At 48.5% G+C, this 71,335-nt stretch overlaps 2 long non-coding RNA genes across 3 annotated transcripts; one reads left to right on the forward strand and one right to left on the reverse strand.

Annotated features, from left to right (window-relative positions):
• Window positions 1–4,585: 4,585 nt before the first annotated feature.
• LOC125182623 (uncharacterized) lies at window positions 4,586–14,176 on the reverse strand. Of its 2 annotated transcripts, none has more exons than XR_007162741.2 (3): window positions 9,658–14,176; window positions 7,294–7,758; window positions 4,586–7,150 (listed from the first exon to the last, which is right to left on the reverse strand). It is a non-coding gene; the product is annotated as an uncharacterized lncRNA (long non-coding RNA). The 2 variants fall into 2 exon arrangements; XR_010829037.1 differs by having other exon boundaries at window positions 4,587–7,150; window positions 7,294–7,548; window positions 7,636–14,172.
• A 7,285-nt stretch (window positions 14,177–21,461) lies between these two features.
• Window positions 21,462–30,564, forward strand: LOC136789997 (uncharacterized). The gene is made up of 3 exons (XR_010829038.1): window positions 21,462–23,803; window positions 25,392–25,469; window positions 26,619–30,564. It is a non-coding gene; the product is annotated as an uncharacterized lncRNA (long non-coding RNA).
• The last annotated feature ends 40,771 nt before the right edge of the window (window positions 30,565–71,335 follow it).

The raw sequence follows: 71,335 nt of genomic DNA on the forward strand, positions 1-71,335 counted from the left end.
CACCCCCAAAATGGGGTTCTTGCACCCCCAGCGCCGCAGCAGCACGGGGCAGCCCCTGGCCGGAGCGCTGTGGGCCGCCCTGGGGGGGGCTGTGTTGGTTTTCCAGCCTGCTGCGGTGTTTTTGCTGTGAAAGCTTTGTAGGTTTTGGACCAGGCCGCGGTTTGCTTTTCCCTGATCCCCGGCCGCCCCTGAACCGTGCAGGGCCCCGGGGCTGGCGGCTCTGCCCCAATGAGAGCAAAAATTAAAAACTAAAAATTAAAATAATAATAATAAAACAACGATCGACCAGGTGCCCCAGCCCCGTGCTCGTCCCAGCAGTGATTTTGGGGTGATAAGGGGGGTTCTGGCTGCTCCTCGCCCCCGTTTGCAGCCCCGACCTCCTACCGAACGTGCCCGGGTATTTATTTATCTGCCGGTGCTGCGTGACGCGTTCCTGTTGCCGGCGTTAATTGGTATTTTTGCCTGGCTGCAAATTGCTGTTTTCGTCTCGCTGCCGCACCTCCTCGGAAGCGGCTCTGGCGCGGGGCTGCCGGCTTGGCGTGGGGCTACGGGGAGAGCACCCCGAGGGAACCGGGCGGCGTTTTGTGGGGAAACCGGGCTGCAGATGTATGGGGCTGCAGATGTATGGGGCTGCAGACGTATGGGGCTGCAAACGTATGGGGCTGCAGACATATGGGGCTGCAAAAATATGGGGCTGCAAACATATGGGGCTGCAAATGTATGGGGCTAAAAACATGGGGTGCAGACACATGGGGTGCAAGGGCACAGGGCTGCGAATGCATTGGGGTTGCAAACATATGGGGCTGCAAAATCGTGGGGCAGCGCACGAAGCTCCTCAGCGTGCTGCCACGCAGAGCTGCACACAGCACCCCTGGGGCAGGGGGCGCAGAGAGCAGCCGAGCCCCCCCAGCCCCTGGTTTTGGGGTGCCCTTCCTGGGGGTCCCCATCCCTGGGGGCTGCAGAGGGACCGCGACTCCCCGGGAAGCCCTGGAAGCACCGGGTCGGGGAGGTGGAGGGGGCGGGGGTTCCTTTTGGGGCGAAAAACGGGGGAAAAAAATAATAAATAACGCCCCAGAGGCAGCGCCGGGCGGGTGCCGCTAGATGGCAGCGGCCCCTCGCGGCCTCCCCGCCGCCACCCCCGGCTCCGCCAAGGGGCCCCCGAGCCCCCAAATCCGCCCCCACCCGGCTCCTCGGGGACTTTTCCTCTCTTTCTTTTTCTTTTTTTCTTTTTTTTTCTTTTTCTTTTTCTTTTTCTTTTTCTTTTTCTTTTTCTTTTTCTTTTTCTTTTTCTTTTTCTTTTTCTTTTTCTTTTTCTTTTTCTTTTTCTTTTTCTTTTTCTTTTTCTTTTTCTTTTTCTTTTTCTTTTTCTTTTTCTTTTTCTTTTTCTTTCTCTTTTTCTTTTTCTTTTTCTTTCTCTTTTCTCTTTCTCTTTTTCTTTCTCTTTTTCTTTTTCTTTTCCTTTTCCTTTTCTTTTTCTTTTCTTTTTCCTTTTCCTTTTCCTTTTCCTTTTCCTTTTCCTTTTCCTTTTCCTTTTCCTTTTCCTTTTCCTTTTCCTTTTCCTTTTCCTTTTCCTTTTCCTTTTCCTTTTCCTTTTCCTTTTCCTTTTCCTTTTCCTTTTCCTTTTCCTTTTCCTTTTCCTTTTCCTTTTCCTTTTCCCTTTTCCTTTTCCTTTTCCTTTTTCTTTTCCTTTTTCCTTTTTTTTCTTTTCCTTTTTCCTTTTCCTTTTCCTTTTCCTTTTCCTTTTCCTTTTCCTTTTCCTTTTCCTTTTCCTTTTCCTTTTCCTTTTCCTTTTCCTTTTCCTTTTCCTTTTCCTTTTCCTTTTCCTTTTCCTTTTCCTTTTCCTTTTCCTTTTCCTTTCTATCTCTTTTTCTTTTTCATTTTTCATCCTTTACTCTTTTTTCTTTTTTCCATTTTTTTCCTTTCTTGTTTCCTTTTCCATTTTTCCTTTTCTATTTTTCCTTTTTTTTCCTTTTTTTTCTTTTTCCCTTTTTTCCTTTTTTTCCATTTTTCCTTTTTTTCCTTTTTTCATTTTTTTTTCCTTTCTTTTTCTCCTCACTCGGGAAGTCCTGTTGCTGCCTGCCTTCCCCTAGCTCGTTTCACGGACCCCGGTGGCACAATCAGCCAGATGCATCCCTCCAAACACAAGCCAAGCTGCAGCAACATACACATGAGGTTCGAGATCATTTCCCGGCACCGGGGAATTTTTAGGCTGGCAGCAAACTGTGCAGGGCCTGAGGCATGCATGTCCATGGCTTCAACTCCACAGAGCTGTATTTTTTCCCCTCCAAAACAGGGTGCCTGCATCCAGCCTCCTTCTGGGCAGGCACACCGGGTATTACTGAAATTCGCCCCCCTCCTGGGACAGGGCTTTTTTTAGACCGAAATAGGAAGCGCAAACCTCACCCTGAGCTTCCTCTAGGGTTTGGTTCTTCCTAGAAGTTTCTCCTTGCCGGAAATTTCTTCTCTGCACCCCTGGCCCTGACCCAACCGAGTGCTCAAGCACACGCTTAGCTTCAAGCCCCTGCACTCCCATCAGGGCTTGCTTGCACGGGGATGAGCTCCTGCCTCTCCGTGCTCCTGCTGCGGGTCTCCTCTTGCTGCTGGAAGGCAGGAAAATCAGCGTGCCTTGCTGTGCCACAAAACCGGCCCTATACACGTGGGGAGAGAGTTACCAAACCCTGAATGCTGAGAGCAAATCCTGTGCTGAGAGCCAGCGCCTGCAGCTCAGCCCATCCTCATCCTCTCTGCCCGAGGATGCTCACCTCGTGTTTAAATCGCCGGTTGCACCCGTGAAGATTTGATGCTGGCCGAGATGCCCAGGCAAAAGGCCGGTTGCCGTCACCAGCCCAAAGGCTCAGAGGCTTGCCCCCGTGTCCCAGATGTGCTCATTCTCCAGGGAATGAGGCCGGCTGTCCGTGTTGGCACAATCCCTTTGGTCACACCTGCCTGGTAGCTTGGCCCCAGGTCTGGCTGTGCCAGAGCTCAGGTAGCTCTGCCACCCTAGCACAGGAAACTCAAGTGCCTGTCGATTAAGGGCCTTTTTAGCTTTTTATTAAAAAATAAATAAATAAATAAATCCGAACTTGCATTCCAGTATTAATGACTCGCGTCTCCAGCACTTTGCAGTGATTCAGCCTTGACTTTTAATTGAAACGCGTTGGTTAAAGCCTCTTCTGCCTCAGTGCCTGATCTCACATAGCCTTGAAGTTTGGGTCCAAAAGTGTGCCTTGGCTTGAAAACCTCCTCCAGCGAGGACAAGGCGTTTGGGAGAAGGAGCAGCAGGAGGTGGCACCTCAGGGCTGGCCCCCATGGGAGCCAGGCGTCTGCCTTGAGGTTTGGTGTACAAACACGGGATCTTGTGCGTTATGGGGATTTAATTCAGTGTTATCCTCCTGGTGCCTGAATGGAGCCTTCAAGATGGCATGTGAGGGGTTTTTGTCCTTGTAATCCCTTTGTCCCCAAGGAAAGACAAGCCCACCACAAGCAGAGGGCCCCAGCCGGGTGCTGCAACGTCAGATTTGGTGCTCAGCCCGTGGGGGTCAGTGTATACGAGGCAAACTCGAGCCCTGGCAGTCCTCACTCTCACTGCTTGTGAGCAAAGAGACGACTGCATCTGAGAGTCCGTCCCTCCCCTGAGCACTTAAAGGAAATCCATATTTTCCATCCAGCCTCTGGCGGGACAGGCCATCGATCACATCAGGGCCTTCACCCCGTGGCTGGAGGGCGCTCGGAGCCCACCGGGATTTCCAGGTGCCCCCAGGGGCTGCGGTGCCTCTGCTGGGCTGGGGCGCTCTCCTCCCCGAGCGGCTTCCCTCTGGGTTTCAGCAATGCCACCAGCATCACCCGACGCTGGGTCCCTGGGGACCGAGGTGTCCACCCTGAGGTGTGCAAGCACTGGGAGCAGTCGTGGCCACCAGTGCAATAACCACTGCCCTATAGAAGGACTTAAATAGAAAATATTTTCCCAGGTCCTGCATTTTTTTCCCCCCGGAGGCATAAATATTCATTTTATTCGTTATCTGTTTTCAGCGTCTCGGTGACTTCCTCGTTCCACCCACCACCACGAAAGCCCCTCACCTTGCCAACCCCAAAATTGTCACACCCAAAGAGGGACCGTGTCCTCTTTCCTCCCGGTGGGAAAAGTCCTGCCCCATACCTGCTTGTGCCACAGCAACGTTTTACAGGGCAGGTGAGCCAGGCTGTGCTCCCAAGACTTTTGGTGGTGGTGATTTTACCTTGTGAGTCACACAGGAATGGGCTTCACTCTGCAGGTCAAAGGCTTGGCTGGAAACTGTGGCCTTCATCTAACAGCAGAGCGTTTGTCTAAGTGATGTCCAGGAGTTGCAAACCACAAGCTAAAGCCCCGAAACTTTGTTTTTGCATGGAGGAAGTTTTGTTGTTCAATGAGAAAACAAGATTCTGGCCTTTTTATCTTTAATTTTATTTTATTTTATTTTATTTTATTTTATTTTATTTTATTTCATTTCATTTCATTTCATTTATTTTATTTTATTTATTTATTTATTTTATTTTATTTTATTTTATTTTATTTTATTTTATTTTATTTTATTTTATTTTATTTTATTTATTTTTATTTTATCGTATCCTATCCTATCCTATCCTATCCTATCCTATCCTATCCTATCCTATCCTATCCTATCCTATCCTATCCTATCCTCCTCTACTCTACTCTACTCTACTCTACTCTACTCTGCTCTGCTCTGCTCTGCTCTGCTCTATTTATTTGTAGGTGACATTTGGAGTTACTTTCTGTGCAGGAACCAAGGATGCTGGTGGTAGCCTTTGCAGAAATGGTGCCTGAACGTCGGTGCCCAGGTGCATCTCCCATCTCAGACACAGACACCAGGGTGCTGCTTTCCCTCTCCCTCGGGTGCTGTAGGTGGGATGGAAAAGTGCTGCAGGTTGGAGGACGCCATGCCTGAAGCAGCCGTGCAGCCACAAATGATGTTTTCATCCCAGTGATTCTGAGATTTATTTTGATTTTGATTTTAAATCTGGTAAAAGTGTCCTGAGTGGAAATGCAGCTGCCTTGCTCTAACGCTAGGTTTCTTCAAAACTCAGAGCTACCTGCAGGTCCGGGTTCTGCTGAAGGATCTCACCGTCCTAAGGACACACGTGAAATAATCGGTCCAGCCTCCTCCCCGCTTAGGGCGACTCAGAAGCCAGAAGTGAGTGTTGTAGCTTGAGCTCATCTTTAATTACCCAGAGTTTGTTCACACTAAAATCAAACAATCAGAGTGAAATGTCCTACCAGCACAGGCCATAATTCATTCCTGTGTTGATTTCTCTCCTAGGCTACAATGACATCAGTAAATAATAAAAGACTGGATCCTGACAAAGAAATGAAGGAGGAGATATCAGATGGAGTGGGCAAATGCTCTCCAAGGGACATGATAACTATAGCAGCCTGCCATCGCCCTGCAAGAAAAATAGAGTGAAAGCACATGAGGTTTAATTCCTCAGAAATGTGACTTTAGTGCAGATTTGTGTTTATATATTTTTGCATCTGGAGTTTCCAATGCGTGTGACCACATCCTCCTTAAATTCAGCAAGCCTTTAAAAGTGAACCACAAAGGAAACACAGCACTGATTTATTTAGGGAGAAAGAAAAGCTTTTGTTTTCTGTTTTTTTACGGAATGCCATTCTGACACAACCCTGCTTCTTCTGGGCCCCGTGCTACGTGAGCAGATCCTTTCTGTCCCAGAGGACGTATCGCAGCCTCCTGTCTTTAAGACATATCCCAGTCTCCCGTCTTTAAGCTGCAGCAATAATATTTTCCTGACCCACAAGAATAGAGGGGAAAAAAATAATAAATGTTTGTGTTGTTGTACTGCATCTGAACAGCCTGGTAGAAGCAGGGAGCCCTTTCTCATCTGCTCCTTTCTCTTCAAGCTGGTGACAGAGCCCATCAGGGCATCTCCTGTGATCTTCCTCCTCTCAGCCTCCAACAGCACCTGTGAGCAGCCCATCTGTCAGAGAGAGAAACCATTTGGCTCCACTCAGTGGTTATTAAGGAAAGGGACCACACATGCTCGCATCGTTTAGGTCCAGGTCCCGCAGGAAACCATCAGGTTTTGATTCTTAACTCACGCTATAGACGGGTACGTCACCGGGACCAAACGTGAGCGCTACCCGGTGGTGCAGAGCTGGTGGGATACCAAGTGTTTCCATCAGCCCATCGCCATGCTTTTTTATTATTTTCTTTCCAAATTTGGAGTATATGCTGCAGTGTCCATGAGTAGATCTTACAGGCCACGGCAGCACAGCAGGACATGTGGGTGCTCTTGCATGGTGGAGAAATTTGTGGAGGTCATTGGTCTGAGCACAGCCTGATGTTTCTGAGCTACTGCCTTAGCAAAAGCCTCAGAAAATGCAAAGAAACGGGCAGCTCCACTTCCCAAAGCCACCTTCAGCAGTGCCAGACAGGAGCAGTGACCCCAGAAGTGGCCATTCGCCGGGAGAAGGGGTGATGGAGATAAACCCGCCTGCCTTGATGGCCGTGCCGAACAGCAGATGGTGCAAGAGGAAGCAGAGCCGCCAGCATAGGCTAGCATTTTTCCTAGATGATGACGAAGTAAAGCCAACGAGCTGCTGGCTCCTGCCTTGCGTGGTGTCCAGTCCAGGCGAACGGAGAGGCCCGGTGGCAGAGGGCTGGGCCGTGGATGTGGGAAGATCTCTGGAGGAGGGAGAGCCTGGAAGGCAGGAAGGCGATGCTCGGGGAGACGTGCTGAACTCACTGCAGGCTGGGTGGGGCAGAAGACCAAAGCATGAATCAGCTGCCGAGGACTGAAATGAGGCTAGTCTTGGTCACTGGAAGTTGGCTGCCACTGACTCGCCTCGCTGGCAGCCAGTTCAATGCAAGCCGGACAGGATATGCCTGGGAAAAAGCCGGCAGAAGTCGATTAAATCACCGAGCTGCTGCTGCCCGAAAGCCTCCCTACGCCCCTTTTCTGCAGTGGCTTTCTCAGGAGCTAACTAAGTGCCCTTGGGCATCCTGAAGGTGTCCTCTGATTCCTTGTGGCCAGCTGTGAGGCAGCAATGGCCACACACTCAGCTAGCATAAGGAATTATGCATTATGTCCATCGCTGGGGATGTTCTGGGACCGCTTCTGTTTTGCCGTGCAGGACCTAAGAGCAAGGAGGAGTAGAGGGGTGAATCTCAGTGGGGGAGAGCCAAAACCACCAGGGGATCCTGGGGCTCCCTCACTGCTCCACGGGAACCAGAGGAATTACGAGGTGTGGAGATCTATGTGCTCGTGGGACCGGGTTACCTGGTGCTCCTGGATGCAGCGATGGTGTAGAAGAGCCCTGGCCGTACTCCGGAGTGATGCATGTCCCAGCCCAGGGCCCTCATATCCTCCAGCGTCCTCAGCCTTCGGATAGATCATCCATGACCAGATGCTCCTCCAAGGTGTAGCCTCAAGTTCCTCACCAACAAGGGGACCAGTGACCTCAGAGGCGGCCAGGAGGGACAGCCAGCTGAACCCAAGCGAGCCAGGTAGCTCTGCCTGGCTCCCCACGGGAACCTGGCAAACACCAAGGGACGAGAGCTCCCTGCAAGCCCTGTCCTATTGCTCCACAGGGGCTGGCCTGGGCCTCACAGTCAGGCTTACCTGCTCTACCTCGTTGTTCCTCTGTGTAAAGGAGTCGAGTTGCTCAACCATCCCAGCGTGTGGGATGCTCATCCAGTGAGTTTCATAGGGCAGAGCACGGGCAAGCGCAGTCCCATCGTGAATCTGAGCAGAGAGCAAAATGGTTACAAAAAGTAGGGAAAAAATAGGTTGGGAAAGGTTGGGTGGTCATCCAGCAGAACAGGACAAACCCAAGTGAGCTGTCAGGGGGTGGCAGAGCTGTGTAGGTATTTGGTATAGAGAGCGGAATGATAGCTGGGAGCCTGGGGAAATGAGCCTGGGCTGGCTGCGGGGAAGCCCAGCAGGAAGATAACTGAACAACACGGAGAGCTTGTGGCAGAAAATCCTTCCAACAACAGTGATCCAACCGAGCCACTTCACATCAGGTTAAAGAGCTGGTTCTTGTGCCCCTCGTTGTCAGATCTGACCCTAAAACTGAAATTACTGCACTGCCCGATGCTGATGGACTTCGGTGCTTTGAAAATCCCGTTTATATTCTACAGAGTAGTTGCTCTAAATTAAGTTTTCCTCATTCTTTCGGTGCTCGAGTTCCAGCACCTGAGTCAGATCTCGTAGTCTTTATAACCTGCCTGTCTACACTGCTCCAAGCAAGGCCGGAGCCAGGCCCCTGGCTGTGGTGGTGCCTTTCACCGCATTCTTCTTTCGGTCGCTTTTCTGCCTTTTCCTCCCTATCCCCGACAGGGGAAGCACTGTTCTTTCCGTGTTCCTCGTATCTCTTTGAAGCAGTCATCGAAAAAGCGACAATTAGGAAATAAAGAACCCACGGTATCTGCTCTGGCAGGGGCAGCACATCTCGCTGCCGAGCCTCTCGCACCAGCAGCCGCCTGCCCGGCTCAGCCAGGGAGGGAGGTTGCTGCCCTGGATCCTCGGGTCTGCCCAAGACATGGATAAAAATCCGGCCGTGAAGTCAAGCAGTACGCATTTCAGGATATTCATTTGCAATTGGGAAAATAGCGCTGATTAGATAAGCAAATGGCAAGGCCAGATAACTTCTTGTTTGGGAGATGGAGTCCCCGTCTGGGGCAGGGGAACTGATACAGGCTCCGGCTTCCCAGGGGTGCTGCTCGCTGCCAAGTGACGCGAGGCTGCTGAGCGGTGTCCGTCTGTTTCCCCCAAGCTGAAGGAGAGTGATGAAAGTAAATGAGTTCTCTGCAGCTGAAGTGAACCAGTATAAATATATATTATCATTGCTAATGGTGATTTCTGCTCCTCAAAGCATGCCGGGCACCTGAAGATGCGATGACAGCCAAGCTTCTTTCTTCGTGGCATTTATAGTGCAGGAGTTTTCTGGATCCGATGGTTGCAGATGGACCTGCAATCCCTTCTCCAGCCCTTGCATGGCGGTCGTAAGGTGCTGGCTCAGTGTGTAGGGCTGTTGCTAAAAGCTGCCTCAAGCCTCCCTTTTCTCCCCATACAAACCCCTCCAAAAATTAAACCCAGTCTCAGACCATCCCGTGACTTCTGCTTCCTCCGCCCCAGGTGATAAAACAGGAAATCTTACCAAAGCCCAACTTTATGAAAGGGAAGGCAGACAAGGAGAGAGGGAAGAAAGAAAAGATCACGTCCCGAACCGCTACACAAGCCTCATTTCCCCAAGGACCCCACAGACCGATAGCCTCCCTCTCCTCACTTCTGTGAGCCAGCACCCAGCCCCTCGCTCTCAGCTCATCACCTTCAGCTTTGGTGGGATCTCCACCCCCTTGCCCAGCAAGTCCGAGGGTCTCTCTGCTGGTTCCTCCTGTCCCTGCTGGTCACCTCGCTCATTCCCTCGGGACACCCTCCAGTGCCTTCCGCTTCTCCATAGGACCACAAGCACGGAGAGGACCCAAAGACCAGGATTTGCCACAAAAGGAGGAACCTCCCAACGAGATTCTTGGGACTCTGAAGGAGTTTGGGAAGGCACATGGAGGTGACATGGCAAACGGGGGCAGCAGACGACAGAGGGTCCAGGATAAGAGATGAGGAACAGAATTTGTCCCCTACCATCACTCGCAGGGGCTCGGAAAGGAGCCCGAGGGGCTCAGCAGAAAGCCACTGGCAGCAGAGGGACCGTCGGGGCTGGCTGGAGGCTCAGCTGCCCCCCGGGGGGACCAGCCAGAAGCGGGGGTGCTGAGCAGGATGGGGCTGGTCCACACTCCTCTGCTGCGGCCAGCTCCTCGCAGTTCATCTCTCCAGATTTCCTAGTATTTGTTCTCTTGTTCTGGGAAGAGGAGAGAGCTGCAAGAGGCCCATCTCACAGGGACGATCAGAGAAAGGAAAGTCCATTGTGCGAAAGAATTTGGTATTTCAGGGTTTGTTTTCCTTCTGACAAAGAACAAAACACCACCATGTCAAAACCCTCCGTAAGGCAAAACAGAACAACAACACAGAAGAAAAACAAAGCTAGCAGCGGTGTTCGCTTTGGACGTGATCGGTGGAAGTGTTTCTCCTCGCTTTTTGGCTTTCCCATCTCAGAATACCTACCGCCGCAACTATGTCAGGAAAAGGGGGAGAAAAAAAGGGAAACGAAATCCAGGTCGGAGCCGAGAAGGGAGCCTTTCCCTGCACCAAGGCCCGGGGGGGCTCTGGGCACCGTCACAGCCCTGCTGCCCACCCCGGTGGGTTCCCAGACCCAACCCACCCCTCTTTCTGCCCTAGCTGGGGAGCGGGGTGTGCGCCCTAAGTGGCAGCAGCCCACCAGGACAGCGGCAGTGCTGCTTGCACCCGCTCCCCTGGAGCAGAAGGACTTGTGCGGGGCAGAGGCAAGACGTTTTAGAAAGGTGGGGTGCAAGGCTTGGCTCCCAGCGATGCAACGGGGAGAAGGCACAGATGCGTGTGGTGCTTTGGGTCAGACCCTTCACGGAAGGAGCTCCCAGCCCAGCTTCCCAGCCTCCCCGCCAGCCCGGGTGGCTTCGTGCCTCCCCCGGTGCTTTCAGCCCCTGGGACGATGCCGTTCTGGGGGCACCGGGGCTCGGACGTTGTCCCCCCGGGGGGTGACCCGCTTGCAGCTCGCCGCCGCCTCTCTCCGCCAGCGTTTTCGGAGAGCTTGGCGCGGCGCCCGGCAGCCTTTCACTGCTGCCTTTTCATCCGCCTCAATTCCCTGCCTTCCCTCTCTTGCTCCTCGCGAGGAACAGAGGCAGAGCTTGTTCCAGCAGCCGGGCCCCATCCGCTCCTCCCGAGGAGCGAGGGCCGGGAAGGAGGGACGGAGGCGAGGGGGTCTCTCCCACCCCTCCGGGGCCCCCGCGGGCGCACTGCTTCCCAGCAAATACGGTAAAAAAAAAAAAAAAAAAAAAAAAAAAGCCTTCAGCCTAAAATTGTAAGTCTGATCTCATGACACAGGGTGGCCCTGCATTCCTCACCTCTGACATAACCCGCTGGGAGTGTGCTCGTGGAAAAACACAAACAAGATGTACTGGGCGGCTGGCGGCGGGGCCAGGCGGCTGGCAGATGTGCTGGGTGGGAGAGGAGCCCCCGCAGCCCCACAAACCGCCAGCACGGAGTGTTCCCTGGCGATGCACGGGGGCACGACCCGGCATCCCCCCCAGCCCGGACCCCAAGCTTTGGGGCCGCGAAGGGCTGGGGGCGGTGGGACGGTGCCTGGGCTGGGAACCATCCCGGAGGGTTGGCTGGTGAACGGCTGAGAGGCGTTTTTAGGGACCTGCGGTGCTTTTGCAGTGGGGTGGCGGTTGTTATTTTTTTTGGCTTGGGTTTGGGTCTTTTTGCGTCTTAATCTCTGGGGGACCGTGGCGGGGAAGGGACAGAGGGGAGGCTGGAGGTGGCCTGGATGGGACCCCCGGCAGGTTCCTGAGGGGAACGGGCAGGGATGGCAACAGCACATCCCACCCCACACAGGTGGGTCTATCCCACACCTATGGTGGGTCCATCCCACACCCACGGTGGGTCCATCCCACCCATGGACCCACAGGATCTGGCCTTCCAGCCTCCTGCCCACCCCAGCAAACAGCCCCAGCGCCATCCTCCTGTCCCTGTTACCCTCCTGCTCCCACCAGCAGCGATGTCAGCTCCTGCTCCGGCTGCCCGGCTGCAAGCCCTGCCCCCAGACAACACCCTTGGGTGTCACGGGGTGGCGATTCCTCCCTCTGTCTGGATGGGGCACTGGGATCGACTGGTTTGCCAGGGATCACAGAGGGAATCAGGGCAGAGTCGCACCGCCCCAGGCATGAGGCTGACTTCCCTCCCAGGAAACCCTCCGGCACGCATGGCCTTGCACCAAGCCCAGGGCCAGATCCTGCCCAGCACCGCGCCGAGCCGACCTCCCATCTCACCCGCTTGTTTACTTTCTTTTGCGAATGCCCTAAACCTTGACAACGACCTATTTTGCCTTCTGTTGCGTAAAGCTCCTTTCCTAGAAAGAGGCTTTGTAACGCTCGCTCCAACCAGCCCAGCTCTCCTCGGTGTGAGCACGTAAAAGCTAACTTTAAATGACTGGCAGCCTCAGCCCGGCCCCGAAACAACCCAAAGCCACAGGCAGATGAGCCGGGAGACTCGCTCAAACGTTACCTGGAGCTGCCAGCCCCGTGTGCCGAGGGAGCAGAGAAGCAGTAACCAGCCCCCAAGCCCCCTCCTCAAACTCCCCTTTTCTTATTTCTTCTTCGTCTGTCTGCTCCGGTGCCAACGTTCAACAAAGCTAGGGGAAAGCTTTTCTTCCCTCCAGGCGTTTCTCCCCTGTTTCTGCCCTCACATTTCCTGAGCAGTGAAAACATCTGATTATGGTTTTAATTTCACATTTTTTAAAGAAAGGGGGTTGGTTTTTAAATAATTCTCCCCCTTCCTCCGCAATGCTTCCAAGCTTTCAGGACGGCTGCTCCTCCGGCAGAGGATGGCTCTCCAGAAAAAAGAGACGAGAAGCAATGGTGACAAGAAACAATGGCAACAAGAGCAGTAGTGGTTCGGATTTGCTCCTTCCATGATTTCTTTCCTTTTCCATCTCTAACCTACCACCCTGTTTTTTAAGTCAACTCGAACTCAGCGCTGGTTTATTTTAAGGTGCCAGGCTGCAACCTGAAGCCAGAGACACAAAATGAGCTTAACAAGCCCCTGTTGGCCGGCCGGGAGCACAGGGCAGGGATTAATCCACCAGCAGCAGTGATCGGGGCCGAGGATCGCTGCTTGCTCCTTCCTGCAGCCTGCTGTTTTGCGCAGCCCCGCTGATGGCTGAGCTGCTCCGCGTGGAGGCAAAACCCCCAGCCTGATGTGCCGGGGACGGGGTCTGGTAGTGAAGCAGCCCATTTGTCCTCCAAAACCTACACGTGTGCCCTCGTGCCTGGTCCTACAGCTGATCGCTGCACTTTAGATCACCGCCAGGGCTCACAGCATCATGGTTTTATGTCCACGCGGGAGCATGGCTGCTGTTTGCATCCAGGCTGAAGGGATGCTGGTGTGGACCCAGGTGGAGCCAAATGCCACAGAACGGCCCATCCGTGGTGCATCAGCACCTAGAAACCCACTTAGGTCAGAAAATACCTTCCTGGAGTGGAGGCAGCACAGAGCAGGTCCCTGCTGTGAAGTGGGGAGAGACGGAAATTGATATGGACACCTACTGGGGCCCGAAGAAAACCTGAGGAGATACAGAGAACAAGACACTGGGGTCAGTAACAGGTCCCCTTGCTCCTTGGGAAACCACAGGACTGGTGTTTGGAGGGACAAGTGCTTCTCCTAGTGACCGGACCTTCCCTAGATATATGGCTTCAGGTTGAGCCCCTGGATGGGTTCCCATGTGCCAATAAATAATAAATCCCCCTTTCTTTCCCTTCCCTCTCTACCCTCACGCCTCTTTCTACAAGCCTTGTAGGCTGCAGGTCTCCAGCCCTGCAGAAGGCGAGGTGGGGAGGCAGGCAGAACCCGATCACATCTGCCCGGCACCCCGACCAAAATGGCAGGGATTTCTGGGCTGGATGACAAAAAGCCAGCACCCTCCTGCAGTGGTGATGAAGATGTTGGGTATGTTAGCTGTGATAATCGATGGCAAACCCCAATTATCACTAAGAAATTTCACTAGTTCTGACAAACATCGCATGGGGCTTTTTTTTTTTTTCGCTACTTAGAAAGGGAAACGGGCAAATATGGCATTAGTGGGGGACCGAACCCTGTCCATGCCCGTACCGCAGACCCTGTCCTCCCCACTATCAAATAAGTCCCCTGTTTAGAAAATGCAATAGTTCCTGATATTTTTGCATACGGACCCAGGGGAAAATGCAGCCATCGTGCCTGGGTCCTAGTACCCACTGCTTTTCCTCCCAGGAACTCTCTCCTCAAAAATAACCAGATCCCTATATTAACCGTGTAAGCCCTGCCTGAAAAACCCAATAAGCCCTCAGCTGGAGCTATTCTTTGAGCTTCAGTAGCCCTGCAAACGATTTTCCCAGGTTTGCAGCCAAGTTTTGAATGTGGCATTAGGCCGAGGTGATATGAAATGCGTGCGGTCTGCAGGAGAGTGTTATCCAGCCACGGTATTTTTATTAAGCCTGCTTCTAAATGCGCACTGAATGCAAACGGGGATGGAGCAGGCTGATGGGCAGACGCCTGTGCTTGCTTATGCAGGGATTATTGGGCACCTGGGATTTCCAGTGGCACTGCGCTGCTGGGGACAGCAGGCACCGAGCACCTCTGGGGAGCTCGCCTGGGAGCAGGATCAGGCCCCTGAGCCCAGATAATTGAGTGTTTCTGTGTCCACAGCAGGAGCTAAATTAAAGCGTCCCTACAGCCAGTGGGCTGGGCAGGAGCAGTGTCTATTTTTCATAGGCAGTGTGCTACATGTGATACCTTTGCCCCAGATGGTGAACAGGCAGTCCAAGCAGTCCTCCTGGAGCTAAAATTGGGGTGAACAGACTGGGACTGTGATGTTGGCGAGTACCTTTCCCACTGAAACAGCACTAACGAATTTCCAGTTTTGACTTTTGTCCATTTTAAAGCTGAAACTGTTGTAGCAAGTAGAGGAACACTGATGTTAGAAAGAAAATTTAAAAATGCCTTAATTTGAGCATCCAAAAGGCACAGACAGAAGCCAGAGGGAAATACGCCATGTCCCAGAGTTATTTTCTTGCTGCAGCTTCATGCACAGCTGGATCATGGTGCTGCAGCCTCACGGCGACCAGGGTCACAGCACAGCCAGCTCGTCAGGATCAGGGACAGACCACAGCCAGCTGGCCAGCCCCTGGAGGAGCAAGGAAAGAGACCTCCGAGCCCCCAGCCCCAGCGCTGCCCCTTCCTGCCCCAGCTGCAATGCTGGGTGTTGTTGCTCTGCTCACGCTGCGGTCATGCAGGACTCGTGCCATGTCTTCTTGCCGTCTGCCTCAACATCCAAAATCATCTCCCTTAAAGCAGTCATTCTCCAACCCCAATGCCTGGGCTGTGACCCAGTGATATCTGGGATGGTCTAAAAGAGCCCCCAGCTGAAAATCCACCCAGACTAACATAGGCTCTCTCCTAGAAAGACTCAGGGGCTTTTCCAGGCTGCAAATGGCTGTGCCAGGGGCTAGGAGGTGTTCCACCAACTCCTCTATTTCTGATGGCCATCACTGCACATAAACCTGCAATATTCAGGCATAAACCGAAAACCTGTGCTTGGTCTCCATGCTGAGCTTGATATTTCCTTTCACATTCACTTCCAACTAGAGGATGCAAGAGAAAACGTAGCCCTGGCTATGGCTGCTGGATAGAAAAGTGCCATCACCACATCCCCCACCAGGCAGGCAGGACCTTCAGCTTCACGATGGAAGGTCATGCATTTCCCTGCTATCTTGTTTTGCACCACACTGCAGCCCGTTGCTTCCCAAGGCTGAGGACCCAGCCCCTCCAGGCTCACTTAGGAGATGTCACGAACTTGCTGCCATTGGCAGATCTCTCTGACGAGCAGAAGTCAGCCGGCAAACTGCTGATCCTTGTACAGCGTACGCGTTTGGAAATCTCTTCATCTTTACTAGAGAGCAGGAAACCGGCACAGCACAGCCCAGGACGAAAGTAGTGGCACTGAAAAGGTCTGTCTTTTTTTATTTTTCATACTGATTTCCTCTTGCTAAAACCAGAAGTGCCGACAGTTGTTTTTTTTCCTCCCTGGTTTTTTTTCAGAGCAGTAGGCATGCGGCAGTGCGTGCAGCAGTCAATGAGGCTTGTGCTGTTAATTGATCCAGGAGAGGACCGATGTGGGTAGCAAGGCAATTTGCAAAATCCGTTAAGGAGAGTTGCATGGCCGGTGTCACGGTATTCAAATAGTAATTTGGTTTCTGGCCTCCTTCACAGTGCTACAGTACCCTGGGGTTTATGGCACGGAGGGGGAGACCTGGAGCCAGCAGTCCTGACACCCTCAGCTTGGTTGTGCGGATGTGTCGCTGGAGGTTGGATGGGTCATCGCTTGGACCACGTTCAAGCTACTCCCTGTGGAGTCTGAAAAATAAAACTTTACATATCTGCAGGGCTCGAGGGGACAGATGCAAGCGGCATCATCCAGAACAGCACCGACCCCATGAGCCCTGCAGCCTGTGCAGAGCTTCAGGGCCACGTTCAAACCCGCCTCAAATGGAGCCTTTGCATCTCCCCACCGGTGGCGTACAGAGCCCGGGGCCTGGAAACGCAAAGCGTGAACTAAAGGTGCCTTTTGTGGTAACAATAGGCACCCACATCCAGAATGAGCTCCACAGGTGGTGGTTTGAGGAGATCCCCTGGTTTCGTGGCCTTGTATCTTCTGGGCCTTGTGTCGTCCTGTCCCTCCCTGGTCACAGACCCAGCAGCTGGAAAAGCCCCCCCAGTGCAAAATCCCAAGCCATTTGCTACAAAATAAGTTAATTAAGGGCCGGAAACGCTTCCAAACAAAGTGCTACAAAGACAGGACGATGTTTGTTTTGCCCGGCTCAAGCCCAGGGCCTGTGACCAGCCCTGTCGTGTACCCACACCTGCCAGCGCCCGGCCTGTGCCCGAGTTTTCCTCCCACAGGCCGAGCGCTCTCCTGGACCTGCCGAGCACTTTCTTCTCCTGTAATCTGTCGTGGCTGTCAGGATGCCAAGAGACATGCCAGACCCCGGGCCAAAATAGCGACGTAGACATGCCCAGAAAGGAGAGCTGGCACGAGGTGATATATAAAGTGAGATACGTGAAGCCGCAGGCGAATAGTTTGGTGAGCACGTGGGTAGGTTAGGCTTGGCAGGGGGCAGAGCCTGTCCGCTCATCAAGAAAGGCCGAGGCAAAACTTTATCGGCCTTGAGAAGTGTTGGAGGCCTTCCTGGTGAGAGCTTCAAGGGATTAAACAAAAATAATTTCCCCAGAAGGGCTGAGGTGAAGGACTCAGTGATGTCCCAGTGGGGCCACAAACACCTTTCAAAGGAGGTTTTTGCTGAAAGAGATGATTCCTGTTCCCCAAATATCACACTTCCTGTGATGCTTCCCATTTCACGATAAGGTCCAGGAGTGACTGGAGGAAGGACCATGCACCTTGGGCAGGGGGATCCTCCACATCTCTCCTCACCTCAGCATTGACCTAGAAAGTTAAACCTTAAAGGACAGAAGAGGACAACTCATTCCCCACAGCTGGGGGAACTGTGGCACCGTGAGGCAGCGAGACACGCCACAGACACACTGCCCAAAATCATCACAGCTAATTACCTTCGGCAAGATGGACACGTTCCCCAAAAGTGAAAGTCTCTGTGGGTTGTTACCACTGCTCACGGCCATCCAGTCTCTTGCTGAACATTTCTGATCAAAGCCTTTCCAAGCTGATCTATTTTCAGCCCGGCCCACTCAATACCTTGATTGCTACACAGCTCTTTTAACTGCTCTTAGGTAAACACGCTGTCGTTCCCTGGCATTTTGCCTTGCCAAGCCCAAAAATACAAGTGGCACAGAAAAATAAGAGAGGCTGTTCTCCTCCGCCTGGAAAAATGATGCTATTTCTGAAATAAACTGTTTTAAGTACACCTCACCGGCCATGCACATATACCTGTGTGTATAAATATACTTGACCTGGAGGTCCTGTTGTTGGCATCTCGTATGGCTGTATGGAGACAGAACAGAGAGGGAATTATATACACATAAACCAGGGCACACCTTCAGAATGTGGAGTCTTGGTAATGACGAAATATCAGGTTCTGAATCCCTCTAAAACAGGCCCACATGTGCTGGTCCCAGCTCAAACCAGAGGGTTACGGACTCTTCTGGAGAGCAGAAAGTCCTTGGCTGCCCTTGGGCAGGGTGCCCACCATGCTGCCCATGCCTCGCACCCCCCCGGTGGAGCAGAGGGGACAGATCGGACATGCTGGGGACCCCTCTGAGCTAAACAGCCCTGACTTCACTGCTGGGGGCCGTGCAAGCCAGCGCGGCGTTGTTCCTTCCTGGCTTGCACCCCTGCGTCTCCACGAGCCGAGACCTTATTTTTGAGGAATGACAGTGACATTGGCCAGATCTCGAAGTCACTTTTTCAGATTTCCCTTTAGCAAGTAAACACGTAGAAGTCAACAACAGATGGAGCATCACATGGAGTTACGCAGGTCAGCAAAAGGCTTCAGAGAGACCCTGTGAGCCTGAAGAAAAAAATAAGCTGGCAGGGGGGAGCGGATGGGAGATTATTCTAAGAGTTGGAGAAAGAAAAAAGAATAGTGGGGTGAGCTGCCTCGTCTGTGATGTGCGGCTGAAAGTTCAGGTTCTGTGGGAGAAGACAAAGGTGGGCAGAAAACAACAAAAGCCAATCGTTTCTGGGTAGGAAAGTAGGCTTTTTTCTTTCTTTCTTTCTTTTTTTTTCCTTTGGCTGCAGACTACAGAATTCCAGCAAAAGGGTGTTAAACTGATAACAAAATGGGCAGGAGTGAAGCAGGCAAGTGCAAAACAAAACCAGATTTTGCGTGACAAGAGCAGATTGAATCGATGCGACAAAGGACGAGAGCTTTTCCGCTAGTGCATGAAGTGCGGTGGGGAGTCTGCAGTGACAAATGAGGGATTCACGCGAGTGCTATGTGTTGAGGAAGGAATAAAGGAGAAAAGGAAACAGAGGACACCTGTCAATAGAAAAAACACATTCCATATAAGATTTATTGATAGCTCAGAGCAGAAAGTCTTTCATGCCTTCGCATTTCTGAGCTAACATTACCCAAGAGTGGGTAATGGCAGAGATCTGTTATGAGCCGTTGAATTCAAGTGGAGAAGAGCTCCAGTCATTAATATGCAGAAATGAAAAGACTTTGGTTAACAGAGATTTCAGTCTGAGAAACCTGCCCTGTAATATTAGAACAGCATTAGCGCTCCTAAAACCAGAGCTGGCATAATAATAACACAAAGTATCCTGCATTGAAAATGAAATCACTCAGTTTAGGAGCTCAGTATGGTGAATATGGATGAATCCAACACTGGACGAAAAATTAATGATTGCCTTGGGACCAGTGTTTAGTAGCCAGTGACATTCAAAGAAAGGAGAGTCCCATCTGGTCATGGGGAGAGCTGTGATGGTGCAAAAAAAAATAGCGTGAGCACAAACAGCAGACCCTGAATTCACCCAAAAGAAGTGTTTTGTCTTGGAGGTGGAGGGCTCAGTCGATGAGAGGGATGCAGAGGTAGGGCTGCTTCCACACCAGGTGCTAATGACAAAATTGCAGGTAAAACAGTGCTGGGAAGTTGGGGATGGGGAGTCGCAAAGATAACCAGAGAGCTGGGGCTAATTCATCACAGGGAGAGGTTTAATGAATGCAAATTAAAACTGGGAGTGGACTTGATTACAGTGTAGGATTGCCTGCAAGGGGAGAGGATGAAGGACTGCCTGTTCTAGGGAAGAAAAATGTGGCAATAGAAGCAGGTTGGAAAGCTGATGTCCAGGTGAATTTGCATTAGAAAAGAGGCACTTTTTTAGCAGGGATGGTGATAAATGATTAGGACACACTCGGAGGGCAGCAGCATATGTTCCCCCGCACCAAACCTTGTGTGCAACAAACAGACACCTCGGCAGGACACAGAGGCACCTTGGAGGCACAGTAACTCATCTGCTCCACTTGGGATTTCTGCTGGAGGATGGGACAAGTACATCCCAGCCTCCATCAAGTGCTCCATCAGGATTTCAGTTGGTTTAGGTAGATAAATCCTGCACCTCATACTTACAAATCAAGGCTGCCCACACAGCAAGTTGAATTTTAAACCAGGAGACGAGCTTGCCAGAGGAGTAGCTGGTATCTTTAATAACCTGAGATAGGTCAGGGGAGCTTGGGATTTTCCTGGGTCCAACCCCTCTGCCCACGCTGTGTGAGAGGTGCTGCTGGAGGTGCCAGACAATTTGCCTATCAACAGCTCTTGATGCTGGGCAAATATTTGCCTTATCGTGGGTTTAACATGCCATCTCGGTGATAGCTAAAGGTCAACTGCAAAATAAGGCCCGGGAAAGACCCTGCTCAGCACCATGTGCTGCTGGTGAAACTGGAGGCTTTCCTGTCTGTGGGGTGCAAAGTCCAACAGAGACGGTGCCATAAGGGCACACAAGTGCATGAAGAAACCTTCCCAAAGGAATGGCAGAGGCTGGTGTTCAAGGGGTTTGGGGGCATTTTGGGCTGCTGTTGCAGCACATGGAGTATCGGCGTTGGATATGCTGATCCATAAGGGGATGGGTGAGAGCAAGGCCCCCAGATCTGCTCCCCCATCTCTTACTCCTGGTGGCTCTGCTCTTTCTGACACCAATTTGCTCCCTGGAGCTGAGTTGCTTGCCATGTCCTCCCCATCTGGAGTGGGCTGCGGGGGAGCCACGGCTCCGCGTACTGCAGTGACGTTTGGAGAGACCGGGAGGTCACAGCCAGAAGAAAACACAGGCGGTGACCATCCTGGAGCACAGAGCCAGAAAGCTGCTTCTGCAAAGAGGAAAACACAACCAGCACATTTTTGTCTTGCCATTTGCTTTGTTACACTTTCATACTTTAAATATATTTAAAAAATCACTGGCATTCCTCTCCTCTCCTCTCCTCTCCTCTCCTCTCCTCTCCTCTCCTCTCCTCTCCTCTCCTCTCCTCTCCTCTCCTCTCCTCTCCTCTCCTCTCCTCTCCTCTCCTCTCCTCTCCTCTCCTCTCCTCTCCTCTCCTCTCCTCTCCTCTCCTCTCCTCTCCTCTCCTCTCCTCTCCTCTCCTCTCCTCTCCTCTCCTCTCCTCTCCTCTCCTCTCCTCTCCTCTCCTCTCCTCTCCTCTCCTCTCCTCTCCCAGGTGAACAAGGAGAGCACTATAAGGACTACGAGGACTATGAGGACTACCAGGACTCTGCCTCCATGGACCTGGGGCTGGGCCATGGATGGAGGAGCTGGGCAGCAGCCAGCTATTCTGTACCCGCTATTTCAGCCCAAGGTGGCTGTGCCTAGAGCCGTACAGATGATCTCTGGCCCTGACACCTTGCAATCTATGGCACAAATCCTGCACACTCGGGTGCCCTCCGGACAGGAACATATCAAGCCCCATTCCTGCACGTGAACAGAGGAACTGCTGCTGCTCAGGATGAACATGTAACCTTTTGACCACAGGTAAAGGAGACTCAAAACCCACTGTGAATGTCTCAGCTGAGAATTACTGGGAAACAGAGCCCCTTACTGCGCGACCGTGGCGTGAAGTCAGATTTTAAGAGCGTGGGCATCAGTTCCATGGCCCAGGGGTCTCTGGCCACGAGTGATTTGCCGTGTCTCACACCAGTGGGCTCACGGCGGTGCCTTTCCAACCTCGCTGCCTCCACCCCAGCCTCCTTTCACCCTGCCCTGAGGCTCCCCCTCCCAGCTGACGGTCCTGGTCCCTGCCTGGGCTCCTGACTGCATGCCTTCCTCCTGCAGCCCCAGGCTACTCTCCTCAGCTTCTGTTTTGGTTTAAAAATGCTTTCAAAATATGTCCAAGTGTATACAATGTGTTTGCAACATCCTTCGAGTCAGGATATTATTTGTTGTTGCAACTTCTGTCCACATGTTATCTTCTTCTTGCTTTGCTTCCTCCTCTGCTCTCTCCCCATGACATACTTTCCCTTGGAAGGGGCTCCTCTTTGCAGATAACCAAAATAAGGAGGGGGGGGAAAAAAAAAAAAAAAAGCTTTGATAGGTTTTACTGTTTTTTTTGCGTGTATTTTTTTTTTCTCCGAAGTATTTGGAAAGTTTTGTAGTGGTTGTTGCCTTCTAAAACTTGAAGGACAAATTTCAACAGTGAAGCTTTCCATTCTGGCAATGGGGTTTTTGCCAGACGAAAAAAAAAAAAAAAAGAAAAAAAAAAGCGGAAGGGAAGCCTGAAGGAACAGTGAAATTTTGTTTTCCAGCTTTATTGCATAAAGAAGCCCTGACTGCTTTTACCACCATTCTCACTCGCAGAAAGAAAAGTTGTTATCAGTTCGTGGGGGCTGCTTTCACTTTAGATGAAGAAGAAAGGCAAAGTCTCTGCTGCAGCACGGCGTGCGCATCGCTCCCACTATGGGCAGTGCTTAGCCATGGAGCAAGGTATTACTTTAGCACCAACAGCACTCTGAATTCAGGTCCGTGCTCCACATCTTCCTTTGATAAATTGAACAAAAAGTGCAGGCTGCAAGGGAGGAAGCAGGCAACACAACCATAAGAAGCGAAAACAGAGCCCAGGACTTCCCAGCTCCAAACTCCGCCACCCAGCACCAGCCTCCTGTTTGCTTGGCTCGTCTGAGGGTGCTCTCCCCAGCGTCTGATCCATCCCATAGAAAGGTTTCAACCGCTTCCAGCAGACTCTGTGCTCTCTCCATAGCACGCCACAACGAAGCATCCAGAGGTTGTGTGCTGCATCTGGCCCTGAAACCCTGCCAGGAGCTGCCAGATGATTGTGGCCATTGCCTCGAGGGACATGAAGGTCACCGTGGCTTCAGCTTTTGAAATCTTCACTGTGCTCTCCCTGGGAGGCTTGGGATTTCTGTGGTTTCACAGAAATCCCATGTAACCACAAAAAATAGGGTACCTAAAGCGTTACCAGGTATCTGGGACAAATGGATGGAAAATCACCCCTAGCCAGGGGGACTGTGCCAGGCAGCACCTGGTTATCAGGGGCTGTGAAGGAATTTCCCGACCCGTCGCTCTTGTAGAGGGAATCTGGACAAGATAACAGACACTGGCAGCAACCCAGTAGCTCCTGTCCGGAGGGAGACGGGAAATCTGGAGGTGGCATAGGAGGACCCGGGATGAAAGCCCAACCATGAAACACAGGCAAGGGCACCCCCAATAACTAGGGGGCAGCTGGAGAAGCAGCACCCTTGGATATCTCATTGCAGATATGTGTGGAAGAGCATTGCTTCCAAAACAACCTGGATGGGGTGCAATCAGGGAGAAGGGCAAGAAACGTTGTGCAACCATCTGCCTAGTATTTTTCTGGGAGAAAATAAATGCCAAACAGTGCTTGTTCCCTCCCCTGTCCCCATCCCCTCCTTCAGGGACATTTTCCAGAGGGAAAACCGGATGGTTTGGGGTTGGATTCTGATGTTTCTCAGCAGTGAGACCAAAGGGGGAGAAGAGGCACAAGAAGCAGGCTGACCTATTCGCAGACAAATTAGTCCTGTAAATAAAAATGAACGTGTGCAGGACAAACAGTGAGCCTGACAACCGAGCAGGTCGTGCTGGAGCGCCGAGCAGCACCGGCAAATATTTTATTGGGAAATTAAGTTGTAAATGCCATTCTCCGTGCGCGGATGGGGGCTGTGTGGCTTCTCATCAGCGAGCCTTGCCCCGCTGCCAGCTCCTGCATGTTGATTCATGGCTGAACAGGAACCTTCGATTCCCTTTGGCGGCGTTGGAGAGTGTGACTGACCCCGTGGAGGATGGAGTCTGACTTCTGCTGGTGCCCAGATCAAGGAGAGCAGAGCTCCACAAGGATATCACCGACAGCCCTGCAGTGCTGCCCATGGGGGAGTCTCCTCCCCTCCAGGCTGCCAGAGCCCTGGTGCTTCCCCCCCTCCATCACGCTCTCTTCTCTCCACTTACGCCGTTAGCATGGGCTCAGAGGGGACAAACACTTTCCAGATGTGTTTTTCCCAGCTCCATCCTGTTATCCTCCCCTTCTTGGCCACAATGAAGTTGAATTCCCATCTTCTTCCCATCAGATTGGTTTGTCTCGCGAAGGGCTCAGCCCCTCTCACCCTTTTTGAGGACCCGGGGGCCAGCCCCACTCGGACCCCAGCCTCCTGAAACCCCGACGTAGACCAGGTGGGTGTAAGAGAAGCTCTGCTGACACCTCCAACCCCAGCAGACATTTAGCAGCATTTATACCAGGGCTAATTACATCCTAACATTTTCCCTCTGTATTTTGGTATTTATTTTGGAAAAGCTCCTCCCCGGAGTCATTTTCTTCCTCAGCTTTAGAACAACAATAACACCAGCGGGCTGGCTTTTCCCTTGGCTCTTTCCCTCATTATTACAGCTCTGCCATGCCGCTCCTGTACAGTCAGCAGAGGAGTTCAATCAGGCTGATGAGTAAAAGAGCATAATTTTATGGCTGCATATCAACTGCCTGTTATTAAACTAATCAATCAGCATCAGCGCAGTTACCGGTACAGCACGGGAGAGGGCAAGGCGAAGGAAGCGCTATGCCGTTATTTTTGCAAAAGGAACAGAAATAAAAAATAAAAAATCAGATCTGGCCAGGCAAATTCTTCAGCTTGCCCTTGTTTGTGGGAAGAAATGGCTCGAGTGCGTTACGGAGGAGGTGACATGGAGTGCTAAGCCTTGCCATGCTCCAAAGCCCAGGACAGGCACCAGGTACTTCTCTTGTCACATCCACTGGTCCCAGCACCGGGACCACCTCCTGTCTGCCTGGACAGTCTGTTCTCCGTGTCCCAGAGGGTTGGACTTGAAGATCTTAGAGGTTTTTTCCAACCTAAATTATTCTGTGAGTCTAAGCAAGGGGTTCCATCACACCAGGGAAACCTGGCTACTCATCGGGCACAGCTTCCTGCTAGAGAGGGGCGAGCGTTCACAAGGACACGCTGCCACAACATCTGTCAGGGCTGGTCCTGGTGAGGTTCTGCTCGAAGCTACAGGTGGGCACGGTGGCCTTGGAGGTCCCTTGTGATGGCAGCTCTGAGTCTGTGGGAAAGAGCAACTCATCCTTGCCTCCCAAGAGGAGGAGAAGGTGTAAAAGTGCTCTGAACCTCAGAGCCAAACAGTGGGATCTTCTGTGTTAGTCAATGTGAGCAGTGGGAGGGAAGGGGAAGGAAGGAAGGAAGGAAGGAAGGAAGGAAGGAAGGAAGGAAGGAAGGAAGGAAGGAAGGAAGGAAGGAAGGAAGGAAGGAAGGAAGGAAGGAAGGAAGGAAGGAAGGAAGGAAGGAAGGAAGGAAGGAAGGAAGGAAGGAAGGAAGGAAGGAAGGAAGGAAGGAAGGAAGGAAGGAAAGGAGGAAGGAAGGAAGGAAGGAAGGGAGGGAGGGAGGGAGGGAGGAAGGAACGAACGAACGAACGAAGGCTGGCCGGCTAAGGACACACAGACCACTTGCCACTTGGGCTGTCTCCCCCCTGCAACGTGCACACTTTGTGCTTCTCTCAGCATCATTCCCTTCATCTCCTTTAGATAAATTAAAAAATTCGAACGGAGCCAAACGGAGCCAGCGAGGCTCTCCGTCCTTGCCCTCTGAGTGCTTCAGCCTGGGCGTGCATCCTCAGACCCACCGAGGAACGAAAAGCCGTCCTCAGCCAGCGCGAGCATCCTTCCCCAGCTAGCTGCACTCACTTACACAGATTAAATTGCACCGGCTCCTCCGTGGCTGATTATTTATCGCTTGTTTTACTGTCGCATCCACAGGTGCAGACCGCTCTGTGCCGGACGCTGTGTGAGCAGACAAATAAATACGTGCTGCACCAGCGGCCCAAGAGCATCTCGGTAAGGATCCGGCCCTGAGGGCTCCTTTTGGGCAGGGAAGGCAGCGCTGTGAGCCCCCAGATCCCAGCTTTGGCAGCGGGGGCTGCGGGCTGACAGCTGCCGGCCTCCCCAGCCCGTTTCCTCCGGCCGCTGCCAAGCCGTTCGCTGCGGAGCTCTTCTCGAAATGAATTTTCTGGAAAACAAATTAAAGGAGGGGTTACATCACGCAGCAGCCAGCCCAAGCGGCGCTGCGCTGCGCTGACAAACCCTGCCTGTATTTTGGGCTCTGCACCACATTGCTCGCAGCTGCTGCCGCCGCTGCGCTGGAATTTGCAGCTCGCCATCTAAATATACTGTAACAATAAACTGATCAAAGCAGCTAAATATTATTGTCTGCTCTCCGATGGGCGGCGCGGAGGACGGCCTCCCAGAAAACCTCCGGTTACTTCGTTTTTCCCCTGTGCAAAACCACAGACAAACAAAATCGGGAGGGGGCGGGGGGGTGGTGGAAAAAAAGCAGAGAAGGAGACTTTCAGTGGGTGTGAAGGCCTCGGAAGTCAGGAAATTCCAGTCCCCGCAGCCTGCTGGTCGGAGCACAAGGGAGAGGGACGGGGCAGGCTGCCTGCTGGGGACAGTCCTGCCTTATGGTGGGACCGATGTGATCCAGGATCCCCACCGAGCGCTGCCACATACTGCTTGGGCATGTGCCTTCAGGTCATTTGGGGATTACTGTCACCACCTCTCAAGTGTGTACAGCCATCAGCATCCAGGCTGAGCTTTTAGGAAGCCTAGAGCCCCCCCAGTCCTTCCCCTGCAGAGACAGTAATAAATAAACCAAACCAGGCTGAATTCACTGTGCCAACCGATGTGGTGCAGCTCCCATCGCGTGCAGGCATGGCAGGGGCACCACGATGGGGACGGGGCCACAGATCTAGCAGGGTGCAGCTGGACCATGCTGGCACGCACCTTCACTCATGCAGAGCCTTCAGCCCTCGGTGCTCCCCATAAATCTTCATTCAGGTGAGCTCATCAGCGCTGCCACGGAGAGCAGGCGCTGCTGCAAATGAGTAGTCATGAATAATCATGCTGGCTATTTTGAAAAGCTTTTTATCCTTCGCATAACAGACGCGAAGAAAGGCTGGTTTTAAAGAGAGGAATGCTGCTTTTCAGGGCTCGGTTTGGTCTCCAGCCAGGAGGTGCTGTGCTGTGTCTCAGCCCGGTGGCAGCCAGGTCCCGGCCACGTGCTGCCACGGGGACAGTCGGGGAAGAGGCAGGATGGTGCCAGTACCAGCTCCTGATCATGCATCCCCCTGCCCTCAGCTGACTGTGGGGTGTTGGGCGAGTCGCCTGATCTGCTCTAACTTCTGCAAAATGGGAAAAGGAGCGATTGGCACCGGAATTATGATTTTACGTCCATTCGAAGATGATGATCTTCCCATGCAACTCGGGGAAGAAGCTCTGTACATGGCTGAAACTGAGGAATACAAATAACTTTCTCACAAATAAAACCCTAAACCCCAACTTCTACTTGTGTGTTTAACAAGGCTCTGGTGAGCGATTTCTGGTTGCCCGTTTCCATCCAAGATGGGTACACCCTGCCTATTATTTACATAGACAATTTCTTAGGCTTTTTTCCTCATTTCTCCTTTTCACGTTCCATCCAGGAATTAACGATACAAATGCAAAACTTCCCCTTGTCCTTTAATTTCCTCCAGCTCTCCAGATTGCCTTCAGGTCCAGCCTGGGAAAAAACAACAAAGGGTCTGCAAAATGGGAAAAAGGAGTAAAACGAAAAAGCAAATGGAGAAAGGGCTTTCCATGTTATAGTCAAACCTGTAGCACAATATTTCCTTTGCTACCTATATATTGGTATTCTGGTACACCAGGGAAAAGGTTATAAAAACAGCTACTGGACCATGGGAAAATTTCTTTTTGCTGAGAATATGGGATTTTTGCAGAGCCGCCAATGGCAGCTTTATGCACTTCTTCTGCTTTGAGGAATATTTTCATATTCTCATTTTCAGTGCAGGACAGTTGCTGCATTGGACCATGCAATGCATTTTTGGTCTATGCAGGACAGAGAGGTACAGGGCATATTCTGAGTGTCATCTTCCTTCATTTCACCTGCCCTCGAACACAAACCTCTGCCTTTGTGCCCAGTAACATGAGCTAAGCAAGTCACCTTTAGAAAACAGAAGACCCAACTGGTGCTAGCGAAAGGAGCAGACGCATGGGTGGTGAAATGTAAGCTGAGAGAAAGTGGGAGGAAGAAAAATGTGAAGAGCAAATAGCTGGAGAATGATCCAATAACCACAAAGCAGCAGCCCCTTATTTGCGAATGGCAGGAAAGCGAAGAGCTGGTAAAATTTGCAGACGGGATGAAAACGAGACTGATGCGAAGTGGCAATGGATGCTGGCTGGTTGTGCAGGCAGGTGCTGCTGGCAAAAGGGGGAACGTCTGCAGAGCTTAATTCAATGCGGCCCCAGGAAAAGTCAGATGTTTTGGAACAAGGGCTGTGGGTCACACCTAGGAGGTGGGGGGATACATCTCAGAAAGCAGTGACTCAGAGCAGAACTGAACGCTCCTGGTAGACAATCACTTGAGTACGAATTCCCAGCAATGCCTCAGCCAAGAAGGTTGGAGTAATCCTTGGCTGTGCTGCTGGCAAATATGAAGTGGGAGTGCTGAAGTGATATTATCTCTGTAAACAGTATTAGTGAGACCATTTCTGAAAAGTTGTGTCTAGTTCTGAAGTTCGCATGTCCAAAAAAAAGATGTTAAGAAAACAGGAGAGACTTGCAGAAGTCCTGCCAGAATGATTTCAGGCACTGAAAACCTGCTTTAGAGTAAAAAATAAACATACCCAAGGAAAAATGAAGTGATTTTGCTCCAGGTTACCAACAACTGCCCAGGTATAAATGCTGGAGACTACATCAAGAAAAGGTGTAACGAGATGCAGCCTGAGAAACTCAGATTAAATCCAGGTGAGAGACCTGCACCAGTGAGAATAGTTAATCACTGGAACAAATTTATTGAGGGAGAGGGTAGCTTCTCTGATCAGCTACAGCCTTTAAAACAAGACTGGACATCTTTTTAACTCCAGCAGAAGTTACAAACCTCAAGCAGTGGTTACCAGATGGTAACGGAGGTTCTCAGGACTCATATAAATGATCATAATAATCACTTCTAGTCGCTCCCACAAGGGTAGTTCTTGGAGCAAACTGGACCAAATTCTAATTCACAAGAAAACATTTGCATTTCACTCAGAGGTTGTTAAACTCCCTGTTTCCAGTCCTCAGCCACCATTACGTGCTTTACACCCATCCAAAGGCCCTTCAGAGGAGTGAGGAAGGACCTGTGCTCCATATCTTGGCACACCCAGAGCTGGTTGTGCCAAGGTCAGGTTTCCCCCATCAAGCCCAGATGACCACTCATCACCCAACACGACTAAATCTTAGCAGGCTTTTGGTGCCAACTGCTCATCACAGTGACTAAGATCACATCCAATTGCCTTTGACTCAGTAGTTCACTGACTCCACGTTCAGAAGAGTAAATAGGACTGGCTTTTGGGGCAAAAGTTTGGGGCTGTGCTATTGGCATTCTCCAGAGATGTGCATGGATCTGCTGCTAATGCTGTAGGGCATTGTTCTTGGGAGTTGTACGGGGATTGAGCGAATTGTGACACACTCAAAGTCACTTTGTGCATTGAACATAAGGCTGACTGAGGGCTTCTTTTCTTAAATAACTCAGCCAAAAAGGTAACAACCAAGGTAATTGGGCACAAAAACTTTTTTTTTTTTTTTTTTTTTGTTAACTGTTAAAAAATATAGAGTAAAACAGACGGATCAAAAGCTTGTTGACATTGATGGGGATCTTTCCAGGTGATTTCAGGGGGGGTTGGCTCAGGTACATATGCTCTGGGATATCAGTAGACTGATCTCAACAGCAAATAAAATGGCCCCTGGATGTCACTGCTGTGCTACAGTAGAGCAGCAGAAGAGCCTTATTCTATGGGATGTAAAGAAGATGGAGTTCAGATCCAGAGAGAAGGCCTAGATAACTTGAAGGATTGGCTCAGACCTTTGGTCTGCCTCCAGCACAGATTGCAAATGACTGCAAGTTATCATCTGACAGATGCTCCGTAATGGCTCCAGTCCATTTCCTACTGCACAAGTGTATACATCACAACCCATGCTGCCGTCAAGCCTGCGTGGTCAAACTGGCCATGGCTGCTGATTTTTGTCCAGTTTCTCCACCTTCCTTTCTCAACCCCAAAGTAAAAAATAAAAATAAAATGCTAAAGATAAAAAAATCCACTATCAGCCATAAATTTACCTGATCTCAGTATAAACTCTGAGCCTTATGGTTGCACAGAAGACATAGGAAAACAATTCACTGATGTCTCCTTTAGCTGGTAAGTTTTAGTGTGAACAGTGCTGCTAATCTTAGGTTGATAACAATGAAACCTAATGATGACATTTAAACGTATTACTTCTATCAACACTTTGCCTGGGGTTTAGCTCGGTGGCATTTAAGCATATCATTTTTATCAACAATTTGCCCAGGGTTCAATTTGATAGAAAATGTTCAGATGAGTTGCTTGCTCCTGGGGAGGCATAGGTCTTGATTATTTGGGGTGGAGAAGAGATAAGGACCCAAATTCCTTACGTTACTCCCGCAATAATTCTCATGAAGGAAATCTGTGTAGTCAGCACAAGAACTTGTAGGACGTGCATGTTGTCAGGGTGGGATACAATAGTTTAAAATCTCAGAATAAGCAAGACAAGGGAGAGTCAGCTGATTGCATCACTCGTTTTCCTGTTGGCTGCACTAAAAACCTTTAATTTAGCTCTGAAATTTCTGCTGAATTCTTGTCCGCTGCTCTAAAGTAAAATAGCCCTGCCTCAAAATTGACTTCAACTTTGCAAACAAGTCTGCAGAAATTTCTCCTCAGCTGACCACTGTCATTTATTTGAGCAGCTTAGTGCAGAATTAAGTAGCCCTGGAGCCTGGAACAGCCTTTTATCTTGAAAAGTGACATTTCCAGGTAAGAAACAAAGTGGTGGAGATGTGGGATTTCTCTCACCTGACTTCATGTATCCACAATGCAGACATTTCCAGCAGAGCCAGTCACCCCAGGCTCCCTTTGTAGTCAGCAGAAATAGGAACTTTTAGGGTATGATTCATCCGCCCTATTTTCAACCTCCATGCTGAGATGTGATGAATTACACCCAGGACTCCAGAGCCTGCACAACTAAAGGTCTTATCCAACTGCCCCAAATATACTGTGCTTGGAGGTGTCCAGAGGCCCCCCCATCTTCCAGTATCTGCTCCTGATCCACCAAAATCCACTATCATCCCTGCTCAGGGGGATGTCTTCAATTCCCCAGGTGGTCTGAGAGGCAATGAGATGCCTGCAAGCCTGCATGGCTTCTCCTTTGGACCTTACTGAAGCTGTGACCTCATAAATCTCTGAGCTTTACCACCTTATGTTGGTCATGATTTCTCCAAGGTGATCAAGGTTCAGCTCAAGTTTGACAGAGGGGAGTACTCGGCTGCCTGTCCCCACTGGGTCTCAACCCTCCTTAGGCCAAATAGAGACTGTTGCTTACATGTTTTGGTGCTTTATTCTGTATCTGGAAAAGTTCAGGAGTATCCTCACTGCTTCCAGGTTAACACCCAAATCAGATCATGTGGCAGAAGGAGAGGAAGACATATCGCTTTGTGAAAGAAGTATCTCTAATGTGATTGCTTGGCTCTAAATGGGCCATGGAACCAAAATCTGCCATGTGAAGTTCTGGGGGAATTAATCCAGTCAGCACACATCCACTCTGTGCTGTTCTAGGGGTTTTACTAGCCCATCAGGTACCGTCTTTTCTCAGGCTCAAGTACCTACCCCCTAATGAATCTGGAGCATGCTCTGACCCATCTCTCATGGGTTTTTAGTCCCCCCTTCATGTATATTCCTGCCTTTGGTTCTTGGGCTTTCCAAAAACACTGGAACTTAGACCAAAAAAAAAAGAAACCCCACACAACCAGGCACAGTTTCTGAGCCTTTCTGCTCCAAATGCAGAGCGACTGCCTCACAGCACTCCCTGGACTGTCACTGCTGACAGGAATACCTTTGCATGAGGTCCGTCCTACCTTCGTTTACTCTTTTTTCAGATCAAATGCAACTAAATGTATTAACTTAAAGCTAGTCTTTCTCGGAAATAAAAATACTGGTGCTCCAAAAGGCAGACTATTTTTCCCCTTACAAAATCAAGTAGTAGCAGAGCTGGCCTGCTGCACGCCCCGGCCTTCAGCCCGGCCTGCTAACAAAGCACGAATGCAGCACTTCGTCTAAGGACGGGGCCAAGCAGTGGTCAATGATCCACAGCAGTTGGCGAATGGACAATGGAAGGTCGGCTTCCCCTGGGGCGGCATTCGCTGCAGAAAGTGCTTCTCCGGGGGGGGCAGGGCCATCCATCACCGTGGGGCCTGGGCCTGCGTCTGCCGTGTGCACTGATAGCAACGCCCCTGCCCTGGGGGAAGACAGAGGAGCTAAATAATTAACTTCTGCACTGAGCCAGCTACTGGACAACAAAGATCCTCTTTTAGCCTTTTAACCTTCATCTTTATGCTCTGGGAGAACTTCAGGTTTGTCTTCGTGTAAGGAGGTGTCACCCAAGCATCCGCAGCAACTTTCATAGGCCGCACGAGGCTGACGATCAGTCACCTTGTGCCCTGCACGTCCTCCTCTAGCAGTGCTTTAACCACAGCTATTATTTTTGTGGCACAGACACAGAGTGAGCTGGCACCAACCTACAACCCAGAGCTGAGCAAGCTCCAGAGCCATCAACAACCTCTGGAACCATGCAGCCTCACTGCTGGCTGCCCGTCACGATTCCTTAAATCGTCAGCTAACAAGAAGACAGGGACAACATCAGCTTAATGATGCTCTCATTGTTAGCAAGACCCAATTAACAGGGAAGCCTAAAGAATCCTCAAATGTAAGCTTGCTAATTTAAATACAGATAATTCAGGGCACCAGTTGAGTGCTTAAACAAAGATCTCAAAGGCCTTTGTCTGCATCGACAGTATGGACACCAGCCTGATCGATCCTCGTGAACTGCAATGGATTGGACTCTGGGATGTTTGTGAGAAATTTAACATAAATTTGTATGCAGCAGCAAAACCTTCAATAAAGCTGTTAAGAAACAGCCAAACTTTCACAGCCATTTAGCATATAACCATGCGAGAAGCAGGGAAAAAAAATGAGAGAGAGACAAAGAGAGAGAGACCTAAGCACAGCTTTAAAATTTATTGTCTTTCTTACCCTGAAATAGTATTCCTTTTTCCTCTTAGGCATGTGACTAGGTTATTTTACCAACCAATTCCAGCATCTCGAAAGCGCTCAGTGTCACAAGGCAACGGGTCTTGGAGTCCAGGCTGTCAGCTGAACTCTGGAAGTTAATGGGCTTGCGTTGGCGGGAAACATTCCCAGAGAAAACATCTCGATAAAGGAAAAAACATCCAAAGAGTGACAAATGGCCACATGAAGCCAAAGGAAGAGGGAGAGAGGGAGCAAGAACAAGACAGAGGAAAGGAAATAGCACTGGGAGGAAAAGAAAGGCACATAAAATATATATGTATTTTATATATACATATATATGTCTAATAGAAAGCACGCAATAAAAACAGTCACCCAGGCATGAGGGATGCAGAAGCAGCTGTTGTTTTAGACAGATTTATCGCAGAGTGGAGCTGGGCAGCTTGAAACTTGCAGGAGAAAAAAGAGAGAAGAAGAAGTTGATTTGATGAAATAATTATGAGCAGGAGAATGTGATGGAGAAGGGAAGAGAAGGCTTTACAGCTGGCAGACAAATGAAAAGGCTGAGCAGATCCTCTTGAAACTGGTGGAGATTTTAGCTTCTGTTTTTTCAGCCCTTCATATGTCTCTCATGGCCTGAGTGCTGCAAGTGGCTTTGCCCCCATGTCTCTTTTGTTCAGATTGGCAGGCTTGTTCCACCAAAGTGCTCTGAGCCTTGGGAGCACAGCAGCTGTATCAGACAGTGCACATTATAGATCCAATGGTTATTTTGGGTAAGTCGAAGCTCTTTTGTCTCTGTGCTTAACTCCATCTGCTTTCCAGAACTGCCCTTGATGCCTTGCACTCCCTCCCCTCTCGAGTGGCTCCGCTACTGCCCCAAAGTTGCAGGATCCTACCTCACCTTGCCCCAGAGCTGAACCAAACAAGCTCTGTCTTTAGGAATTTTGGAAATCAAGAAAACGCCTTCTTTTCTTTCTTCCAGAGAAAGTCTCCCTCATTTAGGTTTTATTGACTTCATTGCTACTTTGCTGGTCCCGTTGGCAGCTCAGGCTGAGGGATCTCTGGGTTGGATTGGTTCTGTGCAGTCACACAGGTCTGTAAAAAGTGGTGTCAGACTTCTGGGGGATCAACTGAGTTCTCCCCCAAAGTCAAGCTGTCTCATTTTCTCTAGAGATATGTGGATTCTTGCCCATTTAGAAAGCTTTTTATTGTTCAGAGGAGCAGTAAATAAGGTTTTACTGACAACACCAGCCCTGTGAGCAATGGTGTATTACCTCCATGACAGCACAACGTATCAGTGAAATAAGCTACTATTTTGTAAAGAAATACTTCAAAGAGTGTCCATTGGCACTGCTGATCACCAGTCATGGTTAAAGGTTGTCATGGAAAAGGTTGGTTAAATAATAGAGCTGAACAGCATATTAATTGTCAGTATTCTTATATGTACCTAATTTTTAAAACGTTCGCTACTCTTATTAAAATGTAACTTTCTGCTCTTGAATAGTCATACGGTCTTGTTGCTCTGCAATCTGAATGCTGACGCTGGAATTTAGTATCCTGGCATGTGATTTATTGTTAGAGGTGGTCAAATATGGAAACCAGGACTTTGATCTTTTCATGAGAAATAGTTTTCCCATCTGTAATGCAGGGGTATTTCTATCAGCTACTTTATAACTATGTAATAGCTGTAAAATATGAAATGAGTCCGAAAAACTATTAAGGAGGTGGGATTTTCCTCTAATCAATTAACTTTTGAAAGCCCTCGTCTTCCAGCAGCTCTTTTAGGCCACAAATGGGATTGCTCTGAAAAAAAAAAAAAAAAGAACATGCGCTTCTTTTCCAAAAGCCTTGATGTCATGATGGATCTTCCTTTTCAATTAATTTGAAAAAAACATTTATTTATGTGTATGTGTTCAACATCACCCGGACTAAGGATATTCCATCATTTTTTTTCCTCTCATGTGCTACATTTTATAATGTCAAATAAATCTGCTCTTAGGGCAAATTGCTTGATGCAAGTGCAACCAACGCCTTTGATCCATGAACCTTCTGCCCCCCAAGAGGGGCAATCCCCCAGCTTGCTTAGTCTACCAAGATGGGAACTGAGATGGGATGCAGCTGCTGTCTCCACATTCATCTCAGGGGTAAAAACGAAAGATCAAGCAGAGCCAAATTAAGGGCAAATGAACTGAAAGTGTCAATGAAACCAAGCGGTTCCAAGAAGGCTGCTGACTATCAGATCAGGGATGTTATGAGACAACCTCTTGGGAAAGGAGGAGGAGCCAGAACACCTTTACTGACTTAACACAGAGCCTGGATGGAAGAGGGAGGAAAACTTGGAGGAATCAAAGAGATTAGAAAGGACAGCACAAATCATCAAGAGCCTCAACATCCCCAGGGGGGCTCTGCATGGTGTCGGGATGGATGGATGGATGGATGGATGGATGGATGGATGGATGGATGGATGGATGGATGGGGCAGGGATGGCTGTCAGAGCACTGCAGGACAGGGAAGCACGTACTCCGGAGCAGCACCCCAAAATACCAGGAAAGTCTCCCACTGGCACCCCACATTTCTTCTCACCCAAAAGCCTCAGAAATTCTTCCCCAGTCCTACGTTGCCCCTCCGTTCAGAGAAGCCCCTCACATCAACAGCTTTGCCTTGAAGCTGAATGTGCCTGTGAAAGCGATCTGAGATGCTCTTTGAAGAGTGGGCAGGATTTTTCATTGCAGATTCCCAGCTGCATTTTCCTGCTAGCCTTGCATTCCTGAGGATGCAAAGTGAGACGGGAACGTATGTACGGAGAACGTGTTACCCATCGCACCGGCTACTCCCACAGCCAGGAAAATATTTCCTGTGAGTTTCCTCCCTTGCAAAAGCCAAAAATCAGACCAGTTTTTCCCCCTGAATTTTCCAAACACTCTGGATTGTTCCTGACTGTGTAGAAAGCTCACGTTTCATCCCACAGCTCACAGAGAGTCTGGCAGGGAAATATATTGTGATAACATTGCCATCATCATCTCCACTGTAATTACCACTACTTAATTCTTATTGGTGTTATTGCAATTCTCATAGACCTTAACTTAGCCAGAAGCTGTTGTCATTAGCAGATATACAGACTAAATATAAAAGGCAGGTAACAACCAACAAGTTGTTAGTCCCTGGCAGAACTCGTCACTCCTTTATTTGGGGGAAGAAACCAGTATCTTTTTCTAGGTTCTTGCAGTACCCAACACAAGGTGCGTAGGAAGGGATAATGGTGATTTTCCAGCTTTTGTTTCAATTTTCTCTAACCTCTACCCGGAGAAGCACAGGAGAAAATGTTTGTGTGGGCATGGCAGGAGTGGGGGAAAAGGGAGCCAGCCCCTGGCTGTGTAACAGGAAAAAAATCTCAGCCCTCAAAGATAAACCCACTGTTGTTCTGTCCTGCTCCTAAGCCACGTTAGCATCTTCTCCCAACACACACTGCCCAAATCAGTGATTCGTGGTCCTTGATATCTGCTGGTGACACCAAAGCAAGGAAGGCAAAGAGGCTGGATGTACTGTTAGGAAGGTTTTGTTGGGGACTGACATCCCCACCTTGGGGACAGCCGGGACACCACTAGCTCCCACAACCATCCCCAGGGCACGTTTGTAATCACAGTGGTGTCAGCACAGCTGCTACCTCCCAGAATGCAGTCCTGTTAATTATTGTTCATTAGCAACAATATTATCATGACTATTATTGTACGAATATATATGATTAATTCTTCATTTTCTTAATTAAATGCTTGATATTAATGAACTAAATTGGAGCACTGATTCTCGAGCACTTATGTATAGTGCTCCCAGCACTGAAAGCAGTCCTCATCCCCACCAAGGCCTGTCCTTTTGCTCCTGGCCTCATCCTGCCCCTTGCCTTGTGCCTTTACGTAGCCACATCAGGAACAGAATCAGAGAAATGGCCGTGGTGGTTTCATCCAGCTGGACAGCTGAGCTCCACTACACTGCTCACTTACTTCCCTTCCTCAGAGAAAAAGGGGGAGAAAATATGATGAAAAAGAGCTCAAGGGTTGAGATAAGGACAGGGAGAACACCCACCAATTACCATCACGGGCAAAACAGAGTCAAAGTAGGTAGATTAATGTAATTTATTGCCTATTATTAACAGGCTAGAGCAATGAGAACTAAAGGCAAACCAAAAGTGCCTGCCTTCCTGAGCTGTTCAGTATTGATTTTGTAGTGCTTGATTTCTGCTTGGTGGTATACAAAATGCCATGGCAAGCCCTGGTGGCTCATGGAGCAGACATGACTTAAAACAGTAGGGTTTTTGAAGACAGTGGTGTGAAAGGGAGTGACTCGCTGGCCACCCTTTACCGACGGATTTAACTCTCCAACCTATACCATCAGGCAGCTGTTGACAACTGGCCTGAGCATAGGGCTGAGGCTTGCACATCTGCACGTGCAATAAAAGCCCTTAATATCTTTATGTCTGCAGCTTGCTCTGCCTCTGTCAGATGTCACTGCTTTTCTATCATGCAAAGAATGCAAGAAGTTAACATGACTTGGAAATAATGCTCAGCTATTTTATGGGAGAGAAATTCCTGAAGGGCTATTAAGTGCAGAAATAGCACTTTTGGCAATCTGAGAGGCAAAATGAGACTAGGAACTGGTACTCAAGGCAATATCACTGTTTGCCCTCCTCTTACACTCTTCTCCAGACTCTTGATCCCTTGATCTTAATCCCTTGACTCTTGATCCCTTGCTGGAGGCAGGACCTGATCTAGAAGGGCCATGAGACCGATGTGTGGATGTTCTTCACTCTCCACCGACTTCAGGAGGTGTCATTTTGTGAAGTGTTTCAGCTTGCACCAAGCCAGCTAACTCCTTTGAAGTCGATGTGACTTCAGGGTGCAAGAAGCCACCTCGGGGCATGGCTGATCTCCTCTTTCATGTATCACAGGCTGCACAAACTGCAGTGCAGTGGAGACTGGGAAGTGCACCAAGACAGAAAGCACCACTGTGCATGGGTTGGTGTCAATTAACTCTTGGAACATTCTGAATAAATTAAATTATGTTGCAATCTGAAGCCAAACTGATCCTTAATTAAAAGATATTTTTTTTAATCCTCAGATGATTTAAAGAAAAGAATAATGAAGTATGGGAAACAGTCACCCTCCTCAAGGGCTGAACAGTTTCACAGCCCTGAGCAATGCGGTGTGACTTCAAAGTTGTCCCCTGCTACAGCCCTGCTTTGAGAAGGGTTTGGAGAAGGTGACCTCCAGAGATGTCTTCCAACCCAAATCATTGCATGAGTTTATGGTTCAGTTAGACTGTTCCCTGTACTGTGAACCTGGCTTTTGGATGCTGAAAGATTAGGATTTGGACTTGGAGACTTTGGTGGTGAACAAGTGCATTAAAAAAAATAAAAAAAAAAAATCCTTTTTTATTAAGATTCACCCTGGAGACAGTAGGCAGCATCCTCTAGTACCTGGAGATTGACCGCCATGAACAGAGGAGTCCTGGGACTTCTGCTCCTGTTTCCAGCTAAGCACAAGGAGTTGGGAACCTGCATCCTACCAGCCCCAAGGAAATGCCAGGACACACGGAGAAAACCCTTAATCCAGTCACTATAGACCAAAATAGAATTCTATTTCTTTCAAGTTCCTGACTTTTCTCATTGTTGACCAGGGGATACACCCTGCCTGGAGATCATATAGCACAAAGGGATAACTTATGGTTAAATAACACACTGCAAGTAAGCATAAATCACTACAAAAAGCCAGGAAGGAAAGTCTTACATAGGCACAATCTAGCCCATGGGAAGCAGTGGTTTTTGAGGCTGGGAGGAATGAAATATCAGGCCTGATACTTTCTTACAATGATTTAGTACCGCTATAACCTCATTCACTTCACCTGAGCAACTCCCCCTTTATGTCAGTTATAAGAGAGAAGAATAAGGCTGAACAGAATCATTTTCCCTTGACAGCCCCAATACAGCCTGTCTTTTTGTTGACTCAAACTCAGATCTTTTTTTTTCTTTTTTTTTTTTTCGCGTTATTAAAATGATTCTTTTCAGTCAGGGCCTTTTATAGGATGTTCTGCTGCAGTACAATAAAGCACGTATTTTAAAACATTCCCACAAAGCCTAAAGCACTGCCACGGTCTGCGGCTGGGTCTGATCCTTTGCTTCTGAGCACGGAGCGGAGGATGCCGCCGCATCCTGGATGCCAGCAGAGCTGCTCCTGATTTACACCGGTGCAAGCATGTAGAGAAGCAGATCTACCCATTTACTGCTCATCGACTGGAGCACCCGCAGGTTTTGTGGCTCCAGCTTGAGAATTTAGGCTTCTGCAGGACGTTAACTTCAATTCTTGCCTCTGCTAAGGTCCTAAAAAAGACTGCCTCCATAAATACACCAGAACAAACTGCCCCATCGTGCTCCACATCTCCTCTTTGCATCGACTGCATGGCCATATTTCACAGGGCTGAGTTACCCACCCCTGCTTTGGCTGAAAACCTGGGGATAGTCATCGAAAGACAATTTCACTTCTGAACAGCAAATTTTTATGTATTTTATAATGGCTGCCCTATTGTATTCTAAAAGCATAATTATCTTTTTAAATTTATTGCTGTCAGGTCTGAAATCTGTTGCAATAAACAAAGTTCAGCGATTAAAGGGGTTGTATTCTTGCCTTCACTAAGAATATTTTTTTTGCATTTTTATTTAAAGACCTATTTTTCCCCAGTTGTAAGGCTTTTACGAGCACACTCATAGAAAGAATCAGGACAGATATTCAAAGTTAAAGCTTTATCAACCTACATGGAAGCTTTTATTTTTGAGCTTCTACTCTGGATATCAAAAGTCATACCATCCTCTTACAGATATGGTTAAAAATTTTCCTTTCCTTCAGTGTTTCAGAAATTCCAGAAGGAAAGTTACAAAGCCAGCCCAAAAAGTCATAAGGAACATATTTTATATAGAGCTCTCTTCCTGAGAATGCTGTAGATTTAGGGTGATTACTTGTTCTTGCAATTTTGTGGGTAAAAACAAAACAAAACAAAGGAAAACAAACCGTTGCAGGAGTTTGTTTGCCTTATGGCCCAATGTTAGGGTCCGCACACATTTGATATTAAGTGGAGTTCAGCCTGAGGAAAGGCTGAGGATTAAGATTTTAACATCACTTAATCTCTTCAAATTATTTTAACAGGAGGCTGCAGTTCGCAGACGTGCCGTTGCTTTCGTGGTTGAAGCCTGGGGCTGGGAGCTGGAGCTGGGAGCCCAAACCCTGATCCTGTATCACCACTTCTTTCCTGGGTGGTCTTGGAGAAAACCATCTTGAATTTCTTGCCTCGGTGATTGGGTAAGGGTGCTCCCTTCTCCTCACAGCCCTTCCTGCCCCGCGAGGCACAGGTGGGAGCAGACGGGCTCGGCAGGAGCAGGAGCAGCCTAGGTACTCAGGGCTTGGGCTCTGGCAACCTGGCTGGAGCCCAAATCGCTGTGAAATGACCATGCTGCAAGGCAGGGGGTGATGTGATGGGCAGAGCATTCACCTCCAGCTCAGGAGGAGCTCACTACCAGCCAACGAGGAATTGGAGGTAAACGCGCCCACCAAAGAGACAGCAGGGTGGCTTTGTCACGGGTGTCTTGGAGAGCCAGACCACCAGGTGGGCTGGAGGTATGGCAGGTAGGAGCCTTATAACACACCTCAGATGGCTAAGACTTCAGGATGATCACTAATAAAGACTTTAGGATGTTCACTAATAAAGACTTTAAGATATTCACTAATAAAGACTTCACGATGATCACTAATCAGCACTAACAGCAAGATTCATTTCACCTAACTTTAGTTGTCTAAAAACATCCTGGCAGGTCATTTAGGACACATCTATATGAGTACCACATAAGCCTAGGGCTATTTTCTGTGTTTTTTCTTTAGGATTATTTCTTTTTTTTTGATCCTGTGGCAACTCCTGTCCTTACAACCAATCCACTGGGTACTCACAGTTCCTCCTGCTGGGGACATTCCCGGTCCCTGATGGCCCCTGAGCCACACCAGGGCCAAGATTAACACTAGAGTTCTTAGGATCTAACTACCAGGAGCATTTCCTGGCACTATTTAATGATGAGCATGCCCCTCCCTACAGCACCCTTCTCTGATCAGTGGAGGATGACTGATCTTAGAAGAGGTATCTCAGAGACTATGAGGTTTTCCTCCTGCCTAGAAGGGCTGGCCAAGATCCCAACTAGGCACACACTGAGAGCTGGGGTCAAGCATGGTGCACCCCAATTCGCTGCACCCAAGGATGACCTTGCAGGTGGTTTGCGGCCACATTACGGAGCATATTGACTCCTGCAATGCCAACTCCATGCCTGGGAACACCGGGATTGGCAGTGTGGGAGCCAGGGGCCAGGGCAGGCTGGAAGAGCCTTGCAAGCCGATCATGATGCCTTTCCTCACCTCCCCAGGCAACTCACATCCCTCAAGTCCTTCCTCCTTGAAGATAATTAAGGGCACAGGAGAAATTAAGCTATTTCTGTTGGGGCTGTGGTGTCTTTCTTGCCATCAGTTCTTACTCCCCTGCTTCCTACACACGTCTAATTAAAGCAGGTTTGTCTACTGTGGGGTGAAGCACCTTGCTCTTCAGGACCAGTTTCGGTTGCTCAGCCAGAGCTCACCGTGCCTCACACTTACCACAGGAAATTGCCCCAAAGAGGGACAGCCACACCACTGGGTGATGGGGGGACCACGTCTGGGTGAACACTTGCTGAAGGTCTTAGAATTGGAAACTCCTGAAGCAGCCCTGCCATCCAGAAGGGCATCGAGCACTGATTTACAACCCTGCGAGTGATGGCAATCCATCCACGAGCTGTGATTACCTGTTCCACACCTTCCTGCCTTTCAGGACTCTGCTTCCCCGCTGGATTTATGGGGCTCCAAACAAGCAGTGCTTTATCAAACTTGGCACTCTCCCTTCCATTTTACCCTCCCATCTCAGGTTCAAGGGTACAAGTGTCAGAACGCAAAGAGTTACTGAGGGCTGGCAGAGACATGGTTGATATTTTTTTATGCTGCGTGTTCCTCACAAATGCAAGGTAATATATTCAATTATTTTCGTCATTACAGCTACTGTTGCCCATGCTTAGTGCCTCTAAAGTCCATGACTGAGCATGAAGACCAAGGTTAAGGGTCATATGAAAGGCAATCTCTGCACCTAATATGTGCAGTCGCAAGTCTGTAGAAATAGCAGTTGCAATGATGACATTGAAATGTCATCAATCCCAAAGCTATGCTAAAGCCAGGATCACCAAAGTGCACTATAAGTCAGCAATTTGGAAAAAAAATATATTATCCATTCTCCTAAGTGGGTGTTTATTACTTGAAAGTTCAGGTACAGCTGCAGCATGTGCATCTCCCAAAGATACTGCATCAGGTTGGGCCAGGGCTGAATTTGTTCCTGCAGTTGGCTTTTGTGACCACACTGATAAATATGAGATGAGCAGCAGTTGCAGGGAATGCTGTGGTTGCCTCTGCCAGCAACTTGGGGTTTTACTACAAGGTGGTTATTGATCCCAGTAGATAACAACCTTCTGAATATCCTTTAGAAACCAATAGTGTCTCCCACAGTCAATTAGGCTGTAAATTAATGGTGATTATTTCCATAACTTTGGAGTTGGCTCTATTTTATTGTCTTTTTTATTTTAAAGAGAGATATAATCAAGGCTTATTTTCATAAGAATATGCTTAAGACCTATTGATGGGAGTGGATTTCAGGGCTCGTTTAAAGGAAACAAAACCTCAAGGTCTTTGCTGAATCAAAGCTTAGAGCTCTCACAGCATGTCTTTTTTTTTTCTTTTTTTTTTCTTTTTTTTTTTTCTTTTCCCCATTCACCGTTTAGTTACAAGACCTTCAGGGCAGAGATTGTCTGATAGGAGTTTCGGCTGTGAGGCTGGGGGTGTGTGATGCCAACAGGATACAGCCTGGCGATAAGGCACAGCTCTGCATGATGCAATGCGTGCTACCGGCGTTTGGTGCATTTGATCCCGAACCATGCAAAACAAGAAGAACATTGCATTCCTTTACCTTCTATTCACATATTTCACCACAAGGGCTGTTATGTGGCCACTTGGCAGTGGGTGTGAAAGATTAGCATCTACGACAGCAGAGCCAAACCCTGACGGGAGGTAATTATGCAGGAGGTATCTCATCCTCCCTGGGGGTCACTCTTCTACCAGGTACTTTTACTCGGCCTGCCAGTTCTGGGGGGAGATAAACTTGCTTGAACATGCCCCCAGAGTTGCAGAACTGTTAATACTGAATAGAGCTGGCTGTTCATTTTGTCTTCTACCTACTATCTTTTGTGCTTTTGGCAATGAGCAGACATACATGCTTCGAAAACTGGAGTGAAGATGTTCCCACTGACTCATAACCTGAAAGCTTCAGGAGAAGCTCAGCCATTAAAGCCTGGTTTGGAGAGTGATATGCCAAATCAAGTCTCTGCTGTCTCCAGTATTTCTTGGTTGAGTAGGAGATGGAGACAGTAGTGATTAAGTCTAATGGAATGCTTTTTGGTCTTTATACAGTCCATAAAGAGAGTTAAAGGATGTATTCAGATCTCTGCAAGAAAGGGGCGAGATTCATCCCACCTAATTTTTCACAGTAAATATCCACAGCTACACCCCAGGCTCCTTTTAGAGCCAGAGGTGAGAAAATGGCAGCGTCCAAGGGGGATTCTTCTGACCTAAATTAAACATCAGTTTTAGCTTGAAGTGAATCATGTTCCAACGGTTCCTGCTGCTCTCTCCACTCTTATAAGCAGAGATCTGAAGAGCATCCCAGTGGCAGGAGTCCACCACCAGTGCCTGCTTTGGTTCTTGTGGTCCCCTCCCTTGGTGAGACATAGGCTGCGTTCACATGTAGGCTTTTGGCATCGGAGGTATGGGATTCAGCTGGGTGAAGGTAAGGATGTTTTCCTTTTCCCTGAGTTACTAAAGACAAGGAAAAATATCTCCCAGCTAACACTGGCTATTTCTTTGAGGATTTGGGATCTTCTTTTCTGTTTTGTTTATGAATTTATCAAATAGAACAGCGGAGAGGTGTTGGGTTGGGTGGCTCTCCTATCCCAGCTGGCGAGATGGCATAGTCAGTGTACATACACAGAGCAGAAATCAGGTCCCTCTCCTGCAAAGGACCCCCTAAGGCGGCCTAAAGTCACATGAATCAACTGTTTAGTATTAAGATGATTGGGGACAGCTTGTTCTGCTGCCTCTTTTATGGTCAAGAGTAACCTTCCTCCAGGGTCTAGGCTGGAAAACATCTGCATTTTCTAGAACTGGGCATAAAAAATAAAAATAAAGAGTACAGATGTAGAAAACCAACCATTCTTTTTTTTTTTTTTTTAACAGCAGATGTAAGACATATCATACAACATTCAGGGAACTCACCCAAACCTTGACACACTCCAGTCACCAGAGGTGCAAATGGAATTGTAGAAACTGTGGTGTGAAAGTGTAGGACCCTGTTTGTTCTGCAGTCCCTGTCTGAAAAGTGTCTTGGTGTACATCTGAAGTGCCGACTTGGCACAGCATCCTAGGAGAGCACATTTCAGCTACTGCATTTCACTCATTTTTATGCCTTTCTAATGCAGATGCAGATGAACTATACCATTGATTCGTGTACACACCTCTTTTCCATATAGATGATGACTGCATCAAAGAAGCCAGCACTCTGAAACAGCACACAGTGAAATACCACAGCACTTCTCATTTGAAGTCTGTAGTGGGAGAGCAATTTCCAAAAATGAAGGGCAAAGTTCCTAATCCATAGCAGCTTTTTGCCAGAGAGATGTGGGAGAGAAGAAACAGGATGCATCCTGCATGAATCATCACTGTAACCACCCTGGATTTATTAACTGAAATTATGAGGAACACCAAAAATGATTAAAACCTCAAAATGTCTGGTGGAAGGCGTCACCTCAAGGACTGGCTCTTGTGAGGTATTGCCTGGCCTTCCTGTTGATTTTAAAGGATTGAGGACAAAAAGGACCAAGCTTTCAAGACCAAATAATTTATTTTAAATAAATCATTGGACAGCAGTCATCAGCACCTGTCACAGAAAGAGATAAAGACATCTCCAGGCCTGGAAACCCACCTCGTTCCCCAAAACAGGGTGGCTGCAATCGTTTCTTATCCTTTGCAACCACTCAGCTCATCAATATTTGCACAATCCTATTTAGAGACCCCAAATCCACCCCTCATTTCTATCACTGATCCCTGTGGATTTACCCTGAGCTGCGTCCCTTCTACAACATGGAAAATGTCCAGGTTTGGGGCCCTGGTTTTGGTAGCAGCTGGGACAAGATCTCCTTGGGGTCCTTCCTCCATGCATTGCTTGATGACCCCACCACAGTCTGTCTGATGTAGGGTGGGGGGCACAAGCCACCCCCATGCTGGGGGGCATCACACAGAGCCCTGTCCAGCACAAAAAGATTCACCTTTTCTATCCCTGGCCCAGCTGGTGCCTTTGGCCTTCCCCAAAAACAGTCCCTGAGATCCTGGTAGATCGTGAGATCCTGGACTCTCTGCAGGCTGGAAGGATGTGAAGGACCCATGGTTTCGTGGGGTGATTTGGGTGGAAGGAGCAGGACTTTTCTTCCCCCTTAAGCCACACCATACCCAGTGTCCTTGCTCCATATTTTACAAGCTTATTTTTAAGGACGGGCTAGTAAATTATCTTGAAATTCAGCTCAGTTGTGCCCTGGCTACCATGGACCCCAAATCAAAATATTTGCTTTACCCAAAGGCCTGTTCTGGCTCTTGCAAGGCTCCTGCAGGGAAGCCACCACCCAGCATGCTGCTTTTTTTTTTTTTTTTTTTCTGATTATATGTGAATAATATGGGAAATGATTATCTGTGAATAACCTGGGAAAATAGGAGAAAATTGAAATGGGGATCTGCTGCAGATCCCTGCCCTTGGACATCTTCATTCTCCACGGACCCAAGTGCTCCTCCTGCAGTGGTTCAGCCCATGAGCTCCCTTTGGGGTCACAGCTCACAGTCGTCGTGTTGTCATGACCTGGCCTGGGATTTGTCCCTGCTCAGTCATGTCCAAAACTTCTGAGAGAGATTTGAGCTCAGTGTCTCAATGGACCAAGAGTCACCATGGTACCCCTGTGGAGCTGAGCGCCCAGAGCATCTCTCCAGTGCAGGGAAGTCCCCTGGAAGAAGCTGGAGGAAAATCTTCATTTGGTATCACTTCACCAACCCAACATGAACAGGTGTATAGCCCTCACCTCTGCCTGTGCTCACTTAACAGCTAAGTCATCACCTATGACAGTTTCTGCTAGTACCCCTCACTGATGGAGAAGTGAGGAGAGAAGCAGAGATGAAAACGTTCCTCCCATAGGGGTCTGTGTTCCTTCGGGGACAGCCACTGGTGTCTGGGGATAACGATGTGTTTCCTCCGCATTTTAGAGAGGCCGAGAAAGGCTCAGGCAAGGAAGCTCAAAACTACATTTCCAGCCACTTCAGGCTGTCAGAGCTCAAGGAGAGGGAGGAGAAGGGATATTTGTCAGATTTTCCTTCCCAGCTCAACAGGCACACGGACACTGCAGCACCCTGGACAACATGGCAAGAGCAGGTCTCTCCATCAAGGACCAAAACTGCCTAAATCGTAGCACTCCTTTAAAGGCAAATGCTTCCTCTCAACAGTTTCTGCAGAAATGAGCCAGGGGTCGCAAACTCTGGAAATGCTGGGCATGAATTTACCAAGGTGAGAAGGTCCTAGACACAACAGAGAGGACATCAGGAGACCAGGTAGTCCCTCTGCCATCTGCGAGGTTCGGCTCGTGGCTCTGCTCTGCTATGGGCTCTCTATATATTCGAGGGTCTTCGGCTGGGGAGGCTGGATACCCACTCCTCGCTATTTTTTAGGATGAATGTTAATATGGTTAATTGCCAGTACTCCAGGAACGGAGCCAGGGCTTAAAAGTATCTACTAAGAAACTGCCAAGAAACACTGTTTAACAGGATCTAGGAAAAAAGCCAGACACCCACAAAAAAAAATTATGATGCTTATCTCTGCAATAATAATTTCACAGTGGTCAACCAAGGAGCAGAATAAAGGTCATCGGTTTCATATCAGCTGGAGTTTGTGCAATCCTTTGTTTCCTTTTGTGTGAGCTTGACATGCAGGTTTGACTCAGAAGACCCTACAAATGAATGCAGGAGTCTGGTGGTTCAGACTGACCCACATGCCCCCAGTCCTTTGCTCAAGACCAAAGAACTTTCCAGACCAGAAATCTCCCCAGTGCTGGTCAAAACCCAACCCAGATCCTAACCCAGGGAAGAAGCAGGTTTCACCTCACTTCATTAAATGAGTTATCCAGTGAACTTCTGTGTTACTGAAACCCCATGGATTAACGTCTGCAATCCCGAGAGGCTGTCTAAGAACTTTGCTTTTGTGCAAATGCAAGACCTGACCTCTTCTTAGGTTTCCTGTTTTCCAGCAAAAGGAGGGGAGGGCAAACAAGAGACCCATGAAGACCTCTGAAAATAAATGAAAGGAGAAGAGGCTCTTTTTTATTGTTATTTCCTGCTCGCATAGTAGAAACAATTCTAGGCAAAATATACACAGTTTGCCTCTTGACACAGCTGCCAAGATTCCCAACTTTACAGCGAGGATCGGGTTTCAGAATATTTCCAAACCAGCCCCCACAAAATTAATTGACTGTCCAAGAATCTTGGCTTCGGATGTTATTTGTTTTTAAGGTAAAGTTCTGGTCCGAGTGCTTGCAGAGGAAACTTTGCAAACACGATCTCTGCAAGCCTTAATGAGTCAGAGGGTGGGATCCGGTTGCCTACGCACAGGAGCCTGGTGCCACCCGAGATGCCCGTGTCCATCTGAGACATCCCACGTTGCTGGCACAGTGACACAGTGCCGAGGGAGGACGAGTGCTCCTCAGAAGCAAGAGCTGGAGTCTGGGGCCGGACAGCCTATAGCATCTAGCTTGGCTCTAGGAGGCTGTGTTTAGACAGCCAAATCAAGCCCTAACACACACACGTAACATATATATAATCAAATCAATCAGTCACTCCATCAATCACAGGAGATATTTCCAAATCTTCAGATTTCACGTCTGTTCTGGAGGCAATTTAAGCATTATTTTTCAACGCTCAGGACCATGTTAGAAACACGCTGTTCACTTCACTGACACTTGCAAGCATGCTGAAGCGTTCATCTGGCCCCGGCTCCCTGCTCCCCACCCTGTCTGCTAACGTCCTCCTCTCCATCCTCTGTCCCTTCTGGAGCTCCAGCACAGCCATGGGATATGTAGTTCCCTGTCTGATCTCCAGGCTGCAAGAGAAATAGTGTTTTGGGATTTTTTTGGCTGTTTTTTGGGGGGGTTGTTTCTTTTTTTCCAAAGGAGAGGAGTGCAAAATGCAGGATTTTCCACCGGGCAAAGGGGAGAGAGCTGTGACGTGGTTTATGGTGCCCTGAGGTGCAATAGAAGGGGCTGGCACACGAACCATCAGCAGCTCTGGGGCAGCATTACCTCAGAAAGTCAGAGCCTTCACGGAAAAGCAGGATATTTTTAGTTTACCAAGCATATTTAAATCATCTTGGAGTACATTAAAATTATAGTAATTATCCCACCTTCTCATGTGGGATTCTGGGAGGTAATGGATTGGCGGATTGTGCCGGCGGAGTCATCCTCGGCGAGGTCCTTCTGCAAAACAGAATTATTTTGCTTCCACATTTCCCAGCTGTGGCATTCCTGGCCCATTAATACTTGACAGCTGAATACTGGGATCTGTTCACATCACACCCTCCCTCTGCAGCTCACGGCACCCCAGCGCAGAGACAGCCACTGCGATGCTCCTCCAAAACAAGAACACAGCTCCACGCGCCCGGAGTCATGAGCTCGCACACGCTGCCGAGGCTGATGCTTTCTTTGCAGCAGCGTTTAACTTCTGAATCATTTCTGCTTGCTCCTGTACGGTGCTACAAGGATGCCCGACATCTCCCAGTCCTTCCCTCAGCTCCTTGCCCCACCGGGCAGGCACGAGGAGTGGTTTTCGCAGCAGAAACAGGGAAAAAGATTTGCTCAAAAATGCTACTTTTTACACACACACACACACACACACACACAAAAAAAAAAAGGCGTGTTCTTTTTCAGATTAGAAAATGCGTGTGTTTCTGATTGCAATGAAAGAAAAATCATGAAACAGGGGGTTGAATTCATCAGTCTTTTTTCTTGGTGAGGAAGTCATTTCCCTTACAAATGGTCACTACCAAATTCTGGGTTATCTACGGTTCTAACCTCACTTTAGAAAGCTGGTGCTTCTGATCTCACAGTAGAGTCTCTGCCCCTCTCCCCGTTTCTTTTTGTCAAATGAAGATTTTTATCAACATTGGAAAAAAGGTTCCTGGCTCTGGTTTATGGACCAAAGTCAGGGATAAGCCCCCAGGTACACTCCTGGTGGTGTAACCAGTATCTGCCAAGCCTTGAACTGTCCCCGAGTCTGGGGTCACTTCGGAGGTCCCAAAAAGCAATGACAAAAAGGTTTTTAGAGCCCCTTTGGGTGGGATTCCACCACAGAGAGCCCACGCAAGCTGGACACGTGCAAGGAGAAATGAACAGGGATCCTTTGGTGGAGGCAAGCAATTCCCATCCTGGCTGCTCACACCTGGAGCATCACAAGTTGCTAGGAGGGGATGTGGCTATCACCTTGTCCCAAGACATGATCCCTGTGTACACAGGCTGCAAACCACCACCCCCTCCTCTCCTCCAGCTCAGACTAAGAAGTCCCCCTCACTCTCCCCTACACATGGGAAACCTTGCCAGCATCTGGCCAGTCCCCTGCATCACACCCATGTTCTCTGGCCCCTTCCCAGCTCCTCCAGCAGCGTGTTCCTGATTATTTACTCTCTGTAAATGCTGCAGGAAAATGCTGCTTTCCCTGAATACTAAGGAAGAAAAAGAAAAACACACAAAACCGGCAAAAACAAAATCATATTCCCTTCCAAGACTGTGTTTTTTTGCAGTTTGAAGTTTGCTGTTACCTCTGAAAAGTTTGGTGACCCTTGGAGATACATGATCCCAATGACCTCCAGAGTTTGGGACACCGATAAGATCCCACTCCGAGTTTATTCTTGCACAGAGCTATCTGTCCTGCTATACATCCCTACTTAACTACCTTCCTCTTTATCTCTCTCATTCCAGTGCTATCTGATCAGTTCTTGGCTTTCTTTACACTTCTTTCATCAAATTAATATCTTCCCCCTGAGGACGTTTTCTCCTTCTCCCAGATTTTCTCTTTTTACACCCTGTCATTTTCCACTCCATCTTCCCTTCTCCAGACCCATTCCCCTTCTCTCCACGCTGCCAATTCACGGTTGCGTTATGTATTCAGCATAACATATATATATTTAAATGGGATGATTTCCACTAACGTAAACAGTCTGGCCCATTAATTTCAATAGTGGAGCTGACAGCTCGGGCCTGGGGTTTCATTGCCTAGTGACACATGAGTACAGCTGCTTGAACTTGACGGGGAACTGTTTCCAGCGCCGAGCTGCACATCTGCAGGAGGAAGGAAATACTTTCTGTAACGCTGGAAAAAAAATAAAGCCGCCTAGATTTCCCTCCTCCCTCCCCCCAGATGATGATATTCATCATTCAAACATTTCAGCTGAGTGGGTGTTTAATTCAAAGCTCCAAGGGGGACATTTATGATGTGTTACTAGCTCTGCTGTCAATCCTTTGTTCCGACCACTGCGGCGTTGCCCGTACCAAGGGCTCCTCCTAAACCCCCAGAGCACTGCTGCATACCCAGCAACTCTGGGTAGCCCTGATATCCTCGGGACCAGTTGCTTAATTAAGGGATTGATTTCTCCTCAAGGATGCTGATATATTGATAGATTATAGCAAAGGAGAACAAGCAGCAGAATTTCTCCGAGACGGGCCTGGCCCACCATGCCACCACAAGCACGCCGACTACAAGCAGGTCACAAGGAGACACCAGCTCTGCTGATTGAGATCCAGAAGACAAAGCCAGCAAAGCTGCACGACTGACTGGGACTTTTCAGGGTTTCCATTCCAGCTGCTCTAGCAAAGCGTGCAATTAACACCACGGGCCCCTCCAGCCTTTTTGCCTCAGAGGAACTCAGATGCGGTTACCCACCACATCATTAGCTACCTGGAAAGGCACCTGTAGGGATTTTTTTGTGCTGTGGTCTTCTGGCAGGCCGTGTTCCCATGTGTCACCCCGTGTGTGATCCTCTCTTGGCAGTCGGACAGTGGGAGGAAATGGGCCTGAGTGCCACTGGTCCCGGTAATATCCATGAGCCGATAACCACGGCCTCAAACCGGAGCGGGTGTGGAAGAAGGGGAAGTGCCTCAGAAATGGGGCCGTCACTTAACACCAGGACATGAATGGCAAGCGAGTCTGGAGAACCATGTGCCACTGTCCTCCCAGGTATAAGCAGTGATTTTCAATCAATTTTTCTTTTTTTTTTTTTTTTTTTTCTGAGCACAATTCAGGTGCTGAGGATACCAACCTACCACTAAAACAGTTCCTGCTGCAGCATGCACCAGCTGTGTCTGGAAATGGAGAATGACCACAGGCCTAAACATGTCTGAACAAAGTGTCTGTTGGCAGAAAGTGTCCTCCTGCCTCTGTGACAACCTCCCAGCAGCCCTGTCCTTTGAGAGCTTGCATATGAAAGCATATTTAAAAACTTTTTAATTATCTTCTCTTAATGCACTGGGCAGTTTGTTTTTCTTCTGTGTATTAGTTCCTACCAACTTTAGAGGTGATGTATTGAGAGATTTGAGCTGCTTCTGGTTAACATGGAGAAAAAGGGAATCGCTCCCTCTGAAGTCAAAGTCACGGGCTTGGGCATCAGATGACATCGAGGTGAACTGTGAGGAAATCTACAGGGAGAAGTCAGCGCAGCTCCTGAGCTGCATGCCAGGTCTTGGAATGCACCAATTTTGTGCAGGTCCCACAAAACAAGAGCAGAGTCATTCGCAGGCCTTATTTCTGCATGAAGACTTCTGCAAGAAGTGTAAAGATCTGAGCAACGGCCCTGTTCTGAGCAGGGCTGGACTGGATTATCTCCAGAGGTCCCTTCCAACATAATTTTTTACATGATTCTGCAGTCCTCTGCTATCATTTGCTCTACCTAGGTGGAATCTGAATTCTGGAGCTGTTACAAGGCAGGATGCTGCAGAGTTTTGACTTTTAGGTCAGAGATCTTGTGGGCTGCTCCATTAGTCCACTATCCTAACAGGCTGTGGTCTCCTCTCCTCAAAGGACCTGATGAAGGTGAGGATCCATACAAAATAGGTCTGGCAGTGCCATGTGCCATAGACAGTATGTGCTTTTCCTAAGGAAAAAAAAAAAAAAACAGGAAAAAAAAAATCTTTCTGAAGTCTGTTGCAAAGGCAATGGCAAGCAACATTGTCCTGTAACTGATTAACCAAACATTCAGCTGTTCCAGAGTACATATTTGCATTCAATAATATGGCCATTTAGTGCACCTTGTGACCTACTGAAACGTGAATGAGGCTTTTCCCTTCCCTATATTTCACTGAGGTTTCCTTTCAGCACAGCAGTTGTTGTCTCTGGGCCCAGAAGTTTGTTCCTGATGAGCCTGGATTTCCTAGAAGAAACTCATACCTGCTTTGTGGCTTTCATTTTGTGTCCTTTCTAGAGCAGAAAATTTTCCAGCCAGGGTGGTAATCCAGGGGTGGGAGGGAAGGGGTTTTTTTTCCTTTGTAAAGGTATGAAAAGTTTCACTTTCACGAATATCGATGCTCCCGGACTGCTGAGATGTCCTGTGGAGGTGACTGACAATGTTACACCAACATCAAGGCTGAGCCAAACACCTCATTAACAGCTTTATGGACCCGTGTCCAGCTTCCTACTTGAGTTGGTTCAGGGTGGGAAATCAGCAGGTTCTTGTGTAGGATCACGTCTCACAGCTGGTTTGGAGCTGAAATGATGCAAGGCCAGCTTGTAATGGTGGTAAGCTGCTGACTGTAATGGGATCCCAAACTAACTTAGATGGAGACCACAGCATTTAACTGACTGAATCCCACATTTAGTCCCAGGAGGAGGCAACAACATGTGCACAGCCATGTGTTTTCAGGTTGTGTACCCATTCCTACCAGCTTTCAAAGTTCTTGATTTTTCTGCTTGGCTTTTTGCACCAAATAAGCACTACCTAGGTGTGCTGAAGCTTGCTACCCTTCGATTTGCAGTTCCCAGGGGCCCAATTCTGTTATTCTGGAGCCATCTGGTAGGAACCAGAAGCTCAGCCTCTCAGCTGAGCCTCTAGGTCTGAACCCACAAGTGTGAATGGGCTGCCAGCACATCTCCCTGCTGCAGCGCTTCGCCCAGTTAGACTCACTGTCTAAAGCAGTTCAGACAGGATCAAATGACTCTGCTGTAGAAATAACCTGTCTTCCCCATAAAGGGAGCCTGCCGTGATCAGTCCCTTTGGAGAATCCATGCTTTGGGCATTTAAAGGCTGTTGAAATGAAACCTAGGCCGAGAGACACAGACAGACTGTAGGACCTAAGTGATGAGAATGGCTACGTTCTTCCCCTCAAACTAATTTGAGTTTGTTTGTTCATTGTAGAGCAATAAAAGAAATGCTTATCTGCTCCCTTGCCTGTCTCTGACTTTGAATAAGACTCTGAAAGACACAGTGGGAAAGAATTTGGGCTTAAAGCATGGACCACATAGAAAATGATTTATTTGCCTGTTTATATCCTGTAATAAAAAATACACAGACAAAACCTTCCTTCTTCCCTTCCTAAATCTCTCAATTTATGTGCATAGCTGGTTTATATAATCCCCAGCTCGGTCTGTTTAGAGCATACACGGTGTCTGAGCAATTTGCAAGCACTTGGAGGGCTTCGGTGGCCCAGACGAGCACTGGCAGCCCTCTTACTGCAGGCAGGGAGCTGGGGCGTGCACAGCCCCAGCCACTCGCCAAGGTCACAGTCAGAGCAGGATTTCAGCTTGGGAGGAGCAACCCTGGGAAGATCCTTGGCAGATCTGAACTTTGGAGAACCAAAGTCCAGGGGTACAAAGTACAAGGGTCTTGCCTATACCCTCCTTTTGTCCAGGCAGACGGTTCCTTGAGTCAGGGGAACTCTCTTCCTACAAATTCATACCCAGCAGAGGATAACACTTCTTGAGTAACAGTCACCTTTACAACTCCCTGAATTCTATTTTAAGGGGAAGAAAAAGCAGCCAAGGTTTCCTGTACTTTGACACTGCCTGTGAGCTGACACCCCTGGGATGCACCCTGTGCAGGATATGTAGGGTGAGCTAAACTCCGCCAGGTCGGAGAGGGTATTGCAAATGGCAACCGTCCATTCGTGTCCCGGGGCAGAACTTGTCCCAGAAGCAATATAGCTTGCAGACAAGCACCTTGATGTCGAAAAGCAGGCTGGAAGTTTTACTAGCCATCCTCGTCCTGCTGGCCAGCTAGCAGATGTGTCCGTGTATCAGATGGGTTTGTGCCACAGAGAAATGTTGCAGCATGACTTCTCTCTTAACCACTAATAGGGGCTGTCAGGATATCCAGCTGAGACTGAGAGCTGAGCTTCATGGGAGGGAGGGCTGGGATCAGCTTTCCAAGCTGAAGGGAGGATAAAGCAATGTCTTGGTGAGAAACCACACAAAAACAGAGGCTGAAGAGGGTGGGCAGCCTGTTGGTAGTCAACCTAGTGAGTTAATCTCTGAGCCTGACAGTACGCGAAGTGTTTGCCCTCACATCTCTTTACGGGTGGGGAGAGGCTGTCCCAGACACGGAGACACGTGGATTGTCTCTTTGTTGCCCAGGGCTGCCCTCACCTATTTTTGCCCAGCTCACACCTGGCCTTTTCTTCCTCTTAAGACAGCCATCTCTGTAGTGCTGCTGAATGGTGGGGGCCAGGTCATCGATTTGGGCAGTGGTGGACCAGAATAACCAATTCCACCATTTAAATTGATTATTTAAATCCCACCAACCTCCATGAAAGCTGGGTGTTTGCATTGATAAAATGGATGCTTCTAAGTCCCTTTTCTTCGTTATCTTTTCTTCCCCTTTTCTTCATTATCATAAGAGCTTGAAACATATTTAAAAAGAAAAAGGGAAACCAAAAGGATCTGGTAATTGCCTGACTCCAGGGAAATAGAAGAACAGCAGCAAACCTCGTGGCTCTACCAATGACAGCTGGGAGGTGTGGTTTCCTTTCTCTCTGGTCAATGGTACCAAAAATACCACATCCACTAGAGACATGCAATTCCTGGTGGCATTTGAAGGAAAGCTGACCCTAAGGTTGAATGTGCTGACCTTTACGTATTCTGCTTGACTACATTTTCTTCCTGAGTTAAAAGAACTTTCCAAGTATTTTCCGTGATGCATTTTGTCTGCTTCTCATTTTGTTCTCATATTCAAACTATTGCGCTCTGACTTCAGTCACTGTAGATACAAGAAAAGACTGCCTTGATATATCCCTACCGATGCTTTACCACACAGTGATTCCAAGTAAGTCTCCAGAGAGACTGGGAAGGATTCCTCCAGCTTGTTGTAAAACCAATTGACTGGGAACGAAGGAGTCTAGTCTTCCACCAAGACCATCCCTGGAGTAAGCAACATATTCCATTGAACACCTGTGAAGTTCAATCTCAATTTTAGGAGCCACCACAAGGAAGATCCAAGCTTAAAGTTCTTCCCAGTTATTTGAGCTGTTTGTGTCCTTGCTCTGCACTGATGTCCAGAGCAATCGGGTTCCTCTCTTAGGCACTATGTCTTTAAAACTATGTTAGCACTAAAAATCAAGGGAGTGTTAATGTCTTCCACTAATCTTTGCTAAGCTGCAAAAACCAGCATAACAACTAATTCAGGTCTGACACGATAGTCTGAAATTTTCCTTAAGGCGACCACGTCCCTGCCAGACATTGCAGCTTCTCTGTTTTTTTCTTGCCGTTCATTCAACGTGTCACCCCAGGGGGAGATGCTAGTGGACACAGTAACAGGAAAGCACAAATAACCATCGGGCTGAGAGGAGCAGCCATACACCTAGCAGGCACCAGATCCAGGTGGCATCAGGCTTACAGAAGACCTCCGTGTCTCTAGAGCTGTAGCAAGAGGCCAACTGGGGCATCTTATGGCGTCAAAAATGCCATAGTCTTTATGCTAAGCAACTGAGTTGCACTTTGTTAGCTGGTCATCTGCATCACGCCTAACGACCAAGAACTATCAAGTCATCCCCACCTGGCTCATGTGGAGATACCCCCATGCACAGACCTAAATTCAGGAGTTTAATTCGCTCGCTGCATTGCAGCCATGGGGTGGTTATTTCTCAAACTGTAGAGGAGATGACTGTACCCAGGAGAGTGTGGGGATTGCTATTAGTATTATTCACAGGAATCTCTGCTGAGAAGAGTTAAAGCCTCTGGTCCAAAATAGGGCTTGCTAGTCTCCAGTTATAGAAAATTCTCCACATGCCTGTGTTAGGAAGCATCTCATTTGGTTCATCTCCCTTGTAGTTGCCCACCTCTAAGCCTGTCAGCCTGGTCTTCCTTTTTCTTTTAATAATTCATATCTATGTAAACAAATCTAAGCGATAGAGACCCACACATCGTTCATCCTGGGGCTGGCATCCAAAATAAAGCAGATAAATCATGTCTTAAAAGCGCCTGCTTCTGTCCATTGACTGAAAAGGGTGAGACAAGTGCAGAGAGAGACCCTTGCCCTGCAGCCATCAAAGGGGAGGTGAGCTGGATGCCACCACTAGTTCCTGACCCATCCCCACCCTTGGGTGCATGAAGGAGCAAGGAGGAGCCGCATGCACAGCTCGGGAGGGGTCTTCTCTGCCTTCATGCTGCCTTGGGGGGGAGCGAGCCCACCTGACAGCTTGCTGGAACCTGGGAGGCAGGCTGGGAACAAGAACCAGACGGTGGGGATGTGAGACCCTGATTCACAACAGTATCGATACCTACGCTGCACAGAGGGCTTCCCATCAGCAGGTCTCAGTGTGCCTCATGAACAAGGTGGCCAGCGGTGTCTGAGAAGTTACCCGTGGTCGCTTCAAAGCCAAACAATTCTCTGGGGTCCAAGCCCCGAACTGGTCCCACAGGTGCCTCCTGAGCAGCCCAGACCCTGACCGCTCCTCATATGTGTTGTTTTGGGTCAGATCTGGCAGCTGTCTGGATGCAAGCACAAATTCAGGACAGGACTTGGAGAGATGATGTTTCTTCTTGGCGAGCAGGCTAACCCTGGGTTGGTCTGCTCCTTCTGAGCTTCTTCATCCTCCCAGCATGACAGACATAAAATCCTAACCCATAAGAAAAAAAAAAAAAAAAGACCCATTTAAACCCATTCTGACCCAGGGCCTCCATGTATTCCGAAGCAGCTGTAGCCCAGGCTGCCCTGCCACACGTGCCATTCCCATAGCCCTGAGCTGCAGCCACGTTTCCAACCAGCAAACAACCGTGCACCAGCAGGTTTTTAAGCACGTGGTGCAATTGCTGCAGCTGCCACGGCCGGTGTGCGTGCAAAAGTCCTGTTGCACACCCAGCGTGTAGCTCTGGAAGGTGCTCAGCAGCTTGGTCATGCAGCCAAGCAAGCTGTACGAGCCCGAGCCAAAAACCTGGCACAGCTGATGCTCTACGGCAAAATGCTTTTCTTCATCTGCTCCCTCGCGCTTATCGATTGGAGTATTAATAAAAAATGTGTTCAAAGCTCCCTCGGCTTCCGAGATTACTTGGGAATAGTCCAACGCTCCAGCCCCAGCCATGCTTGTATTGTGGGGACTGGGGGATCAAAAGCATTTTAAAATGGCCTTGCTAATCAATCATCAACAATTGGGTAAATTAAGCCCTGCAGTCTTTCCTTTTGCAAGGGAGGGATCTGCCGGACGTGTCTTTAATGAGCAGATTCCTATCCCTTTAATATTCCTTAATACCTTTCGAGAGGAAATGAACCACGGGGAGACTTTGTTGGTGGAATGAGAGGAATGCAGATAACTGCTGCCGCTGCTTTCTCACACCTCAGGCTGCGCGGCCGGCATGCTGGCCCCAAACCCTGCCTGGACAAGGGGCACGGGCTCCATGGCAAGGCAGTTTCCTTCCCAAGACCCCGATAATACCAGCTCTGCTCTGGCCAGTGTCACGGCCAAAAGCAGGAGGTTTTTGCCTCCTTGTTGCAAAGCTCAGCCCGTGCTCACCTCCCACGTCCTTCTGTGGGTAAGGTTTGTTTTCCAAAGCCCGTCAGGAAGATGCACACATCTCCAGAGATACTGGCTGCAGAAGGAGATTCCAGTTAATTATTAACGTGCCAGAGGCAATGCAAATATCACAGGAAAGCAAAAAGGCTTGGTCCGTCCTGGACCATCTGGGGATTGCTGGCCTTTGTTACCTTTTCCTATAGCATGAGGCATGGCTCGCTTTCTAGGTCTCTCTTGGGGACATTTAATGAAGCCCCTATGACAGCAGGGACTTGGGATATGGAAGATGTCCTCTGTGTCTCTTTCTGTGGCACACTGTGTGATTGTGGACTTTTATTATAGGTCTTAAGTGTGTGGAATGACGTTAGGAAGAGTTTTGTGGTCCATAATAAGTCTTGGCTGTGAGATAAGAGGGTCTGCAGACCTTTCTCTACCCAAATACTTCTGTCACATCAGTGGCACATCAGTGTCACACCACTAAAAGCCAGGACACTAGCATTTCCCAGCCAGCTCCAGGACATGAGGAACTTCTAGGCATGAAGATTGTGCCAACCCACAAATGGTGCCAGCCTACAAAGAGATGGGGCACACGAGGAGACACTGCTGGATACCGGTGGCTGCAGAAGTGAAGGATTTGGATGCTTTAGACCCTCTCTAGAAAATCTCCAATACACGAAGGAAAACAATATTTAGGAATATAGGAAGGAAAACACATTAGGATTACAGTGGTATATAGGATTACACGGTGAGAAGAGCCTCGGACCCAGTGACACGTTATGGAAATGTTGTCCAGCCTGACGTTGTGCATGGTTTAGGCAGGGGATTTAATTTCTCCAAAGGGAGCCCAGCTTGACAGCATTTTACCTCCTGAGTGCAGTGGCACAGCAATTAGCACATCGAGCGTTTAGCGCCCGGCTTTCCCCGGGGAGCGGGGGCGGGAGGGAGCAGCAGAGCCAGGTTAACGCGAGGAGTCCGCGCTCTCCATCCGCGCTGCTCCCCTTCCTCGAAGCCCCCCTGGCACACGCTCCTCTTGCACAGACACCTAGAATAAAAGGGAATTTATGAGACTTTGTCCACAAGCGGCAAAAGCCGCTATCGATTACTGCACAGCTCTTAAATGAGAGTAATTCACAACCCTCTTCGGTTTTGAAGGCAAGCTCTAATTTAATATCATTATGTCTTCATGCCCCCACACATTCCACTGTCTCATTCACTAAGCTTTTATTGGGCTCTGGATAATTTATGGCTGGATATGCTGCCTTTTATCTGACCTATTTTTAGCTATTTTTGCTTTTTACATATTTCTTTCCCTGCCATCACAACGGGCAATTAAAGTAAAAAGGTTTTAAAAAAAAAAAAACTACACGATAAAGTTCCACCCTGCTTTAACCTTTATTTCTTCTCCTTTTTGTGCTAGGGAATGCATTTGTTATTGCTACAGCATTTTGAGGACAAGAGCTTTCAATAAAAGCACTTTCCCAGATTTTATTTCTTCCATTTTTAATTCATTTCTCCGAAGCCCAATGTGCATGACTTTGCCCCAAAATCTTCACTGATGACCCTGCTCGGGTTTCACAGCTGCTGAGTTCCCCAGCTTGCTTCAGTTTCCCTCTCTAAATGAGGTCCAGAGACCTTCTGGGGCCTTTTCCCATGGGATTCAGGTGTCCTCAGTTCTCTGCAGCCTCAGAGGAGGTTGTTGCTGGGCCTTGCTCAGGTTTGGACCCCAACATCTTCAAAGCTCTTTGGTGCCAAGTGAAAAACAGTGCTGCCATTAACCTGGGGGCAATATTCTTCTTTTTCCTTTTTTTTTTTTTAATAGAGCATTTTGTTGTTTCATAATGCATTTAATTATGTAATAATGGAATGTATTACCATACATCATTATATTTTAAATTGAAGTTTTATTATTTCCATTTTGAATTTTTAAATATTTCAAATATTTGCATTACTCAGATGGGACAACAGGAAAAATTAAAGAAAGGTACCAGACCTGGAAACCTGAAGACGTCCTTGTGCCCCTGATACTTTATTCACTTTTTCCAGCAACAGCAAGTGATCTACATATGAAAAATAGAAAATAGAAACCTAGGTAGTAATCTTTCATGATCTCTGGGTTGGAAGTAAGGCCATGTAATGGTGTATATTGGTCCCACTGACCTCCAAGCTACTTCCCAAATTTTTCCACCTCTCTTGTCCATGAAGTCTTTCCCTAGGGAAGTCCTTTGTTCCTGGGCTCGGGCACTGCAATTCCATGAGTTCACCGCTGCTCTGCAGGGACCAAGCCAGGGCTTTCATGGATTTCCAGGATTGCCCAAGGATGGACATGCAGAGAAGAGCAGTTTGGTATCAGCTAAAGGTACCATCTAGGGATGGATGTTGTCTGGAAACACAAGATTTATCATAGGACAGTTAAATTCTGCTGGATCCAAGTCATCTGCAAGGACTTGGCAATTTTAGAACTCACCCGTGATACACATTCCAGTATCTTGCTTTGATGCAGTTTTAGGAACTCCAAAACATTTTGTTTGGGTCAAGAATTTTAGACTGGTTCCTCAGTGCTCCTTCTTCAGCTTCTCTCTTGACTCCTTATCTCTGAATACCGAGGCACAATCCCAAATTCTGGATTGTCTCACTTCAGGACTCCCAAGTTAACTTGCAAAAGGTTCTGCTATTGTGATGTTTTTCTGCTATTTTTAAGAGAAATGTCATTACACTGATATTTCCTCCATATAACAATTCCAGTTTCTGGACATATTTTTAGATATTCTGTTCACAACTATTAGATCACTGTCATTTATTCTTTTTTCCTCTGCATTTCTGGTTAAATATAAAATTACCTTGTTCTATTTATGAATGCAAACATAGCATGACATAAGCCTGTAAATACTACTTATAATTACATGTGATATTGACATAATATTGGCATAATAATGCATAAAAACATTAATTAGATGGATTCCAATGCTTCCAAATTGTCAAAATGCATTGTTTGGCTGTCCCCAAAGTTTTGGTCATTGATGACGTGAGTCTACCAGAGATGTCTGCCCTGATCTGTGGCTTGGTCCACCTGGATGTACAAACCCTTCTGCTTCAGGTATCATGGAATAACAGTTATTAGGGCTGGAAGGGACCTCAAAGCCCATCTAATTCCATGCCCTGCCATGGGCAGAGACCCCTCCCACAAGCCCAGGCTGGCCCCAGCCCCATCCAGCCTGGCCTTGGGCACTGCCAGGGATGGGAAAGCCACAGCTCCTGGGGGCAGCCTGGGACAGGGCCTCACCACCCTCACTGTGAAAAATCCTGTGGGGAAAGGCGATGCCGCATGAAGGCTTTGTACGAGAGCCGCAGAATCGGTCATTCAGCTAATTTGTCATCTGGCCATTTGGGTGCCTGCATCCCACCTGCAGCTGAGCCAGGGACCTTGGTGTTTCCAGCCTCACAGCACGGCTTATTTTCCCTGCCAGACTCAAGCCTGGTAAAAACACTCAAAATAACAGCTTTATCTGGAGGGATTTCCAAGCTCTCCGAGGCAGCATCTCAGGAGAGGGAGGGAAATGAGCTACGCAGCTTCACCAGCCGCATTCCCACACGTAACAACCATGACAGCACTGCTAACGAGAACCAAAAATCACGAGGCAGATTTCCCTGCTCCTCAGCCAATATGAAAAATCATAAGACTGGATTTGGAAAATCCACAGGGTTTTAAAACCTTGTATGTTAGCTGTTTTCACAGATGAGTTTCGTTCGAGCAGCTCTCTCTAGTCACGAGGAACAGAAACCTTGTTGTTTTTTTGTTGTTTTTTTTTTTTTAAGAAAGGAAGAGAAAAAGTTCTTAAATTGCTGAATAATCACTGGGCTCCAGGAGCTGGGGCTTTGGAGGAGACACCACAAGAGGGTATGGGCAGAAGGTGAGTTACCTAGGGCATGCTGTGTGATGGAGCAACACCGTGGGTCTCTGATCACGCTACGAACAGAAGATAATAACCAAAAAATTCTGCCCTGAATGCTCTTATCCCACAGCAGTAAAATACGAAGAGGAAAATATGTGGCAAGAGTTTGCTCTTGTGCCTGCCTGCTCATTGTGTTTGCCTGGCAGCAAGGCACACCACGCAGGCTATTGTGCAGAGCCCGCGCCTGCTCGACCCTCCGGCAAAATCTCGCCTTGTTGGAATACGCAGCGAAAACACCATAAATAAATAATGTGCTTTGAAAAAAAAATACAACCTTAAACCATCTGATACCATCTGATTAGACCAGCCAAACGCTGTATTTAAGGGAAAAGAAAAAAGAAAATAAATAAAAGTGCTGGAGGCAAGGGGGAGCTGCTCAGGAAATCTCGTTAGGAGAGAGCAGCTCCCCAGCAGCAGCGGCGATGGCTCCAGCCCGCGCTTTTCAGAGCACCCACAGATACGTAAGAGGGAGTAAAATGGTGTCAGGCACCTCAGATCATCCGAGGGGCTCTTTTATACTGTATGTTTCTTACCTACTAGCTTATATGGTTTCTTGTAGGCTGTACAGTGCTTGCTCACTAGGTTATACAGTGGTTTTTAAGGTATGTGAAGCTTGACTACTAGGTCATACAGGCTCCTATAGGCTATATGGTGCTTTCCCATTAGGCTATATGGTTTTTTTAGGTTAGATGGTGCTTGCCCACTAGGCTATACAGATTCTTGTAGGGTATATGGTGCAGAAGGTGCAGGAGCGAGCAGAGATGTTGCACTTAGCATCACTTGGAGGTGTTGGTACCCAGGTCGGTAAAATTACAATCATGGGTGGTACAACAGGTCCAGACCTCCTACGTGCTCCAAGAGCACATTTTGGGGTGTTCCAGTGCACGGGCCAGGCTGGCAGCAAGTATAGGGTGGCAAAAATGGAGCAGTTTGGGTTCGTGCTGCATGGGAGAGGCAAACACAGCTGGGCCGGAGACCCGTGAGCAGATCCCCTTACACCCCTGCCAGGCTACAAGGGAGGGCCTTGCTTCCACCTGCAAATTAACTGGATATCTTATCACTTTTTAATTAAAAACACGCTTGCGTATAATGTACTTGGACACCTACGAAACAGCATAAATAATAAATGCAAACAGTAGCAATTTATCGGTACGGCGGGGTTTAGCTGGATCGGTATTGATTCCTCTTTATGACTACATATTCTTACAGGGGAAAGATAATATATTTCTTACTCACACAGTGGTTAATTACTGCTTAAAATAAATCAATACTAACTGGCCAAGCAATATAACCCATTAGTTGTGCTTAAAATAAATTAGTCGATGCGATTTTCTCAGAACTGAATTTGGGGGGTTATTTACATTTTTAGGTGTTAGTAATTTGCGTCAAAGAAATCTTTGGCACTGATAACAAGCACTTCATTAGCTAATTAAGCTTATAAAGCAGCTCAGTGACTTGCTTAGTTCACTGAAAGTTCAGAATTAAGCTGACCAGAAATGCCATTATTTTAAAATTTGAAGTGAATCAATCAATTAAACAGGAAAAACCTTGCTGAAGAAAGCATTTATTTCAGCTGGGAAGAAAGCAACTTTTTTTTTTTTTCTTTGAGAGATTTCAAACACTTGTAAAGGATAAAATTGAAGCAACCTTAAAAGCAAGAAAGGGTTTGTAAGTTAATTATTTTTTCTTGGTTTTCTAATCCCAAGCTGAAAAGCTCAGATTTTTTTGAATGTAATTCTTACAGGCTCACTCTTTTTTTTTTTTTTTTTTTTGGCGGTTCAACAAAAGCTGACAAATCTGCAGGGCATTTCTGGATAGCTGAATTTCTTTATTAAAAAACAACAACAAAAAAAGTTTGGCTAAAAAAACCCTATCACTGTGATTTAGACCTCTTTGAATGAGAGAAGAGAACCTCATGTTCCTTGCTCCTAAAGTCTCCCTGTGCTTTGTGCTGAGGACATAATTAGGACTATGTTGTCCTACAGGAATAATCTAAAACCCATCTCAGAGCCTTCCTGAGCCACTTTGCTCTCTACAAAGCACCTGAAAACCACAGAAAAGGGGTGGAATTGAGCAGGAGGAGAGGATGAGGCCCATCCTGCCGCAGGCCAAGTGCTGCTGACGTGCAGGGTACCATTTATCTAACATTAGATATCCACCGTAGGCTTCTATTCTCCCCTGGATCCCTTTATCATCAGTGCATAGAAGAGAAATAGGCACTTTTAGGACGAGATTTACCTGCCCTAATTTGGGTGATGGATTTAGGAGGAGAAGAAACTCACCCTGGGCCTGTTGGCTGAGGAGGCCGCCTGGGGTGGCCATTACTGGTGGAGACACCAACACTTGGCTGGGTGACCCCGAGTCGTAACGCCAATACCTTGGGCCCTATCCAAGTCCAAACCTGAGTAGAAACACTCATGCTCAGCTTTACCTGCTCACCACCAGGGTGACCTATGGTGCTCACCAACCTCAGTGCCACCACTTCCGCAGGGCACGTGGTGCAGGCAGGTAGAGCTCTGCTTAACTTCGTCAAGTTCCCTGGAAATTTCCACTTTGGCGGTGTAAGAGCCCATTTCTGCCATCCCTTGAGGTGTGAGGAACAGATCTGTCAATTAAAGATAAACCAGGCCCAGCTTGTTCACAAATATTTGGTCATTTCACCCCAGGTGGCACACAGAGCTCCAGGCAGGGGAGGACAGCCATGGCTGTTCAGCTCCTCCTGTCAGCACAGGGAAGAGTTTGGGGATGGAAGAGGAACCCAGATCCAAACAGAATCACACAGAGCTCAAACGAGGTGAAATGTGAGGAAGAATAAGGATGTTTGGCAAGACTTTGGATCAGCAATACCTTTTTGATAGACGGCCATGTCACGGCCATGTGCCTGAAGATCCAAGCACCTGGGGGCACGGTGAGGTTTGGAAGCCATCAAGTTGTAAAGTAAGCTCATAACCTCTGCATGATTTACACTAAGTCAACTAGAAAAACATCCACATGTGATTTAAAGGCTTCATACATGGGTCATAAGGAAGTGCTTCCACTGGTTAATCACCTGATCTGTTAAAATTGTGTCTTATTTCTCCTGATTTTTCTGGCATTAATTCTCACCCTCTGGTCACTGCCCCAGCAAGGCTGCAGAGCTACCTGCTCTCACAAATCTGTTCCTTATGTGGATATTGGCAGACCTGAAATATTAAGATATTAAATGCCTTATCATTTTCTGCTGGATAAGCCAAGTCAACCAAACAACTGAATTCTTCACTTTTATTATGGAGCAGATGGCTGCTCACAAACAACCTCAGAGGCTGGGTTTTGGTCCCATCCCATGGGCTAGGAGACTCTTACAGGCTGCCAAATGTCTGAAGCCCTTGGATTTTCTGTGTCAATGAAAGTGTTGAACCCTCAAGTAGGATGAAGAACATATCCCTTTGTTTTCAGGGCTAACCAGAAACCTGAGGTTCCTCATTTGTGAGATTAGCAAAAGAATCACCAGATCACAGGCTAGGAGCCATTTTCCAGCTTGTCCATCTTACTTGGAAGAAGCCAGGTACAGCACACTTTGAGAACCACTGTATTTTGTGTCCTTTTTCAGCTTTCACCGTGCAACCCCAGGATTAGACTGTCCAGAAGCATCTTTTGTAACATCCGGACAAGCTGCTGTTCCAGTGCTGCCTTGGTGGTGTGTCTTAGAAGCCCCCAAAATGCGAGACAGCCCTTTCCCATGGGGTTGTGGAGTGGAAATACAAGATGGGTTGTTTGCAGTCACAAACAGAACTTGTGATGTTAAAGCAAGAACTGGCTTGTAAAAGGAGGCATGGAGTGAAAGAGCTCAAAAAGCCTGGCTTATCCTAACTCACCATGGAGGCAGCCCTGTTTCTGCGCTGCACTGCACTGAACTCCGTGGCAGATGGTTGAGAAGGTATTGTCTGGCTGCCCTTGGTTCAAGCAACCTCCCAAAGTGCTTTTTGCTGTAATTCCCTGTATAGCTGCACAATCAGCGCTGCTCTGACAGGTGGTGGACTTGTAAACAGAGCACTTGGACATTGCCTAGCAATGCCCCGACGCACGATCCAGAGTCCTGCTCTTTGTACAAGTACCTTGTTTTGCTCAAGTTTCTAAAGAGAAGAGAAATAACACAGCTTCTGTTTCATAACAGAGACTGAAGGAATACTCAGATCCTGGTCTGGGTTTGTTGTTGCTCCTCCAGGTTTTGTGCCCCTGCGTAGTCCCTGGTAGCATCTAGGCAAGAAACTGCAGTAATCTTTAAAATTAATTCTTGAGTTATGTGAGGTTACAAGCATCTTTGTGGGTATGAATCCAGACATCCCTCAAACCTTGGTTGAGAACTTGAGGATTGTGTTGTCTGGGAAAGGTTAAGCCATAGGAAAAAATGCAAGTGCCTGTGACTTCATGTGCACTGCACTAGCTGGAAATTAAACCATGCTGTCCTCCAGGAGCACCCAGGGCTGATGTGGGAGCCCAGGGAGGAGGGAATCTGCTCTCTGCACTGGAGAATGGAAACTGGAGGGGCCAAAGAAAGGGACAGCACCAAAGCAGGGTGGAGGTTCCACCTGAGCATCCTCTCCTGTGAGATCCAGGGGTTATCTATGAGATGAGCCCAGATGCTGGAGCAAATCACCCTGGCTGCAATACAGAAGCAGCATCTCCGACCTGGCCAGAAAGGAAAAAACAAATGAATAAATTACTAGCCCAATCTGCATAGTCCTGGGAAGGGCTCACATCCAAAGCTCATCTCTCCCCAGACCGGGGTGCGGACTGAGATACAGGGTTCTGGTTTGAGCTGCTCTCAAGCAGAGATGTCAGGGATGCTGGCTAAAGGCTTTCATTTTTCACTGCAACATCGTCGCCTGCCAAATCGGCTGAGCTGGGAAAACAATCTATAATTGACTACAGAGGCATGAGGTTATAATGATTTACCCTTTTTCTGAAGCATGCACATAACCTCTGCCAATTAGCCAAAAGTTAGGCAGACTTTTTAATGACAATACATCCAGCGGAAGGAGGCGCTTGCTGGGGGGGCTGTGGCTGCAAATTGCCATAGCCCAAGTCACAAGTCAGAGGAGCTTGAGGTCTGCTAATGCAAAGAGGAGAAGGCACAGCGAAGAGCTTTGCTCGCAGATGAGCATGGAGCACCTGGCTTCCCAGCTGGGAACGGGAGGCAGGCTGGCACAGACGGGAGCTGGTAAGCGGGGTTTTGCTGCTGGGTTGTAGGGATGGAGCTGGGCCACTCCTTCCTCATCATCACACAGCACCTACACAGGACTCTGGTTCATGGGGAGCAGAGGTAGAGACAGCAGTGGAAGTCTGTCCTCTCCTATGGGAAGACCTGGGGTTATGGCCAAAGTTTGTCCCAGTGTGAATGACAAGTGAACAATTTCTCTACCTGACGTACACAACCCAAAGAGGTGGAGTAGCCTGCAGCGAGTATTCCCACACTGAACACAGACCCTGTCCCAAGGAAATGGCCTCCAAGTGCTAACCCACACGTAGCCTCCTGGGACCCAGGGAGGAGAGTCACTGCCCCATGAAGGTCCTGCTCCTCCTTCCAGGTGCTCACAAAACCCCACACAGATCCGCTGCTGGCACAATTTCCAGTCAGGGAGGAATGGAGACATGTCAGGCTTGATGCCCCGGGACAGCGATGGAAGTGCTGCAGGGAGAGGCATGCGGGAGGGCTGCCCACAAGATTTCTTTGCATGACCCAACTGTGTGATGTATTTCTGTTGCCTCTGGCAGCACTGTACAATGGGTCCCACCACATGTTCGTGTCCCGTGACACTCCTGTCTGAAAATACATCCCTTCCAGGTGTACGCCGTGGGTTCAGCTTATCGGAGTCTGGTTCATACTTCTTCCACGGGTGCTATTCCTAAAGAAGGCTACAAAGGCAAGCAATCAGGGACCTTTCAATATACAAATCTGAGCAGAGTCGTTTCATGTCATAAGCATGAGAGAGAACCTCTCTACGCCAATGCCCCCCCCAGATGTCACAGCACTGACCAGCAGCTTACATCAGTGGCATTGCTGGGTATTGAATTGGCTCAGGGAGTGTGAATGTCAACCTGACCCTCCCGATCCCTGATGCATGAGCCACAGCTTCAGAGGAGTAGATCGTGGGCTCAGGGGCTGGCTTTGGCAGGCTTTTTTGGCCTCTGCTTTTCACATCCAGCTGTGCTGGAAACACAAATCACAGTTTTGCATTTTAGATTACATTTTTATATATGCAATAAATTAAATATATAACAAATTTTACAAGAGATTCAGATTGGACTGCATAAAACGTCCAGCTTCTGGCCCTTTCTGACCAGCACACTAAAAAAACAGCAGAAGAGGGATAGATTAAGTGCAAGTGCAGGTTCTTGACAGCCTGCAAAATTTTGCGAGGAACTTGCTGAATGCCCCGCACTCCCCATTTGGTTGAGGCAGTCATCGCTGCCTCTGGCAGAGCCACTGCAGACTTACGGAGCGGATGATACACGGCGTGGACAAGGAAGAGGAAAACATCTAATTCCCTGCTTTGCTCCTGAAGTCAGTCCAAGCACAAAAAGAAGAAACCAAGCCAATTTCTGTGCTCAGATAGGGAGCCCCCTCTTTCATTTCTCCTGGCACTGCATGTTTCTTACTCCACCTCTCGTGTTTACTATCATGTTGGGCACAAACATTTTTGTTGCTAGGAGGGTCCCAGGCAAGATTTGCTATCTCAAGAGCCACAGCAGAGCAGGCTTGATGCAGAGACTGCTTCAACTAGAAAGTTAAGGCTGACAGGAGTGAGGATTCGGCTCCGGGTCCACATGGAGGGGACAGGTTCTGAGCCAAAATGGCAGTGATGGTGAAGTTGGGGAAGACATCAAAGCCTGCAGCCCGTGTTCCTGCAGTCTCCATGTAACCCACGGCAAGACTCGGTCCCACGATGCTGAGCCTGCAGACATCAGGCAGGCAGAAAGGAGCCTTCGATGGTAGGCACAACAGCCCCGGGGAACTTCCCAAAGGCCCAGACATGGACAGAAATACCTAGTCTGTGTTGAACAACCTTGCTCTGCAGATGGCATCAGCAGCAGAGGAAGCAGACTGCCTTGCCACAGCTGGTATCCCTCGGGTCCCCGCGCACCAAGCTAATTTCTCCCTGCTGGTGCTGCCCTCCGGGCTTGCTCAGGGATCTGTGCGCGGCGCAATGCAGTCGGCCCCGCCATGTGTCAGGCACATCTGGCTGCTCAGGCAGCCTGCCAGGGAATTAGGGCTGCGCAGCAGGAGCTTGCACATGAGCACACAGGGCTTTGAATGCCCTGTTTCGCACGAGCCTAGACGTGGCCTCTTTGACCGCCAGGCAGATGCTCTAGGGGAGATGTTCCATGCTGCCGATGGCCAAAGCCCATCCCTGATGATGTGGGAAGGATTTAGGACTCAGCTGGGAGGAAATAATTCCCTTGACAGTAGGCTCATGGAGAAAGAACAATGAAGGGACAGTAGGTAGCGTATTGCCTCTTCGTTATCTCATGAAAGGAAATTCCTATCACACCCCAGGGGGCTAAAGACTTTCAGGAATGTGTTTCCACAAGTCTATGGGCTATTTCTGCAGTGCAAAACTCGGGGTTCATGGAGAGCCCCCCCCCTTCTGCTCTCCCACAGCACCTTGGTGTCAGTGCTTATGGGTGCCCCGTTGTCCAGCGTCAGATGGTCCTCACCTGGTATCGTACTCCCCAGCTGCAAAAACCTCATCCAGATTTCAAAGGCTACACAAATTCCAATCTCTGTTCCAACCCGTGTTTGTTTTCCTTGGGTCCCTCTCCTCAGCTAATTAGCTGTTGTGTTTATTGGAAATAGGAGACACATTCCTGACGAAAGTGGAAGTGCTGTGTTTAATGGAGCCCAGCGAAGAGGGGAACATTTCTTGAACAAACAAGTCTCATGCTGCACTGTAGTCTTCAAACTGAGATGAACCCCTGGCTGCTGGTAGTGGTGGGGAACATGACGTGCAATTTGCAAAAGACCTTCACTAAATATTCCTTTGGAGGCCAATGAATATAAAAGAGGCTTGGCTCTCATCGGGTTTGATCTCAGAAGTGCAGGCAGGAAAAAAATGTTCAGCATCTACGTGAGCAAAACTCTTTGTCTTCTTCAGTTCAATTGCTACTTTCGTTTGTCTTTAATAATATGGTATTTGCTCACTCTCAGACAGCCGTTTGCAAGAGTGTTCGGATCCAAGGCTAATTTGCTCAGACACTTGGCTCTCCCAAAGAGATCACTAAAACTCCTGGTACACGGAGTACTTTTCTTGAATGTTAAAGCATTTAAAGCCTTATTCTTCCTTGTCCTACCTTGCCTAAGTATTTATACCTAGTCAGAGACAGCGTAAAAACAAGTTAATATTTCGACTGGGGAATGTTTTACACCTCGTTATGCAGGTGGAAACAGCACAAGGGTAGAGAAGGGCCAGGTCATTTCCAGTAGCTCATTTTCTTGTTCCGGTCAGCTCCTAATTTAGGCCAGCCCTGCCCTGTGGTGGTATGTACAACCACGCCACTGTTCCTTTCTGGGGGTTGATTCTGAGTTTGCATCATGCAAAGCCTACGGTTATTTTCAATCCCATTTTGGCCTCAGAGCAAAGGGAAGGGCTTTCCACACAAGGTCTCTGAGGGGCAAATGAGGGCACCAGCTTTGGAGTCCCATCAAAGAAACATCTTGCAGGTGGGTCAACGGCCCATCTGGCCTGGGATCGCCCATGGTACAATCAAGGCTCGCCTAGCTTTTGCTGTCTCTCCACTCATGAAGAAGAAAACCAGCCAGTGGGTGGCATCCCTGTCCATGGCAGGGGATGGAATTAGGTGATCTTTGAGGTCCCTTACCACCCAAACCGTTCTGTGATTCTGTGATTCAGCATCACATCCCACTGGATTTGACTCCTTGGGCATCAATGTTGCAAACATCAGGGGATGGTCCACAGCTGCGGATTAGACCTTGCATTTTCTTGCCAGAGGATATGAATGTGTCCTATGGGGCTGCCCTGCATGGGTAAATCTATATTTTGGGTAGTGGCTCACCCCAACAGCGGGTCTCTTTTTTCCTACCTTGCTGTAGGAAATGATGAGAAAGCCTCAAGCCAGAAGAAATCATTGCATTGTCTCAAGGCCCAGGATACAGCAGACCACAACTGCTTGAGGTCCAGCACCCAGGGACTGATGGCGGTGCCAGAAAATGATCTTCCAGGATCCATGGAGAGGGAGCATGGTCCCCTCCCTGGAGCAGCAAATTGCCTCACTGCGAGGGAGAAAACACAAAGCCTTTTTCCTGGCTGGAGCTTGGCTGGCTTTGCCTTCCAGCACCACTTCTTGTTATGCTTTGCTGTGATAGATTAAAGACCTCTTTAATACCTCTTTTTTTTTTTTTTTTTCTTT

This window comes from Anser cygnoides, chromosome 2 (assembly GCF_040182565.1).
Source record: "Anser cygnoides isolate HZ-2024a breed goose chromosome 2, Taihu_goose_T2T_genome, whole genome shotgun sequence".
In the NCBI taxonomy this organism is placed as follows: Eukaryota; Metazoa; Chordata; class Aves; order Anseriformes; family Anatidae; genus Anser; species Anser cygnoides.